This window comes from Balaenoptera musculus, chromosome 10, assembly GCF_009873245.2.
Source record: "Balaenoptera musculus isolate JJ_BM4_2016_0621 chromosome 10, mBalMus1.pri.v3, whole genome shotgun sequence".
NCBI lineage: Eukaryota > Metazoa > Chordata > Mammalia > Artiodactyla > Balaenopteridae > Balaenoptera > Balaenoptera musculus.
This window is the reverse complement of record NC_045794.1, coordinates 38481456-38548534: the sequence shown is the minus strand read 5'-3', so window position 1 is coordinate 38548534 and position 67079 is coordinate 38481456. Positions and strand designations below refer to the sequence as shown.

Genomic DNA, 67079 nt, shown 5'->3' with positions numbered 1-67079 from the left:
AGACCTTAGAGTCTAACTCATGTAGGAGGCCAGGCAGATACCAAGCAATGGACCTTATCAAGAAGGCAGACTCATAGGCATATGGTCCAGTTTGAAGCTGGGTGTAGATGATGGCGGGGCAGAGGTGGAGATAAGTCAAGGATGATGTTGCCTTTATCTGACTATCTATGTGTGGCTCTCTCCTTAGTTTTTAAAAGTTGATTTATTTTAAAATGAATTCTGTGGATTTTGCTTTCTTGCTTTGACTTGGAAACTCCCTGGTAAAAAAGGACTCGATGGTGTTTGTCTCTCTGACTGTCTCTCTGTCTCTTTGACTGTTTGTTCTGTCTCTGTCTGTGTCTGTGTCTCCTGATCCAAGCTGGACCAGTGATTGGATCCTCAGTGTGGTCTGGATTCCGGAGTCCACGCCTTAACCAGGAGTCTCAATACTGTTCATTCATTCATTTCATTCCACATACCTGGAATTGAAGTCTGAAACGCAAATAACATGCAAATCTGTGGCTCCTTGGCACTTTTTAAAACCAGACCTGTCTGTGGAGCCAGCCAGAGAGCCCTCCTGAGCCAAACACACCGGTCGGGACTTCCAACCCACCCTGGATACCTAACAGCATCCCTTGTCTCCTTGCCCCCTCCCACACCCCTTTCTCCTCACCATCTAACCTCCAGGAAGTGCTTCCACCGGTCTACCTGTAAAACTCGCACTCCAAAGAATAAAACAAGAAAGTACCAACTTCTGAAAAATCTTCCACTATCCTGGGGAAACAGTTTTATCTGTGTTGAGTTAGAAGAGTTGCTTGTCATCTCCAGGACATTCTTTTTTTTTAATAAATTTATTTATTTATTTATTTATTTTTGGCTGCTACTCTTCGTTGCGGTGTGCGGGCTTCTCATTGCGGTGGCTTCTGTTGTTGCGGAGCATGGGCTCTAGGTGTGTGGGCTTCAGTAGTTGTGGCACGCAGGCTCAGTAGTTGTGGCACATGGGCTCAGTAGTTGTGGCTGGCGGGCTCTAGAGTGCAGGCTCAGTAGTTGTGGCGCACGGGCTTAGTTGCTCCGCGGCATGTGGGATCTTCCCGGACCAGGGCTCGAACCCATGTCCCCTGCATTGGCAGGCGGATTCTTAACCACTGCGCCACCAGGGAAGTCCCTCCAGGACATTTCTTGAGTTCTAACATTTTTCTGACACAGTTAAGATTTTTCAGCCGTTTGAAAATGGTTGGAGTGAGGAGGGAAGCCTTCAAGCCTCTCTTGTTTTCTGATTCCCCAATGTGGTTAAAGATAGCTGATGATTGCCTGGGTCTACAGATGGGGAGAAGACTCCATCACAGTGGGGACCTGGACCCAATCGTGAGTCAGAGTCAGCCTCTACCCCCAGGTGGCTGGGTTGGTCTTGGGCCCTGCAGAAAGTTACAAAGGGAAGGGGGGTGGGATTCACGCTCCTTAAGGAATTCGTGTTCCAGATGCGCTTTTTATTCTTTTTCAGATTCTTTTCCATTATAGTTTATTACAAGATATTGAATATATAGTTCCCTGTGCTAGATAGTAGGACCTTGTTGTTTATCTATTTTATATATAGTGTTTGTACCAGATGCTCTTCTGAAACCCAGGAAAGAAAGTTTGCTTCCTTGTACACCTGAGCTCCGTTTCCCGTCAGCCCACGACTGGCCAATTACCTATGCCTAGAAGGGCCCGCGAGGCCCTGCGCGGTGGCTCACCACCTCTCCAACAGCTTCCCCCGTCACTCTGCCCCGACTCCTTGGTCTCGGCCGCACAGGCCTGCTTGGTGTTTGTCTAACAAACCCACCTTGCTTCTGCCTCATGGTCATTCTACTTGCAGCTTCCTGTGGCTGGAGGGCTTTCCCCCAGACACTCTCCCCCCGGCTCACTCCCTCACCTCCTCTGTCATTCCCACACCCCAGTTCTCACGCTCCCTAGCTCCCTTCATGTTTTCTCTGTAGCATTTCATATATGACTATATTATTTACTCATTTGCTTTGTCAGTCTCTCACTAAAATGTCTGTTCTGTTTATGCTGCATCCCAGGTGCCTAGAACAACGGAAGGAGAGAACTGTTGAAGGAGTAAACGAGTTACAGTTATTCAGCATCTCTGAGCAGTGCCTACCTTCCGTATTGAGAACCTCCACCCTATCAAGTCCTCACTCACTTCCTCGCATGTGGTTGACAGGGCAGCCTCCCCCAGGGCCTCTGGCTTCAAATTCATCATCCACTTAGCACTTAGAGCTGTCTTCTTCCAATAATAATAAGAAGACTAAGCATTTATTGAGGCCCTGGCCCCAGCTTTATGTGCCCAATCTTTATATACATTACCTCATTTAATCCTTACAAGTGTGTGAGGTAGGTACTTTATCCCCATTTCTCAGATGAGAAAACGAGCATAGAGACTGCATAAGTTGCCCAAATTCTCACAGATTGTCAGTGATAGAAACAGAGACTCCAAGCCAAGAGCCTGTGTCCCCGAAGCCTGTGGCCTGCCACTTCACACAGCCAGCCCTGCTCCGTCTCACTCAGCAGGGGTCACGGGGCTCCAGCACCATGAAGCCAGTGAGAGCCTCCGATGAGGTCCGCAAAGGCCAAGGCTCCCTCTTTTCCCTCATGAGCAGGATTGAGGCCCTTACTTGTCTCTTCACCTTAGTTTGGAAGGTCAAGGGGAACGTCAGGGCACCTCTCCTTCGGGGTTCATTTCCTCCTCACTTCTCTAGCAAGGGGTACCAAGGAATTCCCTCACCCCTCCTTCGACAGCTCTTTCTCCAACTGCCCTTCTTTTTTGCCCCCCACTCTTGTCCCCAACTCCAGGTTGCCCATACTAGCAACACTTGTCCTTTGAGGCCTCTGGTTCTAACCCCGAAAGGGGCAGGGCTGAGGATTGGAGGGTGGTGGGTAGGGAGACACCAGCCGATCCAGCGCATCCCCACAGATTCTCAGGGATCCAGGGCGTTGCGTGGGGGGCACACTTGCAGACATTTTGGGTGCTCCACAGTGCTCCATTTTATCTTTTCACTTTCTTCTGCGTCTAGGGCTCAGTCCCCTCAGTATGAAGTTTCCTCTGCCATTCCGTTCCGACTGGTTTGAGAATCTCCGGAATGCAGAGCCCAGTGCCCTCCTGCTCTCCCCTCCCACCTCCGGACAGAGAGCCCCTGTAGAGGCCGAGGGGGAGGAGTCCTGCTGTCTTCCTGGAAAAGAAGGACAGCACACACTCGACCCTTCCTCCCACCCTCTGTCTCTGATTTTTTCCCCAAAATCAGTCTGCCGCTTTCAGCTTCCTCTTAAACAGACGGCCTTTCCCACCCTCACCCCTCACTGGGGGCCTCTCTTGATGGTAATTACTCCTAATTGTTTTCCCTTGGCGCACGAGGCCTTTTCTTGCCTGCCCTGAGCCAACAGTTCTGTGTCTGCTCAGAAAATGGGCTCAGCACAGACCAGAGGCAAGCCCCCTCCGGCCTTAAAACCCAGGCTTTCTAGGTCTGATTCAGAGGGCAGCTTTGACCATGGATCTACTTTAAGGGAAGGCTCTACTTGGACTCTCCCAAAACAAATTGCAGCAGGGAAGAGTGATTAAACTTCAGGAGCACATCCCAGCAACAAGAGCCCCTGAGGAGCTCTGAGAACTTCCTTCCATGAAGATCTCGGCACCAGAGAAGATCTACTGGATCTGGCCTGGGGACAGGACCCCTGAATGGGGTCTCCGAGCCCCACGGCGCCGGCCTTGGTGGTGTGGAGCCGCCCGTCTCCTCAGTCAAGCCACCTCATCACGGCCACTCATGCATGCACACATGCACTCACGTACACACGGCAGCTTTGTGCTGCTCCCTCCTGGCACCCCCAGCTTCTGGATCAGCACCGTGATAGCTAGAGATGGGGCTGGAGGAAGAGGACGAAGGAGGGGGGACCATGGGTAGCAGGGGTGGGGGGTGAGAAGAGTTTGGATGGGGGCAGAGATGCCACTGTCCCTTTTTCCCTCAGCAGGGCTGCTGATACTGATTCGCTCTACCCTCAAAGGAAGGTCCTTAACGGTCTAGCGCTCTTGAGAATTCTCTATACCTTTTGGGAAAGGATTTGGGGGTGTTATCTAGAGAGAAGAGGACATAGGAATGTTTTATTCATTCATTCAAAAAAATACAAGTGCTTACTATGTCAGGCCCCTGTGTTAGGTGCTGGAAATGTTCTCCACCTCCTGGTCCAAGCACATAACAGTCTACTCTAGCCCCAGCCTAAAACATTTTGTGCCCAGGGTCCTGTTCCATGGCACCCCCATCAGCTTGAGCCTCATCTCTTCCCATCTATCTCCTCCCTAACTCAGTGCTGCTTTGCCCAGCTGCAGAGCACCTTTTCTAGTGGGCAGAGAAGCCTCTGCAAGAAGGGGCCTGAAGTAAAACATGAGGATGGAGAAAAGGCCAGTTTCACCCAACCCCAGACCTCCAGGGGAGTCTCAAGGACACGCTGTAAAGAGTCTGGGAAGAGAGATTTCCTTTAAATTCAGGAATAAGTTGGCTGCACCTTCTAGACCTAGGTTTCTCCTTCCTTGTATCCCACGTTTGGACCAAGAAATCAGATTAGGTTTATCAGAATGTCTACTTGGATCTAAGAGTCTTCATTTATTTATCTATCTTTCTACCCATTCACCCATCTACACATCTGCTTATCCATCCATCCATCCAACATTCACTCACTCACTCTTTTAGGACCTACTCTGTGCCAGGCACTGGGGAGAGAGGGATGAATATGGTATGGCCATTGGTCTCTGTGGGCCTATTCTTTGGTCCCCAGGGCATCTCTCTCAGCCTCAGCTACTTCCACAGAACCCAGATCTCCCTTCTCTCCTCACATAAGAAGCCAGACTCCTACTGAGGAGGACTCCCAGTGGATAACTAGAAGTCCTGAACCAGAAGCCACTGGTAACAAGGGCCAGTGAGGGGAATGGAGGCCAGGCTAGTGGTGGGAGGGATGAGGAAGGCTCCCAGCCAGGCCACTGAGCCCATCACTGTGGCTTGGCTCTTTTTGGTGAAAAAAATAGCAACTTTGGACAAGTGTCTCCCTGTGTCCTGAGCTCTGGGTTGCTCCCGACAGAAGTCACTCCATTAAACAAACCACAGCCAAGGGCAACAGGGGCCCAGAGAGGGAGGACTCGAAGGGGGAGCAGGGACATGGGGCTGAGGACAGGACTTGGGCCAAGCCCATCCATCACAGGCACAATGGTGCAAGTGAGGCCTGCTGGCTGAGTTGGAGTTCTGAGCACACATCGCGGGAGCTGCAGGTGAGGCAGGGGAAAGAGAAGCCACACCCAGACTCACAGACAAGGAGAAGACAGACACACACAGTGCGAAACTGAAACCTCTCCAAAAGCAAATAGGGTCAGGTCTCTAGAATCTGTTTTAAGGTATTAGCCAAAGATTCTTTCCCCAAAGTACCCAGATGCGTAACAGGAGGTTGACAGTAGGGTTGAGAAGGGGAAGTTATGACAGGGCACCAGAGTGTGTGTGTGTGCATGTGTGTGTGTGTGTGTGTGTGTGTGCACGCGCACACGCGTGCACGCTCTATTAATATACGAGTTTGGGTCAGTATAATTTTCTTTCTTCTGTGCCTTCTACTTCATTCTAAAATCAGAAGGACTCTGAGTGGTTTGGGCTTCTCCAGGCCTCTCCTCCCCTTTCCACATGTGGCCGAGGGCGAGTTAATGGGACTGCACACACAGAGACTCACACAGCCTTGCAGACAGAGACCCATTCATCCCAGGACACTGCGGCACCGCTCTCCCAGGCTGGCCTGCGGTCCGTAGCTCCCACATGCGCGAGTGAGAGACGTGCGCCTTTGCACACGCCATGCCCTCGAGCACACACACAGAGCCACACTCGGGCTCTGTTAACCCTTCACCACCACGTGCGGGGGGCTCTTGGCTCCCAGCCTGGGCTCTGGACTTGCCTTTCTCAATCCCTTTTACCCAAGCCTGGCCACACCTGAGTTAACCCTTGAACAACGTCCTCAGGATCCCCAGGGAGCCCACCGCGGGCCTGCAAATCCCCTGAGTCCCCGGGAGGGGAAGTGAACACACTCTCAGCCAAAGAACTGGATGAAAGCCTTCCTCCCCATGAAGGAAGAGAGAGGACTCTGAACGTCTGGGTTCAAATCACAGCTACGCCGCCTGCAAGCTGCGGTCCTCAGGCAAGTCAGTCCGCCCCTCTGGGCTCCAGTCTCTGACAGTGAGATGAATAGAGACCACCCTGAGGTCCATAGAGAAACCTACTAAAATCATACGCAAAACATGTAGAAGTCTATATTTTGCTGGAAAGAGGTTTCATGAGTTTAGCCAGCTTCTCATAGGTCCATTGAACTCCCTCAAAACCAAAGAATCAGTGAATTTCTTGACCATTCAGGGCTCTACGTGTATGAGTCATGTGCTTTGCAAGTGACACAAAATGGCCAATGTAAGTCCACTCAATCATCTAAGGTCAGTGTCAGCCTCACCCGACACCTACTTTCTGAGGTTCTCCCACATGACCCCCATTCCCATATCCCCATACCCATCACCTCCGTGGAGAGTCTAGCTCAGGCTCAGACTGAGGTCCTCTCATCTGACGGACCCATTTGCTGGGCTGGGGTCGTCAGGTTGGAGGGTCAAGCCTGGTAGTGGTCATGGAGCAAGAGAGAATGGAGGATGGGGTGGATATTTGGAATAATAACCATGATACTAATGTCTATAGAGTGCTTTCTATGTGCTAGGCATTGTGAAACCAAACAATGAAGTGAATAATATCATTATTCTCATTTTACAGGTGAGGAAACTGAGGCTCAGGGACATTGTGAATTGCTCAGGATCACTTGCCCAATAAGTGGTAGAAACTAACACTGAAATCAGGACTGTCTGACTCCAAAGTCTTTACTCTTAAAAGAGAAGGACATCAAGGGGATGAACCCATCCCTGGTGACATTTCAGATGAATTGGGCACAGCACTCTTCAGCATTTGGGGTACAAAGCTACATAAGGAATCCCCTTTGGAGAGAAGGGCCAGAGCCAGAAGTCTGTCTGAGCCAGTCCTTGGGAGTATGAGGGCAGCAGGAAGGCTGGGCCAAAGGCACTGGCTCTTCAGAGCTTTTGCCAAGGCCTGGTTCAAAGCCCTCTTTGTTCACTGCTCTGACTTCTACAGGGTCCTCCATCTCCATCCTCAGGGACCTTGGGCTGCTTCACCAACATACAGGGGTCCCCAGTCCCTCCCACCCTCAGCCAGAGAACAGCCAGCCCCCATCATGCCAAGGGGTCCCTGAGAGGGTGGGTGGCTCGGGGACCAGGGGCAGGACTGCTCAGGAGGTGGGGTGGGCAGGAGGGACTGTGTCCGGGAGAATCAGAGTGGAGGCACTGCATGCCCGCTGCTCCCCAAACAAACAGGCTTTACTTCTTTTGAGGCAGAGAATCAAAGACTTATTAGCTGCTTATTTTTATATTACTTAAAAGAATTTTACAAATTCTTATTAATGTGCTACTAAAGGGCTCAGAATTCCTCCAAACGCTTGTTAATACAGCTCCCTTATCCTCTTCTCCCTATAATCCTTCAGCCCCCTTCAACTTCTGCTGAAGTAACAAAAAGAGAAGGGAAGATGGGAAAATGTGCCAGCTGGATTCTTGATAGATATCCCAGAACTTAATTTCAGCTTCCTCCTCTCCAGACTGGCGTCTAGAAGGAACCAGAGAATATAGGAAAGATCCCTAGCTCTAGGAAGTTCTGGAGGATGGGGTCCAGTCCACTAGGGAGTGGGGAGTTGGGAAATCTCCAACTCCTTTCCTGGTCCCCTTGCTGGACACTCCTAATACTCCATTCTTCTCACACTGTTACCTTGGCCCTTCCGGATTTGAGCTCCATCTCCTTCCTGATGGTAGGGATGGTAGTCATGGCTGCATTTCCCAAGCCCAGGAAGAATATGACTGACAGCTTTGCAGGAGCCTCCATGTCTGCGGCCTCGTTTCCTTGCCCCCTTTGCCAGGGAGGCCATGAGGCTGTTCCCAGACAGGGCTTGTTCCTCCTGCTTACCTGGGTCCCTCTCACAGAGCACCTCCTTCAGGTCCCCCTGTTCTCTGCTTAGCAGTCACCTCCTGCTCCAGCACAGGCATCTTCCTGCCCTGTTCACGGACAATTCTAGAGATTTCCTCTCAGTGCAGAGCAGCGTGTGGCCTGGGGGCCCAGGGACCTGTGATGGTGGGATGTCCTCGGAGCTGGGTGGTCCAAAGGTGGGCTAGAAACTACTCGGGACACCAGGAGGGCAGGGTCACTAAATAAAAAATTAATCATGTAATCTCTGATATTTGATTTTTTTTTAAGCATACAGGTGGTCATCATGGTAAAAGCCAAAACTTTGTTGAACTTCTGTATACTTACTTTACCATTTGAACTGCTTTTATTTGAATACCAATCTTTTCAAAGCTGGCACTTGTAAAAGTTTTAATCCAGCTCCAAGGGCTCTGCATTGTCCCTAAGCAAAAAGAAAATCAGCCTGGAAAAGTCAGTCCTATGTGGCCCCCAAAATGGGGGTGGAGTGTCGGCAGTGTGCCAGAAATAAGGGGTCTAGGCTTTGGGGCCAAGGGGCTTAGGTTCAGGCCCCAGAGCCACAATGTGTTACCTGAGAGACCCTCAGCTCACCCTTTGTTCTCTCCCCTCCAGACGGTGCAGTATTATTTGCCTCTACTTCAGTGGATTGTAATGAAGGTCAGTAGGACTGCAGATGCCCAGGCACGTTGAAAATAGTCACGACATCAACATCAGTCATCATTAGAGCAAAGGGTGGAGGGAATGTCCCAGAAAGACCATCAGATGCTTTATGATGGCATCTCGTCCACCTCTTGGTTTCTAGTCCAACCCAAATACACACAGGGAAGGAGACCCCAGGCCTTCTCAGTCTAATTCTGGCCTCACCACATTGTGAGGGTGGTCTCTCTCTCTACTGCTGAAATAAACACCTTTGGGTTATGTAAACAACAACAGTTTAGTTCAAGGTAAATTTCCAAAAGGACTCCCTTTGCTAATTACAGACACAATGCCACCGGGCCTCCAGGGAGAGTGGACCCCACCGTAAGCAGCCCTGTCCAAGTAGGGCTTCTTGGTCCCTGTGGTGTCAGCGGAGACTGTGATCTCTGAGTTCACCCTCTTGCTTCTGGCCAGGGCAGAGTGTAGCCCCGTGTGCTGTTTCTATCGTGTGAGCGCACTGTCACAGCCTACTAGTTGAAAATTGGCTCTCCTTGGATGGCCCTCAAGCACTGCATTTTTTTCCAGCAAGTCTCACCAGACCCACAGATGAATTTATCTTCCCTGCGTGTGCCATTTGGCTGTTTCTGTTTCAGGAACCGCTAGCTCAATGAGTTCCACTGTTCTACGGAGCTGGCCAAAACAGCCATGGCTCTGTTCTCTCCGCCAGACCCTGGGGCCTGGAGTTCTGCCTCCGGAATTCCAGAATTTGAGAATGTTAGAGCTGGAAGACACCTCAGCCCTCACCTAGTCTTGCCCCAACCTCTGTACAGATGGGGAAACTGAAGCCTAGGGAGGGGAAGTCCTTCAGGAGCACAGAACGTCAGCCTTTCCTTTAAGCTGTGCAGGCACCCCTTTCCCTGGCCTGCTGGCCTCTCGGTCATGGAGAGCTGGGACCCTCCCAGGCAGCCCACTCCATTGCTGGAACGCTAGGAACGTTCTTCCTAACACTGGGCTAAAACTGACCCCCTGACTCCCTTTGTTGCTCATCTTTTTGTGCAGTCTCCATGGAGAGACAAGACCGACCTATAAAGAACAATTTAGAAATCAATTCATCCTCAAAGGGAGTGGAGCAGACCGTCCTGGGTCTTTCCCGGGCAGCCCCTGCCACCAGATTGGAGAGGAGGCCCAGCATCCTCATCACAGATACTTGGATTCAAATCACACTCGATTGCTTAAGCGCTATGGGACGGGGAGCATGTTACTTAACCTCCGTTCCCTCATCTGCAAAAATAGGGATAATGGTAGTTTCCACCTCTAAAGGCTGTTGTGAAGATGCAACGAAATAACATGAAAAGTGATTAAGCACAGAGCCGGTCTATGGTCAGAAGGCAACCAATGTGGTTTGTTGATGCTGTTGGAAGAGCATAGGCTCTGGATTCATATTGCTTTCATTTAAATCCCAGCTCCTTCACTCCTTCATGTATGTATCATACTTGACTTCGAACAAGTTACTTAACTTTCCTGGGCCTCGTATTCTGCATCAGTTTGGATACTTGCAAGTTACAAAAAAAAAAAAAAAAAATTCCAACTCAACTATCTTAAATAATAATGGACTTTATTAATTCACATAACAGAAAATCCTAAGGCCATAAGGGTTTCAGGAATAGTCTGATCAGGGCTTCAGCTTGTCTCTGTGATTCTCTTGGCTTGGCTTGGCTTTGCTGATATGTTGGTTCATCCTCACCTATGATGATGGCTCACCTATGATCCTAAGATCGCTACCAGCAGTTCCAGGCCTCACACCTGCACATATCACAGTCTAACATAAAAAGGAAAGAGAAGAGTGGTCTTTTCTTTCCTCATCATTAAATCAACTTCTGCTCTACACTTCGTTTGGATCAACCTGAAAGAGTTTCTCGGGCATGAGTGATAGGATTACCCTGATTGGCTCAGATCTACCAGGTTCTACCCTTGGAATTGGGCCTGGTGTCAACCCTACCAAACTGCAAGTTTGCTCCATAGTGGGGGTGGGGTGTGATGGATGCTGAGGAAGAAACCACCATGTCCTCTGCAGAGGACATTTGTCAGGGCTGCATTAGATAAGGTATGAAAAGTGTTCAGAGTAGCACCTGACCCCCAGGTTTTTTTGTTTGTGTGTTTGTTTGTTTTTGTCGGTAGCACCGTGCGGCATGTGGGATCTTAGTTCCCCAACCAGGGATTGAACCTGCGTCCCCTGCAGTGGAAGCACGGGGTCTTAACAACGGGACCACCAGGGAAGTCCCAGGGCTAACCATTTTTTATGAACTATCATTGTTATTAGCATCCTGAGGTCATGCCCTGAATCAGTTTTCAAATGCATTTCTGATGGCCAGTTTGGGGTACAGCCCCAGCAACATCACCAAGCCTATTCCTTTCTATTTCACAGCAACAATATTGCTGCAGCCCTACTCCTTGTTTCTTTCTCCCTTAGGACTCTGTTCAGCCTCAGGCCACTGGGAACCCTTCAGGCCCTGCAGTGCCAACAGCCTGCTTGTGATTATGCCTTCCGTAGCTCCCTAGCCCTCTCCTAGCTTTGGTGGGCAGCTGTGCTGCGTGGTTCTTTGTTCCCAAAGTAGAGCTTCCTTTATAGTCTTTCCACATTTTAACTTCTCCCTCCAAAAGTTGCTTTAAGGCATCCAGGACCCCAGCTTTATTCTCCCCTTTGATCTGTGTCACTCAAAGTACACCAGTCCCAGGGAGATGATATGTCCCCTCTGCTGGCCCCATAAATTATCTCAGGAGAAATAAACCTTCCCTCCTAGATAAAAGTTTCAAGGGTGTCTTCAATGGCACGTGTCCTACCAACCTCTGGTTTTAAGTGGATCAATCCCAAGTTTGGGTGATAAAAGAACTATGGGAGATTTCTTACAGCAAAGGACTTCACTTACGTGGTTAATATTAGAACCTACTCTTCTCCCAATGGCTGATGCTGGAGGCTCCTCTCTGACCTTCTGGCTGCAGAACAGAGAGCCTCTCCTGCAGCTTTCAGGTGGCGTGAGTGGTCTGGTTACTAAGACTCTAATGACTTCTAGGTCAGCATCAGTCCGTTGCCAGTGCCTGGAGAAATGTGTCCGAATGGGTCATCCCCTCTTGTCATCTTGCTGGTACCGTACAGCTTAGAGAGTCCATTGGACGCCCTTCTAAGGATGTGCCCAGTGGCCCTGACAGTTGGGGATGGCGGGGGGGTAGTTGTTATTTTTCTAGTTTACAGAGAAGAGAATGAGGCTGGAAGACTTTAAATGGTTTGTACAAGACCACTCAGCTCAAAAGTGGGAGAGCTGGGACTTGAATCTAGGGCCTCTTGAATCCAATGCCAGTGTTCTTTTGACTCCTGCAGATTGGTTTCTTGCCTTTGGACCTGTCTCTGGGGAAGGAATACCCTGAGAAACCTCAGTCAGGCTTGTCTTCCTGCCTAGCCCAGCCTGAGCCAGAGCAGGAGCTGGTGCAGCGAAGCAGGAATGGGCCCCAAAGCCCAGCTCTGCCCCTGCGTGGCCTTCCCTTGGGGCTGGGGGCACACACAGTGGGGATCCCAGGAATTGGACCAAATCCTAGTTATATCTGTAAACACGGCGGCGGTCTCTTCCGATCCCTGGAGCTCCATAGCTGTGTGGGTGAACATTTCTCACTGTTTTCTTCCTCCTTTAACTTCAGTCTCCTCCCCAGGTCTCCCCTCCATTGAACTTGATTTTCCTCTTAATTTCTCTCTTGATCTCCAACGCATCTCAGTTGGCCTTTCTCTCTTGTTGATTTCTTCTTTCTGCCTTTTCTCTCCCTCCTTTTTCAGAACTTCCTGGGTTAAGCAGGCAGGGAGATGCTTCAGCAGGGCTAGGGGAGAGAGGCTGCTGAGCTGCCTTTCCCGCCCCCCCCCCCCCCCCCCCCTCTTCCCCCCCTCCCCCCTCTTCCCCCCCTCTTCCCCCCCTCCCCCTCTTCCCCCCTCCCCCTCTTCCCCCCCTCCCCCTCTTCCCCCCTCCCCCTCCTGCCCCCCTCCTCCCCCCCCATGCCCTCCATCGGCAGCTGCCCTGCACCCCTCTCACTTGGGCCCTGGCCCCTCATCACCTTAGCCAGCTCCTCCTTGATGTGTGGGGCTGAGACGAAGGTACACGGGGACCGTCAGAGCCACTTGTCTGGGTACAAAAGCTTCTTTCTCCCCTTCGGAGATGAGGTTTCCAGGCAGGTTATTTTTATAGCAGGGCTCAGGCGGGAGCCTTCAGAGAAAATAAACAAAGTCACACACACCAGTCCTTCACACTCCTCAGCCCCTTCCCTGAGGGGCCCAGCCTGGCTATTGCGGACACGGGGACACCCACCTCCCCAGAGGGGCCGCGGACGCTGCTGCCTGGATGGAGAGAGGCCGGGAGGTCCGTGGGGGGGGGGGAGGGGCTCCTGTGAGGGAGACAGACAAAAGCCCTCTGCCGCTGGTCCTGGTTGTCCAAAGGGGGTCCGGGAGGAGAGTGCTGAAACTCTGGGGCCCCATCTCACAATCTGGGCCAGGGTCTTGGGTTCTGCCTCTGTAGGGGAGAGTCAGATTTAAATTCAAATTTAACCCCGATTTTCTAATTGCCCGCCAAAGCCGGTCACTGTGCTTGGAGCTTTCAAACACATCTCATTTATTCCTCATCACTGCATCCAGTAGGATTCAGTTCAACAAATTGCCACTTTGCATCCACCGCTGTGTGCGCTGTTTCAGGTGCCTGAGAGACAAGAATACACAGACACATAAAGGCGAGTCCTCAGAGGGCTGTCTGGACTGGAGAGAGGTGCAATATGGGGCTACAAGAAGCTGAGGTAGGTACTGTCATGCTCACTTTGCAGATGAGAAAACCGAGGCTCAAATGAGGTAAAGTGGCTTGTCCAAGGGAAGCCTGGGCCTTGGAAGTCAAGGGCATCGGGGATTTCTCGGGGCAGGTTTCTGCTAAGGGGATGAGGAGGGCGAGAAGCCTGAGCAGGGGTGGGGGACAAGGCACAAGTCCACGTCCAGTTTTCCTGGGGTCCCCGATCCCCACATTCCAGACCCAGGGTGGGGCATGCACAGTTCCCAGCCCCTGAGGGCAGGCAGGCGGGCAGCAATGCCATGTCTACCAGATCCGCAGGAAGGAAGGCCTTTCAGAACTAGGTTCCCTGAAGTCTCCTCAAAGCTCCTTTATGAGGAAGCATCAGGTTAAAAAGGCTTCATAAATCACACACATTCCCCGTTGGGAAGGACAGAAATATACAGCCCCCGAGCACACCTGCCCAGAGAAGGCAGACAGCTCACGGCAGTGGTCCGGGGTCCACCCAGGCTGGCACCCTCCCCGCCCTCGGCAGAGCCAGTCCCTGACTAGGGGCAGGCCCTCGCCGCCCCCAGGCCAGGGAATTCCAGATCCCAGTGTTCACACTAATGACCCTGCAGGAGGAGTGAGCTTCAGTGCTGCCTCAGCCCCAGTGCTCATTCAGCCTTTTTATGACTAATTGTGGAGTGAAGGAATGCGTCCCCAGTTCAGCAGTCTCGAGTGTCAGGAGGTCACGTTCTAGTGAGTTCTTGAAGAGCCAGAGGAGACCCAAATAACACATTCTGGTATCTGTACTCCCTTATCTTTGAAATGGAGCTAATGATACTTGGGCGGTGGGGTTACTAAGAGCTTCTAGATAGGCCGTGCTTAGCACAGCGCCTGACGCACCGGAGGTCTGAGCTGTTGCCGGCCCCGCTGCCCGAGGACCAGACTAGATATACATTCATTCATCAAACGGACGTTGAACGCATGCTGGCACTGAGTACGTGCTGGTGCCGGGCGCTGGGGGTTCAGCGTCCCCTGAGGCCCAGCCTCCATCTCCAGATGTCCACATAATGGAGGCTGTTCAGACCTCACCTCTGGGACCCTTAGGATCAGGCAAGAGAAGCTGGCAGCCCTTCCAGGACCCAGGGCCTTCCCTTCCCGTCTTGAGCCCGGGGCATCCCCTTTTAACGCCCCCAGTTCGCATCCCACCCCTCTCCCAGCTCGCAGTTGATTATTTTCATTCGACTGCGGGCTGACCTCAGTATGGTTTACTGGCCTTTTCCTCCTGCGGCCACTCTCATCTGACACCTGGAATGCCGCTCTGAGCTGCTTCGCGCCTTTCTGTCTCTGCTAATGAGGCTTTCTAACAAAGCCATGCGTCAGAGGGACCGCTGGAACGCCGCCTGGGGACCGGGGCTCTGTGGGTGGAAGGGGAGGGCTGAGGGAACACAGCATTTCTTTCAGAAAAGGTTGAGGCCTGGGCGGGGCAGGGAAGGCACGCTGCTTCCTCCAGGCCGGCTCCAGGGTGGCCACGGGCCATTTGCTGGAGAATTCGTCCTCAGCCCCAGGCTCTGGGACTGTCTCTATAGCCAACCTGAGCAAGGGCCGAGGGGCCAGACCAGGGAGCAGGGCCTGGACCTGCAGGGGGCACCCAGCACAGGGCCTGGGAGAGGGAGTCCTGGGTGGGTGTGGGCTGCAAGCCTCTCTCCTCTGTCCACGCAGGTGGCCTTGCATGTGTCCAGGCACCGTCCTGTCTCCACCCATCTGCTCTGGGGACGCTTCATACGCCACCTCCACTGGCCTCGCCCGCTCCTGGGAAGACTCCAGCTATTCGGCCAGATTTGAAGGATAAGAGGTAGATAGTTCCACAAAGAGCCCTGGAGGCTAAAGATAACTTGGTCTAGAGAAGAGAAGGCCATGAGTTGGCCCAGGAATAGATGCTCTCCAAGGCTCCAAAGGGTCCTTAGACCCAGGCAAAGGAACGCAGCTCTCAGGCTCCATGGAGCCTACTATCAAGAGAATGTAAGAAAACACTTCCCAGGACAGCCACGATCAATCAGCAAATGTCTATCAAACACCTACTCCCTGGAAAACAAGTGCCAAAAGGCTGCTCTTGGCCAGAGCTAATTCAAGGAAGGTACAGCCACCGCAGTTTACTTGCTGTTACTGTGTATCTGGTGCTATGCCAGGAGCATCTCATTCGGTCCTCCCAACAAAACTGGGAGGAGGTAGATGTTGCTGTCATTACCCACTCGTTACAGATGAGGCAGTTGGGTAACAGAGAGGGTAAGTAACTGACTCAAGGACACACAGCTGGTAAGCAGTAGAGTCAGGGTCAGAACTCACAGCCTGCCTGTGAGCATTACTCTGTAGGAACTGTCCCTCCGCAGGGAAGAGGAGGTTTGGGGGCCTCGGAGGAGGTTGAGGAGGAGCAGGACAGGTTGGAGGTGGGGGGGGGCCAGTTCACCTCGGTGGAGCAGTATGGGCAGAGGGGAGATCAAAGGAAGGAGACCAGATGCCTGGGCAGCGAGTACACCGGACCAGGGGCAGAGACCGGAAAGACGGATTAAGAAGGGCTTCGAGTGCCAGGCTGAGGAGTTGGCCTCCATCCTGCAGGCAATGGGGACTTACAGAGGGCTTCGGAGCAGTTCGACTGAAACTCCATGAGAGTAGCATTTGAGGACAGCAAGTCGGCCGGGTGTGCAGACCACAGGGGGCAGACAGAACCACCATCCAGGGAGCTGTGACATGTCACCAGAGCTCTTTGGACATGGAGCAACCCTTCTCTCTGCCCAGCCCAGGGTTGGACCCTCCTGTTTAGATCAAAACCTTGTCCATGTCTAGGAAGCTTTAGGTGAGGGTTGAGATCAAGTATGCAGTGTTCCCAGATGGATCTGTCAGATCTGAGAGCCACCTGCACTACTATGGATTTAATAGTTTCCTTAAGTCAACTCTCTCATTCTCTTTTCCTTTACTCAAGTTGACGTGAACTGAAAACTCTACATCATGGCATTGATATTCTACCTTTTCCTCCAATGCACATTAAAATAAATACATGACAAAAATGTATAACTATTAAGACGAAAAATATTTACCCACGTTCCACCTAAAATCACCCCAGGGACCTCTGCACTTAGGAAATATTGGTGACCCTCCCCCGGCTCCCCCACTTGAAGTGACCTCATTCCAAGATTTCACATTTGGAAAAAGCAAGTCAGAAATCACTCAGAGCCAAGGGAAGGGAGGAGGCCAGGCTTGGGGGGTGGGGTGCTCTGCAAACCAGGCCCAGCAGGCCGGGTGCTGGTGGGTGTGAGACCGAGGGGCTGGGGGCAGCAGAGGGAGCTGCCCGGGGAAGTGAATGAGGCCTTGTTGAGAGCCATGGCAGCTGGGCAGTGTGCAGAGACCATGCTGCAAGTGTAAAGTTTCCAATAACTTTTATGGATGGTTTCTTAATAAACATTTGAGCCATCTGTCTGGACTGGAACATCCGTTATCCCAGGCTCCTGGAGATGGGGCTGGGGGAGGGGCTGCTGTCTCATGCACCTCTCCCACGATGTCCCCTCTCCCCATCCTCGACTTGTCCCCTTGTTCTTCTTTTTTGTCATAATTAGAATAGCTTCCGTCTGCTGGGTGTCGACTGAGCCCAGCGCTGTCCGTTGTGGTCTACATTCTGCCTTATTTAATTTTCACAATTACTTTACAAGGCAGGCGCTTGAATGGTGCCACTTTTACATGTGCGGAAACGTGTAAGCACATTAGGTTGCAGAGCTGCTAAGTGGCAGAGCCTGGCTAGCCCTTTGGGCCCAGATCTGTGTGACCCCCAAGCCCATGCTCTGAGCCACCTGATAACTCTTTCTCGCCCATGTCAGCACACTGCCTGCCCTTTCCTCCTCTACTTCTCCTTTCAAAACCAATCTCAGCTGGTGCCTCTACTCTCAAACATCACTAGGGAAACACCTCCCCCCACCCCAGGTGTCAGAACGGGCATCACTCATGAATATAGCAGGCTGGTCCATAGGGCAGCTGACCTTTCTGTGATGGAACTGATTAATCTAACACAGAGAAACCTTCTGAGCCATTGAAAGCCACTTGGATTATTGGCTCTGGCTTCAAATAAACAGGATAAATAAACTTCAGCCAAAAAAGAAATGGTTCCTGGTGTCTTTCTCTGAATCTGGTGCCTTTCTCTGAATCTGGTGCATCAAAGACAATCGAGTTCTAGTTGGAAGCATGATCTTCTTACAAGCACCTTCCAGTGGGGTCCCTTGCTTTGTTTAGTTGATGTATATGAATTGATAATAATTTTAAAAAATATTATAGATGTTTAATGGCCTTGCTGGGCCTATCCAAAGATAGAATGTTATAGGAGAGGAAAACATCCCAAGAAGAAAGGTGCTCAGATGTCAAGAGGCAGAAATGGCGGCCTTGAAGCATTCCATCTACAGCCCTAGTAAACCCTCGACACACAGCTCATAACGAATCAATCAGTCTGTTGCGTCTAGTCTACTAACCAAACTGACTTCAACCCTGTATTTCTTGGGTCTGGGGTTTTGTAGGGCCTGTTTGATCTGTAAATGTATAATTTTCAAAAACCCCCAGTGAGGAAGCAACCAGCTGGGAGTTAGAACCCATGAATAGGAGGTGCTCTCATCCTCTGTGCAGAAAAAAAGTCAGTTTAGATTATTCAAAACTCTGGATCGACTGATGCACATATGTGTGCACTCAAACCCTGCCGTGACCTCTCTTACTTTGCGTTTGCACGCAGATTATAAGCTTCCTCAGGGCAGAGACCATAGACCAGGGAAGTCCTTCTCCTTCCAAGATGGAGACCAAGTCATAGAGGTCCTCAGGGTCCATGGGATGCCATGTCCATGTGTCACTCTCTGATTAGCACTTGGCTTGCAGGGCTGTGGGCCTCTGGGGTTGGAGGACCCACATTTGTTCTACTCTAACACAATCAAGAAGGATAAAAGATGGAAAGATAGCTAAGGAATTAGCTAAGGAATCTCAGCAGCTGATGAACCCAAGTACCAGCCATCCAAAGGAGGGGGGTGAAGCCCTGGGCCAGGGGTCAGGCCTGAGAACTGGTCCAGTTCCTCCCTTTGTCTGGTCTATGAAGGCTGCTCAGAGGGACAAATCATGGACCCAGGCTCTGGACGGCTTAACTGAAGGACAGAGAGCACTTGTTACAAGCAGTTCTTCAGGGTTGAAATTCCACATCAGGTCTCAGTACCTAAAGTCATTTTTCTTCCTTATTTATGTTTCCTGTGGAAAGTCTGAAGAAAAACCTGTGGAGCATCTTTTGAGTGTGCATTTGGAAGGGAGGAAATATGTTCCCTCTCTGCTGGGCAAACACAGCAAACATTGGTGCTTTCACAACTCGGACACAAGCTGGTTTTCAAAGCCTCCCGCTTGGCAGCCCCGAGGAGCTCGTCGGAGGGGTGAGGGGAGCAGAACTTGGGCTGAGGAGGTTTGCTTTGGGAGCAGAGCTTGGAATTTGTGAGTTTTCTACTCCAAGCGCGTCCAAACGGAGCAGCCACGGACCCCTTTGGCACAAGCTCGCTCAGGCAACTGGGGCTCTGTCTGCCTGGGGAGGGGCTGGAGGGCCAAGGGCCTCGGATGACCGGCTCCCTGATCCCACGAAGCCTGTGCTGGGGTGTTGGAGGCTTAGCAGAGAGGATGCAGATGAACAAAGATGGCCTCAGGGACTCTGGTCCCCCTCTCTGGGTGATGCTGAGGATAGAGGGTGGAGGTGAGAGCGAAGGGGACATGCTTCTGCACCCACAAATATTTCCAGGCTTCCAAACACTAATCAGGGAAACCACTGGGCAACAGTTGTTCCTGTAAAGCTAGAACTGTGAGATGGCAGCTACCCACTGTGGGCTGTCTGGCTCTTTCAATGTGGTCTGCAGCAAGGGTTTCCTTCCCCCCACCCCGCCCCGCCTCCCTCCCTCCCTTCCTTCTTTCCTTCCTTCCCTCCATCATTTCTTTCATGAGAGAATAATATAATAAACTCCCAAGCACCCATCAATAGCAATGATCAACTCATGGCCAATCTTGTTTCACCTGTAACTTCACCTACCCCACCCGCTCCATGCCCTCCAACTGGAATCTATTGAAGCAAATTCTAGACATCATCTTATCCATAGATATCTAGATTTTTTTTTCTTTAAGTATTGGACTCTGGCGAACACCAAGAACCCTCCTTCCCCTAGGCCTACGTATACATTTGCAAATCACTGCAGGGGTTCAGGGAACATCTGAACTGCATCCAAAGGCCTTAACTTGAAAACCTCTGTTATATAGGATAAGCTCTATCTCCAAAGGAAAACTTCCCTTTTGATATCTTGGAACTCTCAGCCGTTCCTTCTAAGGAGATGTACTTACTTGTTTTATTTGCAATGGCTGTTTACTGAGTGCAGGGGAGCATGCTGGGTGATTGTGGGGAGAGGTGAAAGAAGCCAAGGCAGGGCAGCTGCCTTCCAGGTGCTTTCAGTCCAGTGGTGGGGTGGAGAGGGGGGAGCCGTAGGAAGGAGCCCACAGGCTGAGGGAGCAAGAACTCTGCCTTGAGAGGAGGAGGAACCTCTTCTGCATAATCTCTCCTGGGGGGTTGTTTATTGGCCAGCATTAGTTAGGTCTCTTAGTGGCTGTTAATGTGTTTGTTTAGGGTCTGTTGTAATGTCTCTAAGATAAGGACCAGCTCAGTTTACACTCCACCTTCAAGAACTGGGCTTGGGGCCTAGGGTACCTGTGAGGGAAGCGAGGCGGTGACCAAAGGCCTTCCTGGGCTCCTGAAATTGTCAAGGAAGATACTGCGAGGATAGCCAGTGCACAGGGGAGAAGGGCTTCCCTCCGGGCTGGACAAATAGCCAGATTTTTAATGAGGAAGCAAACTTTGTTCTCTTTTTGATTTTCTTTTGAGAGGAGGTATGGGAGCAAAGACAGTTTTGATGTGGGGTTCTTTGGAGAGAGCTTAGAATCTTTCTGATCTTAATAGCCAACTTTTTGCTATTCCCCCATCCCCATCCCATCCCACCCCAGTGTCTGCAAACCCAGAGACCTGCAGTCAAGTCCATGTGGCACCTAAAGAAAAGACAGGCTGTGGTGCTGGTGCACGGGGACCTAGGCCAGTGGGGCAGCAGGGGAAGCACTGAGACAGGCACAAACAGGCTCTGGAAGTGACAACATAGTAAAGATGGCATTTCCACCAGTGAGGAAAGATAGGCTTCTCAATAAATGTTCTGGAACAACTGGGTAGACACTCAGGGAAAAAAGTTAAAGTCAGATTTATACCTCACACCTTAAAATGAAATAAATTGCATATGGATGAAAAGTTTAAATGTAAAAATTAAACTCTGAAAAAACTCAAAGAAAGCATGAGAAAAAATTTAAATCTGTGAATTAAGCCAGAAATCAAAATAAAATAATTTTGACCATAAAAAATAAAAGGTTTTTGCATGGCAAAACAAAAAACAAAAAAATCACCATAGGCAAACTCAAAAGACAAAATGTTAAACCATGAGAAAATACTTGCAACTATTATTGCAGCATTATTTCATCAAAAGACTAGAAATGGCCCAAATGTCCATCAAAAGAGGATTGGTTAAATAAATTATGGTTTATCCACACCGTGGAATACTAAGCAACCAGTAAAATAATGAGGCCATTTTTAATGTGTTGATATGAAATCATCTCCAAGATACAAAAAAAAAATGAAGTCCCATGTAGACCAGTGTGTAGAGTATGTTACTATTTGTGTTAAAATAGAGGACGGATGATATTTACCATTTGTAATGCGAGGGGGGGAACAGTTGCTGAGCTATGCTTGGAATCTCTTGGGAAGGATACCTGAGAACTTGTCATGTTGATCTCTTCTGGGAGGGGAAGTAGGTGACTGGGAGGGAGAGTTCACTTTTTGTAACTTTGGAATCTTGAATCATGTGAATGAATTACCTATTAAAAGTAATAGTAAAGTTATGATATTTTTTCTTTAAAAAAAAAAGAAGAGAAAAGAAAGGAGAAAAACCAAGAGTACTTTCCTTTCTTTGTAGATGATGCAAAGCTGACCCAACCTGGTTCATGGTAAGATGGCACCTCACTGCCCTCTCCTCTCCTTCTTTATGGGCTCTCCCAGCAGCCATGCTCACAGAGATTTTTAGGGAACAGTTGTCTGTAAAAGCTTACCACCAAACCACGATTTCCATAAATTTGGGTTTCCAAGCCTTTCTTTTGAGTGGGGGACAGTTGATCCTATAGCTAGAGGATGTGAATCACAAGCAGCACTGATTCTGGGCAGGGGCCATGTACTCTTTCTAAGAAAACTGTGTGCTTTACATGAGTGTGCAATGGAGAACCCTGGAGAAACAAAAGAGGGTTATCCCCAGCCAAAAAGTTAGAGGGGAGAGAGAAAGAGAGATTGAGAGAGAGAGGAGGGGAGGGGAAGGAGAGAGAAAACAAAAAGAAGCAACTGAGTGTCCATCAACCTGTGACTGGTGCGCCATGGTTCATCCATGCAGAGGAACGCCGTGTCGCATGACCATACAACGAAAGAAGAGGTGCTTCATCGGTGCCCAGTTGTTGCATCTTGTTCACGCTTTACGTGCCTAAGGCTGTGCTTTATGCCATGAGCATGGGGTGAGGAAAAGAACCACCGGTATGGTGAAGCTTTATCAAAGAAACAAAACTATTTTGAAGAACGCCAGCCTGGGTTTGGGAAGGATGGAAGGGGCTTCCTCACTTCCAAAGTAGTACAGGTGAGAGAGGGTTGGGCAGGGGAACTGGCCCACATTTTAGCCTGTGTTTCTACATCTCTTGTTACCTCACTGCAGTATCACTATTCTGATACTATCATCAATAGCAATCTGTTATTTAGGGAATAATTTTGCAGTTTCTTAAATGTGCAAATATTGCTTCTCTGACTGGGCAATAACAAAGCAAGAGTGTTATTATTCCTCAAGTTCAGCTCCCTGCCTGTTGAAGCGCTCCACTTATTTGGAGAAACAAGATCTCACACTTGAAGTCGACAGAGAAGAAGGAGGTAGACGTAGTTGGAAGGCCCAAGCTCTCCTTTTACCTCTGGTCAAAACTAGCGCTGCTGTGGTCAGGTCCCTACCCTTCTTGCCAGGGCCAGCCAGGCCTAGGGTGAGAGGCAAGTAAGGCACTTGCTTTGGGTGCAAACTTTTAAGGACACACAAAAAAGCCTTAGTAATCAAGATAAAGAGTATTTTAAGGTAATATTTCAAAAATAAAAATTAATACAAAAAATCCATGATGAACAGAATGTCCACCTTTGAAATAAAGATGGGGGCAGCATTACTGATTTCTGCTTTAGCTTTAGGCTCCATTATGGCTCACTGCTCTGCCCCCTAGGTCTCATTTCTCCATCTTTAAGTCAAGAGGGTTGGACCATTTGACCTTCCAGTAGACGGCTGGGCCCTGATGATTTATGGCTCAGTAATGAAGTACCATTGAAGAATTAGGGAGCATTTAGCAAAGCGATAATTGTGCAGCCTAGATAACAGTACAGGTGGGTGACAGGGAGTCTTCATCTAGTCAGTGGGACAGCAATAAAGTTGAGACAGTTGGAGGAGATAACATTTAGCCAGCTTTCTTTCTCTGTTCCCACTGGGCATAACCTACCTATGCAGCCGTGGAGGGAAGAAAATCCTCCCATTGCCTCTTTTCCTGATTCTCCCCTAGAAATAGGTTCACATCCAGTCGGAGCAAAGAGAGAGCTTCATTCAGATGTGGCTTGCGGTCAGGGGCCTGCTAGCTAACAAAGCCTCCTAAGGATGTCTGGATGTCTGCAGGATGCGTGGTAACCTGCAGGTGGAGGTGGATTTGGAGGAGACAGCAGCAGATGTCCTTGCTCTGGCTGTCCTAGGACACTCCCAGTGCTGGCCCTTACTCTTCCCTTGCCCCAAATGGGCAAAGCATCATAGCTTGTTCCCTTGTTTCTGAGGTCACCCTTGTCTTGACAGAGTCTCCTAAGGTCGACATGGAGAAGAGTTATGGATAGAAAGCTTAAGAAATTCTATGGACACGTCAAGACAAAGGGGCAAATAATCATAGAGTTGTGGACCCCATTTCCACAGTGCATCACTTGCATCTCCAAATTACCCAAGTCAAGGATGAAATTCCTCAGTGAGACTCTGGAAATTGACGTTCCATACAGGGGCTGCAGCTCCATCCCTGGGGACAGCCATGCTGTTCATGGGACCCAGTTTTCTCAGAGCCTGATTTCAGATATGCTTTTCCCGAGTCTTTGCCAGCTGGAAGATGAAGACTCATCTCCTAAAATGTCATTCATCACTAGAAAGTGACTGGGGCCTTTAAGGTCCTGTTTGAATCAACAGGATGAGAGTGTCTGGCTCTTCAGGAAAATCCACCTTTTCTCTTTGGCTCCAGTGACCCTCGGACATTTGCTGAGGTACAGGGAAGGACAGCTGAAGAGAGTGGCATTGGAAAAACCAGCCGCCTCCACCCTGGATGGGAAGAATATCTCCCTTCATGGGGCTGCTCTGGGATGCCAGTGTTATCCAAGTCCCAGAGTAAGGAAGTGAATCAGCCCTTCCCAGCCCTCCAGTCATCAGGTCTGTTCAGTATGCTCTAGTGGTGTGGCATTTGGATGTGTTTTGTCAAAAACTTATGAACATCTCACTTAGGCTTTGGAAACAAATATAAGCCCCAGCCAGTTCTTTTACTTGCTGAGGATGAATACCTCCCTTTGGCTTCCCAGCCAGCTGGGACCAACAAGTGAATTTAGAGGCTGAGAGATGAGACACTGGCCCTCACACACACTCATCCATCAGAGTGTGACCCAGGCCGGCTGCATGGCCCAGGAGCAGACATTCTCAACCTTGGGAGCACGCTGGAGTCACATAAGGAGGGGGCTTAAAAAGCACTGGTGCCTGAAATTCTGATTTAACTTGTCTGGGGTGCAGTCACAGCTTTGGGAGTATTAAAAGCTCCCCTTGTTAGGAATTTGAATACACAGTCAAGTTTGGGAAGCACTGCCCCTGGACTAGTGCTTCTCCAACTTCATGTGCAAGCACATGACCCTGGGATATTGTTAAAATACAGATTCTGACTCAGTAGTTCTGGAGGGGGGGGTGCTGACATTCTGCATTTCTAACAGTCTCCCAGGCGACGTGATGCTGCTGGTTTGTTTGCAGGCCACACTTTGAGTAGCAAGGTTGTGACATGTGGTCCAAGATGGTAGCTACTAGCCTCATGTGGCTAATTAATTAAAATTAAAACCAATTAAAACTTAAAAAGTCAGTTTCTCAATTGCATTAGCCACTTTTCAAGTGCTCAATCATCACATGTAGTTAGTGGCTACCATACTGGACAGCACAGATGTAGAATGTTTCCATCATCACAGAAAGTTCTGTTAGGCAGTTCTGTCTTAGAGCATCTCTTTGTCTCTGAAGCTGTATTGGAGCAGCTTGAAATGTGGGTCATCTCTTGGAATGTGGGTCGAAGCTTTCTTGGTGCGAGGACTACAAAACACTTCTTTTGCACTCCTCGCATCACACCTGTGCCCTGGGCTTGTGGAAGATGCTTGGTTCACACTTGCTCAGGTTAGCGCACTCAGGCTTTTGTCCACAGACAAGCATCACGTAAACACTGGCTGATTGACTGATGTCTACTTGGGCATCAATTAGCATTCTCATGGAGTTTTATCCAGGACAGCTCAATGGGCTTGTCAGAGGTTGATGACCAGGTTGCACTGGGAATGCCTCCCCTACCTCTGGCCAGCCCCTGATTCAGGCAAGAAAATGCAGGGCTCCAGGTGATCGCCTCTCAGAGCATCTGCTGTTGTCAGTCATTATAGCCTGGAAGATGGACCAGGATACACTGGTGCAGCTGACGGGTGCTTCATCTTCCAAGCCCAACTCAGAGGTGACAAATCTAGACATATTCTCTCTTCTCAAGGTATTTTTTTCTGGGTCTTGGGGAAAGGGAAGTACTGGAGGCGGCCTGCCTCCTATGCCTGAGTAACCGCTCTGCTTCTCCTTGGATGACTAGCATGGACCCAGGTGGAGCTGGGAGAGGGGTGCTGAGCCCAAAGGCAGAGGAAGTGCCATCTGACTTAGTCACACTGGATGGGAAAGTTAAACCCTCAGCCAGTTGATCCCTTAGCTTCACAGTGGTTGATTTTCAGATTCAACTGATGGGTCATTGATAGTGAAACTAGGATTAAGGTGAAGTGATAGAGGAAAAGAAACTGGAGCTGGTGCCTCTCATTGTAAAACCACACGCAGCTACCTCATTTTACAGATGAAACATCTGAGGCTCACCGAGTAAAGCAATTGGATCAAGATCACGAGGCAAGTTAGATGCACAGGTAGGTGTAAATTTTAGGTTTCCTGACTCCAAGGCCAGTGTTCTTTCCACTGCTCCATGCCCAAGAGATTTGCAAGGATGCATAAGCCATTCAAGAGAAGAAATAAAATATTACATAAATTTTTATCTCTAGTACAATACATAATATAGGTAGGTGTTCGTTAAATGTTTGCTAGTAAGGATGATAATGAAATTGCTTTTTTCTCATCTTCTCACTCCCGGCCACCACATCCTACTGCTGAATTCACCTTGCACACACTGTTTCTGGGATGACTAAACCTCCCCCCAACCCATTACTTTTTCAATAGTAAATATTACAGTACTACACAGTGTGCAGTTGTTGAATCCGCAGAGGCAGAACTGTATATATGGAGGAACCGTAGATACAGAGGGTCAGGGTCAATTATATGCCGATTTTTGACTGCCAAAGGGTCAGCGCCCCTAGTGCCTCTCCCCTTCAACTGTAGAGCATTGGTGCCACTGTGACCTGAGAAGAATCCACTCCTCTCTCTCCTGTCTTTGAGTTAGATACTCTGGAGCTTCTCATCAAACTGGATCAAAAAGACTTACAGGGTAATTTCTCCCCAAATCTTGGTCTTTCCACAGTTATGCTTTTGTTTAAACTGATAGGTATTGAGAAGGTTAACCACTATCCTAGTCTTCCTAGCTTTCATGATAAACTTAGAAGCTCCTGTTTTCCTTCTTAGGGAGAAGTTGTGTACAAGTATTGGGTCCATGTATCCCTAGTGCCAAGTCTCCTTTGCAGGTAATACTAAATGTTTGTGAATCCCGAGTTTGTGTTACTGACTTCAAATCAATGAAAACACTCTCAATTCTATACCTCAAATCCCAGGATCTTCATCAATCAACCTAGATACTATCAGTTGTCATCCAAACTCATGGAAACACAACTGGTAAGACAAAAATGTTAACGGGACTAGACTAAATTAAAAACAGAGAAATGAGATTGTTTCTTTACGGTATGGTAGGCAGGTGGGGCAAGGGTAAATAAATAGGGTGGAGACCACGGAAAGCCGGGATGAAGATAATGAATGTGACCCTGAGCCTCCTCCGCGGAGTGCTCTGCCGAGCTCCACATCTGTATTTCATTTATCCTCACAATGAGCCCAGGAGAAAATGGCTATTATCCCTGCTTTATGGATGAAGGTCAGAGAAACCGAGTAACTCGCCCAAGGGGACAGAGCTGGGAAGTGCAGTTGCCTTGTCTAGCCTGGGCAAGTCGAAGGGCAACAGTAAGGGCATGTGCGTGTCTAAGAACTTTTAGGATAAAACCAGACAGGCATCTTGACGGACTGGCATAGGAGGGAACTAGGGTGTAGGTGGGATTCTTTTTTTTTTTTTTTTTTTTACAGCATTAACAACTCTGGTTTTTTTTTTTAAATTTATTTAATTAATTTATTTATTTATTTTTGGCTGTGTTGGGTCTTCGTTTCTGTGTGAGGGCTTTCTCTAGTTGCGGCAAGTGGGGGCCACTCTTCATCGCAGTGCGCGGGCCTCTCACTATCGCGGCCTCTCTTGTTGCGGAGCACAGGCTCCAGACGCGCAGGCTCAGTAGTTGTGGCTCACGGGCCTAGTTGCTCCGCGGCATGTGGGATCCTCCCAGACCAGGGCTCGAACCCATGTCCCCTGCATTGGCAGGCAGATTCTCAACCACTGCGTCACCAGGGAAGCCCAAAGTGGGATTCTTTACTCTTGTTTCCATGAGAACGGAGCTCTTGTACTGAGGCTGAGGATTCCCGGGCAGGGTCCCCAAGTGACAATGAACAAAGCCACTGTGGCGGCCTTGCTGGTGGTGTCTTAGTTAAGCTGCCCGAGGAAGAAACTTACAGTTGGGGATGTGGAGGTGGGGTTAATGGCAGATCTCTGGAGATTCTAATGATTAGGAAATAACGCTTTGGCACAGATACGACCAAGCTGCCTTCGCTACCCAAAGCTGTGCGAAGAAGAGCTATTCTCAGTTAAACGCCAGGCCAGAGTGCTTCCACGTACGGCATTGCACTGAGCTGCCTCACATCGCGATACACTATGTTTCAACCTGTTCACCTCGTAGTTTGCCTCTTTATGTGACTATCTCCCCTGAGGTGGTGATCTCCCTAAGGACAGGATCCACGTCAAACAGATCTTTCCGTGTTGATGCTCAAAACAGTGCAGTGGAAGGAATGCCGGCTGAGGCATGGGAGAGGGAAACGGGCAGGAAGGGGGACAGAGTGAGGGGAGACAGTCAAAGAGGAGTCCCTGGCTTTGAGCCCAGGAGTCTGGGGGGCGGTGTCAGGGGTAGTGGGTGGGTGTCAGCAGAGGGCCTGGCCTGCAGGCTGGAGTGGGGTGCAGGCATGCAGAGTAGGGGGGTGTCCTGTCGGGCCCTAGACAGGTGCCTCGCCCAGCAGGGCAGACGAGGTGCCTTCACCGGGTTTGCGGATGGGGAAGGGCGCACACGCGTCCTCCTGCTCCCTCCTGAGGTTGTTTTTGGTAGAGGAACCCACCAGAAGCTTACCACACATTCGCTTCTCAAGGACTTCCTGGAAGGCAGGTCCACCCCACCCACGGGGGTAGAATAAACTTGGTTTCCAGGTGCCTGGCTTTCTTGAGGGGTGAGAGGGGGAGAAGCAGGGGTATGTGCCCTGCTAGGCCCAGGGGCCCCAGTCTAGCTCCTAGCTTTCCGTGATAAATTCCCACCCAGGAGGAGTTCATGGGTCACAACCCCAAGTGGCGGGGCTGGTGGGAAAGAGGTAAGACGTCAGCCTCCACTCCAGCTCGGCCCCGACACTCTCTCCCTGGAGTTCCGGACTCAAGTTCTAGAACGGGTCCATCTCTTCCTGGCACCGACCCCACTTCCTATCAGAGAAATGGAACAGAAGAAGAGTGACCCCCCACCTACCACAGAAGGAGATGGCCTTTAACATGCTCACACCCCCAGCAGCAGGCTTTCCAAAGCCCTGCATCTGTCTCCTCCTTGGCAAACCCTCTGTCCATCCCTCTCCCTCAACTCACTTCTCCTTTCTGCCACCCCTTAACTCAGGCCCCCTCCTTGCCATGCCGGCAGATGCAGTGCACGCACGATCGCAGCTGTCTGGAACTGAAGACAACACCCGCTCTATTAGCCAGGGCCACAAATAACTATCCTCAAACCAACATTTAGACCAGCACTTCTCCAGCCTTAATGGGCACATGAGTTATCTGGAGATTCGGCAAGATGCCAAATCTGATTGAGTGGATTCTGTGGCCCACTCTTCCAGTAGCAAGAACTTAGAACACTTACTATGTGACAGCACTGTGCTAGATAGACTTTGTGGGGGAAACCGTAAATGTAAAAATTATGGCCCCCGCTCTCAAGATGTGTGAATAGACTCAAGTAGGATTTTTCTACACGGTTGAGGGATAGATGAATGAATGAATGAATGAATGAGGGCACAACGGTATGGTATGGGTTATATATTAGTGCAAAGAGTTCAAGGGAAGGAGAGAGATAGGAGATAGAAGCCACCCACTTTCACATGTCTGGCAGGTTGTTGGTCCCTCGAAGGATGTCCCCTGGAGCCACCATGCTGTGCCATTGCCTGATGAGTGCCCAGAGCAAATGCTCCCTGGCTCTTGAAGACAGATGTGGCTGGACAACCATGACTGCTTCACATGTAACCTCTGCTGGGAGTGCTGCAGCATCTCTGCATCGAGGCACTGATATTTTTCCCTTCACCCCATAACCAGCAAGAGCTGATGAGAGATACACATGTTCCGTTAAGCCAGAAGGCCACGTACTTCAAGAAAATGCAAGATATTGCGTGAAAGGGATTTGTTTGAAAAAAAGAAAAAAGTGAAATGGGAAGGTATTTCCGTGTAAAAGTACAGCTATTTCTTCAAAAAGTAAGCCTTCAGAAAACCCAGACATCTTTCTCTTTTGCCCCAAAGGCCTACCTAGTAGGAGATAAGTAGAAAAGGAAAAAATGAGAAGTAAGAAAGGCAGGTCTGAGCCAGACCCAGTGACAACTAGTGGCACTCATGGAGTCCTCTGTGTCTGGCCTTTGTCTCATCCCTAGTGCTACGTCTTATTCCCACTGGCCCCCATGGCTGACTCCACACTGTTCTGGGCCTCCTACCATGTCTTCTGGTTCATCTACCCTCCTTTGCTTTCTTATAGGTGCCTCCTGTCCTCTCACTGTACCTCCACATTTCAAAACCCCACCCACCCTTGGAGACTCACTTCTCCTAGGAAACCTTCCCCAGCTTGCTCTATGGCTTCCAGAATGCTGTTCTTTCTGTTTTTGTTTGTTTTCGTTTTTAGGAGGAAGGAGGGTACCTTGCTTGCGGCATTTTTCACAGTCTTTTTTTCTCATTTCTCCTGCAGATTCAAAGACAGTCTCTTAATCCGCACTGTATCTGCATTTCATACAGAAGTGGGTGTTCGGTATGAGCGCTAAACTGAATGCGTATGGCGCTGGGATAGGACCGAAGAGACAGAGTTGGATTCTTAATGCTGTTTGCGCTGAGACTACATAGTAACACATTTATGCTCCCATGAAATGGAATGTACGCCATAAATCTAGAAACCCTACCCTGGACAGTCCTGATCCTGTTACTCTGCCCCAAAAATGCCAAAGGAAAACATAAACACACCTTGAAAAGATGTCTGAACTGAGCCCAACCAACAGAAGCTGAATGTAGCTGAGCAAGTTGGCCCGGCTCTGCCTCCGCCGTGGCTGGCTGTGTGAACTGTGTGCATTCACCACCTGCCATATTTGGGGCTTACCTCTTTGGAATGTGAATCCTTCCCCACTTTATCACTATTTTTAAATGGGATTTGTTTAGAGGGAGAGAAAGCGATCTTTTCTTTACAGTTTACCTACAAATATCTTTCCCAATAAGGCTGTGTCCACTATAAGTCTAAATTTAATATCCCCGTAAAAGAGAGAAAAATAGTGAAATAGTTATTTTGTTTATACAGCACAAAATGGTTTAATCCACCTGTCTCACTGAGTTGCTCTGATTTGGGGTAGATACACTGATTGTGTCCATTTAATTTCTAACTGTTCTACCAAGCCTGCCGTACTTAAAGATGTAAGTGAACAATGAAGGCCACGTGGGACCTTCATCCTTAGCCATCCATGCCTTTCTTCCACTAAGTGGGAGGAAATAGCAGCTCTTTGATTCCACTTCTACAGTTCTAGACATTGTAGTGCTTCACATCTATTTAACACTGCTAGGATATAAGGTTTTCCACATTAAGTGAACAAACATTTACTTTCATTATGTTTAATGGAAACCTTTCTAAAATGGAATACAAATTTCCCTGTCTCCCCGAAGAGACCATATTAAACTCGAGTTAACATTTTATTGGACATTTAAGTTCATCATATGAACCACAGGGACAGCAGCAAATGCTATATAAACCAGGATACTCCCTGGAACTACTGAGGACTTTAGGACTATTGACCCCTACCCTATTGGCCCTAGGCAACCGTGTTTTTTATTGGTTCCTTTTCTATCTCCTGTCTTATTGTCCCTTCTTGCTGTTCTTCCTGTATTTCATCAACTGCTCTCCTGTCTTACCTCGATTTTTCTGCATCTAATTGGTGAGGTCAGATGACTATCTGTTAATGCAGTATCTAAACTATGAATTAATAGACACGGGATAAGAGGGACTCTGCTACGCATAAAATGCATAAGGTTTAGCACATAACACAAATTCTGGCTGCTCAGAATTCTGAGTGCTTCTCCCCCCAGCTCACAGGTTTATTTCTCCTTCTTTTCAGTTTGTTGGCTATGTTCTGGATAGCGAGATTGTTGGGTAAGTAATCTCCAAATCAGTGATTTTTTTGCCTCCCACATATAGGTTCAGTCCCAGTCTGAGTCACAAATTAGGGGTTTTTTAATTGTAGTTGTTTGGATTCATGGATGGGTAAAATATTAATACTGGTATTTAGTTGACTTTAGAATTTAAATAATTTCCATAGTTTATTTTGGCTTTGTCAATTTAAATTTTATTTTGCTTTTGTCAATTCTCATCTCTAATGAAAAAACATTTTTCCCCCCCATGGGGAGTAGAGAACTAAATTTTGTATTCACAAATGAACCATTTTTACTGGGAAGACTCCAGAGCTCTTACATGTAGACACAGTTCACTGCAAAGATGAATCACAGAGTTAGAGGATGAAATCAAGAGCAACTTACCAACAGAAATATGTATAATTTTTGCCCACTGAACCAGATCACTTTGAAATAGGCTTCAATTTTTTCATCTATTTTAGTGTTTTCACCCAAACTCTTTTTTTTGGTTGAACTTTTATGGCCACTTGTATTTGAGGTCAGTTGTATAAATGCCTAGATTTGCTTGTATTGTATTGCTTGTATCAGAAAATATGTATGGCTTGTATCAGAAAATAAATCATATTTTGCATCTAAATGCAGTAGTCCACACAGGTTTTCTTAAATCCTCCTATGTCCTAAAATTGTGCTAGGCAACTGTGCTTGTCCCCAAGGAGCTTCTAGGCTCATTAGTAAGATAAGACCAATGAATACGGGGGGAGGAGGGAATGAAAACCACACAAAAAAGTATGTAGCTTAGAATATAGTTGTGGATACAGGCTATAAGTGCCAGAGGGATTCAGAAAGGCAGGGAGACATTGCATTCTAGAGATATCAGAGAAGGCTCTCAGAGAGGCGTAAACGTAGGGGGTCTTGAATAATGTGTGAGATTTGGTCATTCTACCTTCCAGGTGGAGAAGATAGGACCCATGGCTCCAAGCAGGGCATGGGACACCTCAGGGGGTGAGACTGGCCTTCTCCCAGCTGGGGCTGGGGAAAGGCTCAGAGCTTAAAGCAAGGTCTTGAAGAGGAGGATGGGAAAATAACCAAGGAAGGCCCATGGCAGGTAGAGGAGAAGTTGGAACCAGTGCTTTAATCCTTCACCCACCAACATCCAGACTAGACAAAGCGTGGAGGTATTTCTTTAAACGATGCAAGTTCCTTCACTCTCGAGCCAGCACACTTGCACTGAAGTTAAACTCTGCACACTTGGAATTCAGGGCTCTACTCTGAGAAGCTTCAAAGCCCAAGGGGGGTGGAGAGAGAGAGGAGAACCCCAGAGCCTCTGTGAAGACTGAGGCCTGGGTGGAGAAGCAGCTTCTAAGTTCCTTCAGCTTCAAGGAGGAAAGCGCTGCAGAAACCCCACCACTGGGGAGGGGATTTCTGGTTAAGTCAAACTCCAAATTCTGAGTTTCATTAAAGTTTGCCTTTTTGCCTAAAGTTCTTTGGGAGGGGGGGCTTACAATCCTCAGAGATAGAAAACCGTCAAGAGGAAGAAGGTCTGTTTGGGGGCTTTTCCTCCCCGGTATTAATGGAGACACCTGGAGCCAAGAGACGAGCACAGCTGAGCCCTTCTGCAAGGCAGCATTTGGGCCAAGGTGCCACACAGGCGCTCACCGGGAAAGGTGAGATGAGGTGGGAAGTGAGGGCCAGGGGGCCACCTAGGGAATTCTGGCTTCTCCTCTGGCTCACAGAACTCGGTCCAGCTGGAGGAGCCGCCTCCCTCCCTGGCCAGGGCTACAGTAGTAGCCCACTGTCCCTGGCCAGAGCTGCTCAACCCCAGCCGGCAGCGCCCACTCCCCCCGCCACCGTCCCCCGGGACTGCCGGACCCCGGCCAGGAAGAGCAGACACCGAGTTTGAGCCTGGAACTAGACAGTCCCCCACCTCGGCCGCGCGCACGGTTTAGTCTCGCCTCCCTCGGTCCTCTATGTCTCCTCGAGCCCCCTCCCCAGGGTCGGACGCCGCCCTCCACACCTTCACACAGGTCTCCCTCTGTGCTGTAACACACCGGCCCCTTTCCTGGAGCTCGGCTCGGGTCAACGTCTGCTGAGGTTCCAGAGGAGGCTCATTCATCGCATAGTTGGATGGGGGAGGGGTTGGGGGTCTGTCGTTCTGAACCTCCAGGTGGGAGCCCGGAGGCCAGGTGCCCCGAGAAGCTGCTAGAAGATAGGTCGGGACGACGCCCCCAAACTTGGCCCTGCTTGCCAGTCTCCAAGATTTAGGGCTCCAGTTACTTCGTGGGCTCCCCCTGCGCCCTTCCCCTCGCCTCCCGCCCAGGGTCCCAGCGCGATGCCCCCTCTCTCCCTCCCCCGCTGCTCCTTTCTACCGCTTCCACTCCTCCCTCCCAAGTCTTTTCCGTCCACGGTCTAGGGCTCGCAGCCTGCGCCTCTGCAAACACCCCCCGCCCCTCCAATCCGGGCAGAACTCCGAGGGGAGGGGCCGGAGGCCCCCCTTCCCGCCTGTGGTCGGAGAGGGCAGCGCCGCAGCCCCGCGTGGAGGGGAGTACAGGGGCCGTCCCTGCGCCCCGCCCGATCAGGCCACTCGGCACACTAGGGGTGGGGGGCGGGAAGCAGGGCTAGAGGAGAGGGGGCTCCGGCCCGGGCAGGTGCGGGCTCTGGCTGGGCCCGGGCGGGCTTCGGGGGCGGGGTCTCAGGTTACAACCCTGCGGGGGGCCGGGGGCGGCCCGCGGTTTGGGCGAGTTCTCCAGCCTCGAGTAGGGCCGGGCGCATATAACGGGCGCCGCGGCGCAGAGAAGACGCAGAGCGCTGCTGGGCTGCCGGGTCTCCTGCCTCCTCCTCCTGCTCCGAGGGCCTCCTGCATGAGGGCGCGGTAGAGACCCGGACCTACGCCGTGCTCCTGCCGCCTCGCTGCGCTCCGCCCGGGCCCGGCTCCGCCAGGCCCCGCGGTGAGCCATGATCCGCCTCGGGGCTCCCCAGACGCTGGTGCTGCTGACGCTGCTCGTCGCCGCTGTCCTTCGGTGTCACGGCCAGGATGTCCGTAAGTTGCCCACAGCCCCTGCCTGCCACCCTTCTGTGCCGTCCCTCCGCATCCTCTTCCCTGGCCCTCTCGCGCTCTGGAGCCTGCGGATGAGCAGAAGCTCATCGAGCGGAGTTCTGCAAGTCAGGGGCTCTGTCCGAGCGTCCTCCGTGCCGGTCGTGGTTGGAGGCATTTGCAGGTCCCTGCGTTGCAAAGGAATACTAAACAAGCAAAGCGTCGGGTCCGAGGTTTGCGCACAGATTTTAAGCGCGCTCATTCCCACCAGCTTTGATAATTAGGCGCACACGCACACAACTTGGCTTCCCGAAGCACTCAGAGTTCAGCAAAACAGGTTGCGGCCCATCGAGCTTAGGAAAAGTAGGAGAGAAAGAGCGCGAGCAAAGGAGCGAGCAAGCGCCAACGGGTTGACGGCCCAGTAGTGTCCAGGGGTTGGTGCCTGGGGGTTCAAAAGGAAGTTAGACAAAGGAGATGCTCTGAAACTGGTGGGCTGAAATCCGAGGCCACAAAGAAGGGCTTCGGAGAGACACTCTGAGACCTCAGCGCCTCTCGCGGGTTTCCTCCCCCTCACGGCTGGCCCAGGAGCAAAGTGCAGCCCTCTCGCATCTCGGCTTTCCCCTTGCCTCTAAAGCATACAGAAACTTCCCGTAGGAGAGGCCATCTGAAAGGCGATAACATTCCAACCAGACCGTGCTTTTCAAACGCCCAGGAAAATAGCGCCCCCTCCCCGCCGTCTTCCCCCCTAACACTCCCCCCCACCCGCCCAGGTACTACAATGAGTTACTTTTCTGAAAGTTTCTGGAACTAACCGAGGCTCTGCCAGGTGTGTGTGTGTGTGTGTGTGTGTGTGTGTGTGCGTGCGTGCGTGCGTGCGTGTGTGTGCGTGCGTGTGTGTAGCAGAGGAGGGAGACACGGTTGGTCGATTGCTATAACAATTTCAACCGAATATAGTTAGAGATGGCAGTTTTACAGTCTGGTCCAAAGGCGATTCGAACCGCACCTTTCCATCGCCTCCTTTGGTGAAGTCCCACTGCCTGGGATTATATTTAGGACAAATGAAGCCTGGAAAGTGTATTAGGTAGAGAAGTTATTTTTTTTTCCACGTGTTTGGGCACGTTTCCGACGGCTGGGATTCCAGCCCTGTCTTTGTATGTTACAGATTGTAAATCAATCGCAGGGGAAATTTTTTGGCGGGGGGAGTAATGGAAATCAAAGTCCGTCTGCCGACGAGGCTGTCTGCAGTCTCGTCTGCCACTAGGCTATCTCCAGACACAGTTTAGAAGGCTGCGGACCCAGAAGGACTTTCCGTTCATTAGGGTGGTTGACTGGGACAGGGTCAGGACTGGGGCCCACGGTGCAGCTGCAAGGAGCCCCGGGCAGGAGATTTTGGCCAGGCGGTCGGATGGTGCACTAAGCTGGAGGCCTGCTCCCAGGTACTTGTTGGAATACGGTGCGTCTATAAGTGGCCCCAGCTCGGACTGACTATATATTTGTCCTAAATTTGCATGTACACACTCACAAAATTGTCTTCTTGACTGACCTCTGCCTCAGTGCGCAGTGGAATGAGCTAGGTGACTCTAAAATAATTCCCCAATTCTCCATCTGGTATCAGAGGCGCTCACTTAAGTGGCAGAGCGTTCTCAGCGCAGCAGCCTTCCTAGGAGGTAGTGAATTCCACAGTTTCTTGGGCCCAAATCTTCCAGTCGTTCCTCCTCCTCCCCAGGGGAAGTGCTTTGGAGCCGCTGACTTTGCGCCCTGGCGCATCCCGGCTCCGTACCCCCCTCCCCTGGGTCAGCGGACCCAAAGACGTGACGTGGGGAAAGACGCAGTCTGCGTGGACATCAGGAATGTCAGAAACCTAGAACTCTGGCACGCCCCTCCTCCCCATCTTTCCACAAGTTTGAGAAACTTATTGGCTGCGGCGTCTTTGACCCACATCTGCATTTCACAGCCCTCGCCTCTGAATGTGCCCCTCGGCTCAGGGGAGAGACCTCAATCCTCCATTGTGAGGCTTGTTTGCGTTGGGAGATTGGCAGCGATGGCTTCCAGATGGGGCTGAAACGCTGCCCGTATTTATTTAAACTGGTTCCTTGCGGAGACCTGTGAATCGGTCTCTGTGTGCACTCGAGAAAAGCCGCATTCATGAGAGACGAGGTCCGGTGGGTTCCCCAGGACTCCCCGACCCCCTCTCCCACAATGCTCCCCTGTGCCCGCCCGCCCCGCCGCCACCTCCCGGGCTCCAGCCCTGCGCAAAGCGGCTGCGAAGCAAAACAGTTCCCCGAAAGAGGTAACTTTTTAATTGGCCTGCTACAAAGAATCACTTATGTGGCGCTGCGGTAATGAAGGGAACCCGATCAGGCGCGCCGGGATGCTATCGGCAGCCGTTTCGAACAGCAATTATGGTGGCGCTGGGCTCGTCCGTCCACACCTAGGGGATCCGGTTACGGCGCTGGCTCCTTTCTGGGGCAGTCATTTAATCCCACTTTTCACCCCCCCAGTGTCTGTGCGCGAGCCGTGTCCAGAGCCGCAGCCACAAAGAGTCACCCGACGGCTCTCACGCCCAGCGCTGCCGGCCCCGCCCCTGCACCCGCTCATCCCCGGCCACCCTTCCGAGGGAAATCTGATACGCCTTCAGGGTGCACCCCGCTCTCCCAGCACTTTACTCTCTTCCCCCACGGCCCCTCTTGGGTGAGGGGGGTTCTTCCTCAGTCGCTCCCCCGCCGCTCGCTTTCTACAGCTCCACCTATTTATAGCGGTGCGCGTGCCCCGGCAACAACTGTATATACCCTAGGCTCCCCCTCTCCCCCCACTCCCCTCCCCGTGATGATCTCGCCTAAAGGCTGGGTGGAGTTTTTCTAGTGGAAAAAAAAAAAAGAAAGAAAGATTTATCTTTCAGTCTCCTTAAAGAGCACGGGGCGGGCCGTTTCTCTCTCCGCCTACCTGGTTTGTGGCCCTTTCCTATTATTCAAACCCCGCAGTCGCCAGGGCTTTGGGGATTTTGATGAGAAAAACAGCACCGGGCGCTCCCCGGCACGTGGCGCGGGCTCTGCCGCGCTTGGCGCTCTCCGGAGCGCTCTTGTCAGCACAGGCTTCGTTTGCAGGGTGGATTCCGGAAGGCAGGCCGCTTGTGGAGAGGGACTAGTGCATGCCGTTCTTGGTCTGCGTTCCTGGAGGAGGCCAGGCCTGGACTGGCTAATCTTAGCCCGGACCAGGCATTCAAAGCCCCCCGTCACACACACCCTTCCTCAAATTGGGCTGTTGTCTTCAGATGCAAGCAGGGTCTCTCCAGAGAGGGCTACAGCTGGAGGTCAGCACCGGCAGCGGGGCGGGGTTCTTTGGCCCTGCTTGCCTCCCAGGGCATTTTGTTATACCCTTGGGTCCCAGGTGTATTGTTGAACTGGGCCTATGCCCCTCCCCCAATCGGTCCTAATCCTAATATGATGTAAAGAACGGAACAAGATCCTAATTTGTAACAGTTCCTCCTTTCACACCCACCCCACCCCCATGTATCACTTCTGGAGCCTGGCTCTTTGCAGAGTCTGATTTTTGTGGGCAGAATTTTCTGCATGCCTTCTAAATTTTAGCTGTCAGTTGTATTTAGCAAATCCCATAATTCCTAGAGGAAGGCAGGAAAAAGAAGGCCTCTGCTCCCGTGCTGGGGGTGGGCAGGTGGGGGCATCTCTCCATGTCCCCCTCCCCTCTGTCTGTACAGTCCTGAGTTCCCATTCAAAGGCTCCTGTCCTCCTGCTCCCACTCTCAGTTGCCCCTGACCTCCACATCATCAGGGCCCCCCCCCTCCCATTGCTAGATGCATGAAGACAGTACGGCATAGTCAGTCCCCCTCGCCTTCCCTGCTGGGTCAGGATTTTCACTGGTGAATAGACAGCAGAGTGCAAGGCACACAATAAATGTTTGTTGACTCCATGGAAGAATGAATGATGTCTTAGAAAAATAATTTTCAAGTTCTCTGTGTTCGAGTGGCCCGAGCCCACCTTCTTCAGCATTTGAATTATGTCAAGTTGACTTGCAACCTCTTTCTCTTTTTCTCTTCTGACTCCTCACCCCCTCCTTCCCTTGGCTGTCTGCTTCCCCTGCCCCACCCCCGGTGCAGAGAAGGCTGGCAGCTGTGTGCAGGACGGGCAGAGGTATAACGATAAGGATGTGTGGAAGCCCGAGCCCTGCCGGATCTGTGTCTGTGACACTGGGACTGTCCTCTGCGACGACATAATCTGTGAAGACATGAAAGACTGCCTCAGCCCCGAGACCCCCTTCGGAGAGTGCTGCCCCATCTGCTCAACTGACCTCACCACTGCCAGTGGTCGTAATTTATTTATTTCCTGTTCCACATAAATAAATTACTTGCAGGGGCAGCAAATGCCCTGCCATGGATGCCGGTCATCTCTGCGAAGCGGAGGGGCTGGTTATCCATGGGACCCCAGCAGCTGAGGCTGAAAGGAAAGGCCATTTCTCGCTTGCAGGTTGACACTGAGTGAGCCTGACACACTAGAGGGGTCCTTCCTCACCCAGCACCTCCAAACAATACGCTTCTAAGACATGGAGGACAGAGGTGATTCCACACAGGTATCCTCACTGGAATCACCTCTGCAGATGCCTAGAGCCACCGTGGAGATCCAGTGCTCCTTCCGGCCAAACCACAGACTAACTCCTCCTCCAGTACCCACACCTTGGCTTCTCTGTAGAAGGCCTCAAATGTATGGTCTTCGGTGTGGAGCGAGCTCTGCTGGCCAGCGGGCAGACAGAGAGGGCAGGCCCCCTTCTTGAAATATGGAACACTGGTGGCAGTTTCCTTTTGGTTTTGCCTCTGTTGGCGTTGACTGCCAGTTAAGAAGCAAGTTCCTAGGAGAAGGAGGAGCTGGGGTCTGGGAGTTCTAGTGGTGAAGGGCAGAGATGGGGCTGGGAAAGAGCCCCGTGTGCCTGCACTCTGGTGGGTTGTTAACTCCCAGCTGGAGCCAGGGCTGGTGGGTGTGCAGGTGACCCCTCCTCAGCTCTGGAACACATGCCCTATCTCCCTGTAGGGTGGCTGGGGACACACATCTAGGCCTCTTGGGTGGCCCTCACTTTTCCCTTCCTGCTCAAGTAGAGAAGACAATTGAAAGGGAAGCGAGCAGTTGCCTTTCCTTAACACTTCACCCACCCTGGAAAGCTGCTTGGGGAAGCTGCTTTGATGGTCCAGATTCCCAGATCATTTCTGAGGGGGCCTGTGTGAGTGAAGCGTTGATCACCTTTACTACTTCACTGCTACAAAGGGGGAAGGGGTTATTGACTCGGGGTGGCACTGGCTCCAATGCCCTCTGTAACTCCTATGCTCTGCTGTTTTTTTGTGCTTGCTTCACGGAGATCCAGCTTGAATGTAAGACCTTTCCAACTACCTAACTCTTCTTCTGGGGTGGAGGAGGTTGGCGGGCGGTGGCGCTTGGGCTACGGAGGGCCTTCTTACCCTGTGAGGAAGAGAAGAGACTGAACCTCTCAGTTTCTCAGTTTCGGCTGCTTTCTTTCTTGGCGGCTGATTAGATCTTGAATTCTTCATTTTCTCTTTGTACCACCCCTGCTCCATTCTTGTGCATGCTGACTGCCTTTTGAATAACAAAGTCTGGATCATCTCCATTCCTCATGGGACCTCAGCAACACCAGGACCCCAGTGACCCTAACACCCCAACAGAGGGGTTCAGTGGAGTAACAGGAAGCTGCCTCCTTCCCTGGTTGTGTCCCTTTCTTTGTTTGATCCGTTAAAGAGTGTCTAAGTGACAAGAAGTTGTACGTATCCATCTCATGAATCTTACATTTTCCTTCTCTATTTTGTCCATTTGCAGGGCAACCAGGACCAAAGGTGAGGATTTTTGTTGTTTTTTGCTCTTTCATTTGCCTTTATATTTCCTTCTTTAGAAGCAGTGCTATGCTCATTCAGCCTGTGGTCTTTAGACATCAACAGGGATCTGTTTCAGAGGGCATCTCCATGCAAGGGCTCCTGGGCGAGGTTTTGTGCTTGGGGCTTGGTGGGCTTGCTTGGCTCAATACTGACAGTGTTTCATGTTTCAGGGACAGAAAGGAGAACCTGGAGACATCAAGGATGTAAGTACGCATTATACTCCCATGTTGCATCTACTGCTCTCACTGGGTCATTTCCTTGAGGTTCCCTCTAACTTGCCATCCTGTGGGTCTCTCTATCACAGATTGTAGGACCCAAAGGACCTCCTGGGCCTCAGGTAAGAAAGGGAGAAACCCCTTCCTCCGTGTCTTCCTTGAGTTACTGAACTGCAGACCCCTGGTCTTGCTGTCATCTCAATATTTTCTTCATTTTCAGGGACCTGCAGGTGAACAAGGACCCAGAGGTGATCGTGGTGACAAAGGTGAAAAAGTGAGTAGAGAAACAATGCTGTCTGACCCTTGTGGACTCCCAAGGTTCTCTAAGCTCCCCCTCCCCAAATGGCTGACTACCTACCTCCTCAAGGGCAGCCTGTAGACAGATGGTTCTCGCATAAACACTGCTTCTCATTGGGGCCTTTTTCTCTTTCTGCCAAGGGTGCTCCTGGACCTCGTGGCAGAGATGGAGAGCCTGGGACCCCTGGAAACCCTGGCCCCCCTGGCCCTCCTGGCCCGCCTGGCCCCCCTGGTCTTGGTGGAGTAAGTATCCTTATGTCCCCTTCCTTCAGGCTGTCCCTCCAGAAGCGTGGCTTCTAAATTGCTAGTCGCACTCACCTGGCTGGCTCCCAGGTCTGCCAGCAGTGTGTACACAGCCTGTCCATGGGCCTCTCCCCCAGGCCTATAATTTAGTGGAATCACATAGTAGGCGTGAGACTGTGGCGCTAAGGGATGACTTTTTTCACTCATTGGGTTTCTGCCAAGCAAGTCTTCAGTTACCTGGCTTCCTGGCGTCTGTACTGTGCGGCTGATTCTTGGGAGTGGGTGTGGGGCTTGGGGGAGAGGATGGCTGGGCACTTGTAGTTCCCTGGAGGAAGAGTGACCGCTGTCCTTGGAAGACATTGAATCTTCATCTTTGCCAAGTACATTCCAAGCAATTATTTATTCTCATGAAAGAGCCCCAGTGAGTGAAGGTGTGTGGCTAAAGTCATTTTTGGAATCAAACCAATCAACAAATTATATTATTGCCCAGTTTTTGCAGGTTTACCATTTTGATGTTTGCTGTGATTTAAATTTTTAAACTTGAATGGCTCATAGATGCCTACTACATTCCCTGCTAAAATATTTCAAGACTGTTCATTTTAGCCTTTTGCTGGGCATTAAAGTCTTGGAAAAGAAAAAAAGAAACTTTAAAAGTGATATTTTTAGTTATATTTCTCAATTTATGTTAAATAATGTATTTAATATTTTAGAATTTTTTAAAAAAACTTATAAAATGAAATGCAAGTAATGGATACTCTCCCAAATAACACTTCATCTCCCAGGGAAATGACTATGCCACTGTCATCTAATAACCCATTTCCAAAACTATTTTTCAGGAATCATTAGTAATTCAGATCAATGCTAGGTTAGTCTCCAACAATTAGAATTTATCTAAATAGAGTATTTTCTATGCAGATATAGCTTACCTAGCCAAGTAGGAAAAGCACAGGGCCTCTCAAACTTTTTTTTTTTTAAATTAATTTCTTTCCTTCTTTCTTTCTTTCTTCCTTTCTTTCTTTCTTTCTTTCTTTCTTTCTTTCTTTCTTCCTTTCTTTCTTTCTTTCTTTCTTTCTTTCTGGCTGTGTTGGGTCTTCGTTTCTGTGCGAGGGCTTTCTCTAGTTGCGGCAAGTGGGGGCCACTCTTCATTGCGGTGCGCGGGCCTCTCACTGTCGTGGCCTCTCTTGTTGCGGAGCACGGGCTCCAGACGCGCAGGCTCAGTAGCTGTGGCTCACGGGCCTAGTTGCTCCGCGGCATGTGGGATCTTCCCAGACCAGGGCTTGAACCCGTGTCCCCTGCATTGGCAGGCAGATTCTCAACCACTGCACCACCAGGGAAGCCCCCTCTCAAGCTTTTAATGTTGTTGGGTTTATTTGCAGAACTTTGCTGCTCAGATGGCTGGAGGATTTGATGAGAAGGCTGGTGGCGCCCAGTTGGGAGTAATGCAGGGACCAATGGTAAGAAAAAAACACCAGTTCTTTGCAGCCAAAATGGCAGGAGGTGGCCCTTAGCAGGGCCAGGGATTCTGACAACCTCACTTTACAGGTAATTGCTTAGAGCAGCTCTTCCCCAACAGTTACGTAACCTCCCATTTAGCTAGCTCAAAGCATTTGGGTTTTTACGGCGATGGATGCCAGTTTTAATGATGCGCTGGAGTGACTAAGAAGAATGAGGATGGAGAGAGGCATATAGGCTGATCTGTCAGAAGGCCAGTTGCTATTGCTCTTGGAATGAGAACTGAAGAATGCAGACAGCAGCCACTGTTCTCCAGCATCCACAAGACTTCCAGCAGGAAATCTCAGCCCTGCAGCTCCCACTTGGCACATGCTAAATGAAACTCAGACTTTAGTAAACATGGCTGCTGTCCAGGGGAAAGCAAGGCCAGCTTCTCTGTCCAAATGGTACCTATAAATACAAATAGATTGTTGCGAGGGGAGTGGGAAAGGAGAAGGAGCAGCCACTGCAGGCCCCCTGCTCACAGAGTAACTCCTTGTCCTTTGTCTGGGCTGTTGGCTGGGAGGAGGTGGCACCCTGGAGGCTGTGGGTGAAGCATTTCCAGTAAAGCTCCTCATTTTCTGTTCCAATGCAGGGCCCCATGGGACCTCGGGGACCTCCAGGCCCTGCTGGTGCTCCCGTAAGTACTGGGCCTTTCCTTTGGGAAGGTGGAGACACAGATGCTTTCAAGCTCTCTGATGTCAGTTTGCGGGGGGCCAACCTGGTGTCCTCACTTTACTTTTTAGGGACCTCAAGGATTTCAAGGCAACCCTGGTGAACCTGGGGAACCCGGCGTTGCTGTGAGTACCTCCGTGGGCCCTGCCCTCCTGGGGGGGAGCTTCCAATGATGTACCACTCCGACCCCGATCCCGTCGCCTCCCAGGCTCTGCCCAGCACTTTCCACGGTGGAGGGCTCAAAGGAAACCTAGATGTCCCCTCTTAGCTCTGGGGGAACAGAGAGCCAGATGTGGCAAGAACCACCCAGGACTCTGTCATCTCAGTCCTTTTCTGGGTCACCCCTGGCCCGTGCTGTCCACTGCCTCTCACTATGATCTGCTCTGTGCCTCTGCTCTCTCTCAGCACAGAGTGGGTTCTTCCATCTTTTTTTTTTTTTTTTTTTAATTGGAGTGTAGTTGAATTTTTTGGTCAAGCCGCGCGGCATGCCCGCATGCGGGATCTTAGTTCCCCGACCAGGGAACGAAGCCGCAACCCCTGCGTTGGAAGCATGGAGTCTGAACCACTGGACTGCCAGGGAAGTCCCAGGGTTCTTCCATCATTTTTTCCTTATAGAGGACCTAGCTTCCAAAAGCTACAATCCCCAAATTTTGTCCACGGATTGGGTGTCTTCCCCCTCCAACCATCTCTTAAACTCTCTTATTTCGTTCGTAGGGTCCCATGGGTCCCCGCGGTCCTTCTGGCCCCCCTGGAAAACCTGGTGATGATGTGAGTACACCTGAGGAGTCAAACAAGTGGCCGCCTCACTTGAAAGGGCCCAGAGAGGGGGTGCTGGGCAGTGATACAGATGCACCCTCGGCTTGACCCAAGGGGGAGGCAACCTGAGGGGCAGAGCTGGTCTGTTGGAGACTCAGACTCCGCCTACTGTCCACATTTCCACTGGCAACTTAGCTTGCAACTGCCTTGGGGACTGCTTTGGACCCACTGGGAAGGGAAATAATTAAAACATCATTAACTCCTGGAAGGGAAATTGAGAAGTGAGAGAAGGGAGAGGGAAAACACAAGGGGAAAGATGTAGAGAAGGAAAAACAAAGAAACACTCAACAGCCCAACATTATCTTAATTGTAAATGAGTTAGGAAAAGCTCAGCCTGAGTCAGGATGTCTGCAAGGGATGCAAGCGAAGAGAAGAGACAAGAGTTGGCACTCGTGAATCCAATTAGGCAGTGAAAGTCTCTGAGGTTAGGGGGCCCTAGGCCAGTCAGCAGCGCCTATGAGAGGAGACAGGGAGCCCACCAGGAGAGGCTTGAGGCCGTGGGGTTGGGGACGGAGGAGCTTGCCCAGGGCACAGGCAGCTGTGTGAGAGAAGACATGGTGACCCAGGGAAGGCATTCGGGGAAGTCTGGGACCTGAAGGAGGCAGGTGGAGATGAAGAAGCAGGTGGGCAAAGGCACGGCGGGCTGGGAGGAGAGACGGTGCTCCGGAGTGTGCCAGCTGTGCTAACGTGTCTTCTGAGGAAGCTGAGGTTCATCTCTCTCCCTTCAGGGTGAAGCTGGAAAGGCTGGAAAACCTGGCGAGAGAGGCCTTCCTGGCCCTCAGGTAAAGCCCCACCTTCCCCAGCCTCCAACATCATTCCCAGAGTCTCCCTCCTTGCAGCCAAGGCAGTGGCCTCCCGCCCAGCTCATCCAGGTCCGTTAGCTCACTCCTAAAATTCCAGCAGTCTCCACGTACATCACACCTTCATGCTGATGACCATGTCGACCATGTCTCTGATCCTAGCATGGGCCCTGGGAGGCTGGCAGTTGTTCATACCCACTTTGCATAAGCTGGGGTGAGGCACAGTGAAAGGGATTCTGGGATTGACTGAAAGATGGTCCCCGTGCTGGGCTTCCACTGCTCCCTGGCTCTGAGGGCTCTGTAGCAGCCCAGGACAGTCTTGACCCGGTTCTGCTCGGTGCCCTGAGAATCTCTTCTTTGGATTGCAGGGTGCTCGCGGCTTCCCAGGAACCCCAGGCCTTCCTGGTGTCAAAGGTCACAGAGTAAGTATCGTGGGTGAGGGCGTTGGAAGGAAGGGATTGACCAAGGGAGAAAAAAGCTTTTGAGGACATGAATCTTCCTATTTGGCTTCCCCAGAAGTGCGATTGAATGTCTTCTCTTGTCCCGTAGGGTTACCCAGGTCTAGATGGTGCTAAGGGAGAAGCTGGTGCTCCAGGTGTGAAGGTAAGGACCAAGAAGCACACGAGGATGGGGGACAGACAATGAGGAGATGCTACTGAGCTCAGTGGAGTTAGGACGTCTGAACAGCTTGGGTTACGACAACCAGTCCTACATCCTAATGTACGAACGGCAGTTCCGGAGAGCTCTGGGAATTGTCCCTCACAGAACTAAAGTTTGGGGGTGTCAGTACTAGCTGAGATGACCAGAGCTTTCGGCTTCCTCCATGGGAGTTGTCTGGGGTCCCAGCCACTGACCCTCTGCCTCTTTGTTCCAGGGTGAGAGTGGTTCCCCAGGAGAGAACGGTTCTCCAGGCCCAATGGTGAGTATGAGCGTTCCCCCCGGGAGGGCCTCTCCAGACGCTCTTCAGATACCTTCTAAAGCCTGGCAGGTGGCTTCACTGTAAATGCCACGGCTCCCTTTATGCAAAGTAGATACTCAATTTTGTAGATTGATCTGATTATGAGCAAAAGGCAAAATGTATCAAGTAGATGATTTGGTCAAGGTTTCACCAACATTTCCTTGAAATAGCCCTGTTAGCACACTTGAGGTGTGCTTCAATTTTTCCAAATTTCATTTATCTTCAACATTTTGGGGAGCTCATCTATTGCAAGAAGCAAGATGTGCCTCGAACAGGGCTCCCAGTAGGTAACAACAGGCGCACCTGTGTGCTCTGCCATGGCAGAAGAACCTTTGGTGTGATAGGAGCGTCCTGAATCAGGAAGGTGAGGTCAGGAGCATCCACACCTTTGCCTCCTGGGCACTGCACGCTCCCTCCCCTCAGGTGTCCAGGAAGGGCCTGCAGGTTAAGTGATGGTGCAGAGTGTCCTTGAGTCAGCTCACGCTTGTGCTGTCCTGGTGTGTGTTCCAGGGTCCCCGTGGCCTGCCTGGTGAGAGAGGACGGTCCGGCCCTGCTGGCGCCGCGGTGAGTAATTGACAAGACCAAGAGCCACCATTTGTCCAGCACTTTCAAGTTTACGAGGCACTTGCATGTAGGGTTATTCTGCCTGACCCTCAAAACAACCCTGCGAGGTGTAGAGAGTACCATCCTCCCGTGAGGATTCACTCTAGCGTGCCCGTCACAAATTCCCAGGCTGGGTCTGCAGTCGGAGCACTGGGAGTGGGCCACGGGAGGGCTGGTTGGTGAGGGCAGGAGTATCCTTAACCAGCCTCGATTATTCAGGTAATCCCCTCAACAGCCCCACCTGCTCCCTGTCAATCCCGTTCGAAGAATTTATGGACAGACTTTAACTGGCTAGAGTACTGTGCTCCTTTTTGTTCTTTCTGGTTGCTCAGATGCTGCCCTAGAAAAGTACTAACAGTCCAGGGTCAGCTCACATACTTGACATTGGTGCACTGCTGGTGACACTATGATAACACCAGTGGCCACCACTTCACGGACACTCCCTCTGTTTAATACCTGAGATGCTTAGTCTCATCCAACCTTCCCTCATATCCTGTGAGGTAGATTCTGTTGTCCTCCGCATTTTAGTGTAGAAGAAACCGAGGCACCGAACGGTTAAATAGCTTAAGACAAACTATGCTTTGCAGCCTCAGACTCTGATGGCCTCTTGTTAAGGGGGGAAGTTAAGAGCACGGGGATTTGCCATGGTGGAGGGTACAGGTGTTTAGCTCTGATCCCTTAGCAATCGAGAGCCCTTGTGGGCGCCTGGTCAGGCGAGTGATGCGATGAAAGCTGTGTTTAAGAAAGATTATGCTCTCTTGTTGATTTCACACCCAGCCACCCAAGCTCTGAGGCCCCTCCTCACGGGTCCTTGCAGGACCGGCCAAAGTAAATCAGCTTCACTCGGTTTTACTGCTTTCCAGATAATGTATCTGTTTTGGCAGAAATTTCCCTCAAAAGCAGGTCAGTGAAATACCAAGCAGCCTCGACCCCCATTTGTCAGCCAGAGCTGTTGAAGTGGCTTGTCCCCGGGTCGCTTTGTGTGAGGGGATTAGAGAGCGCTGGACCTGCCGAGAAACACTGCGATTTCGGCAGGTTGTCAAGACCTGGCCTGTGGGGCCCATGGTGGCCACACTCCGTGAGGGGCACAGATGAGCTGCATCCCTGTTTTCCCTCCTTCCCGGGCACAGTGGACCCTGCTTCTCGCTCCTCCTCGCTGACTCCTGTCCCCGTGGTAGTCAGGCTGGCAGGGTGTGCACAGGATTAGGCATCGAAGATTGACAGCGTCACGTAGTTCCAAGCGCAGGCCGGGGTTCAAGGCCTCGTCAGGGACTGGGCTGGGTTGGCCTCTGCCTGCTGTGGTCACGTGCCCCCCACCTTGGGCCAGACGGTGCCCACTCCCCAGCCTTGCTGCAGGAGGAACCCTGGATGCCCGCTCAGCTCTAGCCTCGCGGGAAGCACTGCAGCTCCCCTCACTCACGGCCAGCCCAGGCCTCTCCTCTGGCTGACCCCTGGAGGGTGGGTGCTTCTCGAAGCGGCCAGGCTAGTCCAGAAGGGGCTCTGGCCAGTGCTGAGGCTTTATGTTCCCTGTGACATTTTCTTCTGTTAAGTCTTCTCTTGCTTCCCTGTTTAATGCCAACGGGGACAGTCTCAGGAGAAATGGACCACAGCCAGGAGGAAGATTTGAGTCTTCTTTAAAACAGGAGCTCCCCGTAAAGCATCCTTCGTCAGCTTCCGAGGAGAGGCAGAGGCAGGTAGACGGCGCTCAGCCGAGGTCCTCCAAGGACCAGGTGCCAGGCCCAGCTCCACCTAGCCTAACGGTCCCCTGGGCCTTGAGGGGCCTTGAGAGAGGCACTAGGGGTGCTCACCACAAACCCAGGAGAAAACCCTCAAAGGGCAAGGCCTGTAGAGGAAACGCCGGCAGCCTTGCCTTTCTGTGAAGGAAGTCTTGGGGCAGATGTGGTCCCCGGGCTCTGCCCGGTGCCCTGTCCCCGTCACAGAGCTTCTTCCTGGGCTGCTGGCAGACGTCCTGCAGCTTCTCTGTTTTCCACAGAAGCAGGTGGTTTTATGGGTTGGAGGATGGTGGGGCGCAGATCCTGGAGTTAACCAAGCCTCAACCAGGGAGGTTACCCGAGTCCTGAGAGGGCTTCCTGCTGTGACAGGCAGGAAGCACTGAGTCAGGGTCGATGCTTGGCTGTTTCGTTCTCCTTTGGCCCAGTTCACCGAATCTTTAAATGATGACTCGGCCTTGGAGTTAGGAATACTTGGGGTCTAAACGGAAGTTTAAGAAATGATGAAGTAAAAAAAAAAAAAAAAAAAAAAAAAAAAAAAAAAAAAAAAAAAAAAGAAATGATGAAGTAGCTGGAAAATTACCCAGGCTTTGTTAAGCTGAGAACAAGCCCACTGCCCTCCCGGTTCTCCCAGCCGCCTTGGAGGACCTGCCAGCCTCCTGCTCAGCCCTGGGGTACCATGGGGGAGGGCTGAGGCAGGGAGGGACTGGACGTGTGCGCGCCTCTGACGGTGGCTGCTTCCTTCTCGCTCGCAGGGTGCTCGGGGCAACGATGGCCAACCCGGCCCCGCAGGGCCTCCGGTAAGTTGGCTTCCGCCCCGGCAGGTCTACCTGCGTCCCAGTCAGCCGCCCAGTGAAGTTGCAGTGTTTACTCAGTACCCAGGCCATGCTCTGGCTTCTACTGGAAAGGAGGAGAAATAATTTTTCATTGCTGCAAGAGCATGTTGAACAAGCTTTGAAGCAGCGGGTCATTTTTCTCAGCCACGCTTTCAGTAGTTTTCTTGAGGAGGGATAGAGAGGGAGGTGAAAGAATCACCTGCTTCTCACCATGTATTTAGTCAGAAACCTGCTTTGCCTTGTGAAGCCAGGCTTGGGGACACTGGCAGTGGGGACAGTTTTCACCCAGGGACTTTCGGCCACAATGGATGTAGGGCAATATCGGTACAAAGGTGGGACGGCATGTGAGGCGTTGCGGGGGGGGGGGTTCTCACTCTGGAGGCTGGAGAGAGTCTGCCCAGAATCAGCATTCACCTCTCCATCCGCTTGCTTCCTCCAGGGTCCCGTGGGTCCTGCTGGCGGTCCTGGCTTCCCCGGTGCTCCTGGTGCCAAGGTGCGTGTCCTGCCCGTTGTGTCAGGAACCCCGCTTTCCCCGTAGCCCTTGCTGACTGCCCCCTGGATGACCCCCCCTTCCCCGCCCCCTTCCCTTCGGAGGCGTGTCCCCCAGCCCCACCCCACCTCCGCTCTCCACGGAAACGAGGAAAAAGCCAGGCACTTGGCAGAGTCACCAGCTGGAAGGGAAAGTAAGATGGAATGATAAAAAGCTGGAGATACAGTTACAGCTTCAGAGTGGGGCAAGGCAGAAAAAGGTGGGGAGACACCTGAGACCTGGGAGGGAGCAGAAGACCAGGAACCAAAGGGAAGAAGGCAAAGCTCAGCCGACTTAGACCCGGAAGAGAGTCGGAGGGAAGTGGGCTCAGAGATGGTTCCACGCTTCCCGCTCGCCGCTGCTTCATCTGGGGGCCTTGGCTCTCCCAAGCCGTGTTAATAGAGTTCTTCTAAGGATTAACAGAGGCCAGTGGGAGGCCAGCCAGTTCAGGGAAAGGCCCCTGTGGCCCAGGAGGGATTCCAATGCGCGTGTGTCCCTGGGAATTCTCTCCTGGTGCCCGCCAGGGGATGAATAAGGAGCCTCCATGCGGTCACTGGCATCAGGTTGCTTTTTCCCTCCTGGGGGTTTCCATGGCAACCAGACAGTGTCTGAGGCCCCAGGAGCCGGGTGAAGGAGACCCATTGTGAAGAGGGACAGCGGAAGGTGAGGGGGCCTGACCTTTAGAAAATAATAATTACAGAAGTAAAGCAAGAATGTTCTGAGAAGAAACCTGAGGAGGCTCTGCCCTCCCTCCAGGTCATCCGTCCTCCCCAGGGACTCCGCTGTCCAGAGAGCCTAGATCGCAGCCAGTTGTAACTTTCAGGAAAAAATGAAAGTAAAAGCAGAGGCCATTTTGGGAAAAGTAGTGTTGGGGTGCCGGACCCAGCTTGCTTCTGCCCTGGCTTTCTGGCTCCCTTCAAACAGGCTTGGCTCAGAGCCTGGGTCACACATCAGCCAGATACAAGCCAAGTGGTGCCCCGAGCTGAGCTGTTTGAGAGCCTGAATAAAAGAGAAAATAGGGAGGGAAGGGGAGGTAGAGGTGCCTGCCCATCTCGGCCATCTGTCCATCATCCCCGTGACACTGGGCCGGCAGGGTCCCCCAGCTTGGGCTTTCCTGAACGGTGCTGACGGGACGAGCACGATGCCAGGCTGTAGCATGAAGCTGTGTGCTTGCTCCTGGTGGTCACCGTACAGGGGGCAGATGGAGAGCACAGTGGGTGGGGTAGGAAGTCATCAGGGCAGCGAGCTCAGCCAGGCAGCCCGTGTGGGAACCCAGGTGCTCAGGAGCAGGACTCAGCTCTTTGGTGCGTGTGTACAGCTTGCCCTGAACTGTTGCTGGCCCACGAGGTCTCTGTCCCCCTGACTTGCCCTCACTCCATCCCTCCCTATCTCTTCCCAGGGTGAAGCTGGCCCCACCGGCGCTCGAGGTCCTGAAGGTGCCCAAGGTCCTCGCGGTGAAGCTGGTACTCCTGGGTCCCCCGGGCCGGCTGGTGCTTCTGTAAGTGTAGCTTCTCTTTTGCCTGAAGGGTCTGGGGTCTGAGGCCTTGGCACACTTGACTCTGTGCTTAGCTATGAGGGAAGTGGCGTCTCAATCATGAAACCTTCATTCTGGCTGAATGCCTGCCACCAGCCCCACCCCCACCCATCTCTAGAGACATGTCTCCCTCCATCGCCTATCCTCCCCCTGAAATGTCCAGTAGGGCCATGCCTGGAATGGACAGCTGCTGCTGCAGCCCCTGGACCTGGGGCCTGGAGGGCTAGGAGATGGCTGGGGTTTATTCTTCGCTGCTTATTTTATAACGACAGTCTCCTTTTTCAGGGTAACCCTGGATCTGATGGAATTCCTGGAGCTAAAGGATCTGCTGTGAGTGCTGCCCTTGGACTTGGCTCCTCCCGGTGGGGTCAGTCCCTCCTTGCCCCCTCTCCTGATGCCTCTCTCTCTGCTCATGCTGATAGGGTGCCCCTGGCATTGCTGGTGCTCCCGGCTTCCCTGGGCCCCGTGGTCCACCCGGCCCTCAAGGTGCAACTGGTCCTCTGGGCCCGAAAGGTCAAACGGTAAGATCCAGGATGAACCCCAAGCACCCCAGAGTCAAACCCGCCATCCCTCCTTCCTGCGCTCACACCACGTCCTTTGGTGGGGCGCCTTTAAGGGTTTCGGGAGGTAGGGACAGGGCCGTGGAGAGGACCGAGTGTGAGAACCTGCCTTTCTCCTTTGTTAAGGGTGAGCCTGGTATTGCTGGCTTCAAAGGCGAACAAGGCCCCAAGGGAGAACCGGTGAGTATCTGGCCACCACCCCTGGCCCACTGCCCACCTCTGCAGGAGCTCTGTCCCCTAATCCGGGTTGTCTCAGGCCGTGTCGGAGACGAGATATGACAAGGCTGAGAAGCTGTTGCAGCTTCAGCTCCCATCGCTGGCCTGACCAGCTTGACCAGTTGGAACTGTATACTCTCTCTCTTCCCCCTGGGGCACTTCTGCTCTCCCCGAGCTGATCCTTTGTGGCCTCACTTCCCCAGGTCCCCCAGCCCTGAAACGATAGTCACAGCCACTTCCTCCACACACCAGGCCGGTGCTCGCCCCAGGGCCTGGCGAAGACTCACCCCGTTTTTCTTTTGTGCTGGTTCTCAGGGCCCTGCTGGTCCCCAAGGAGCCCCCGGTCCTGCTGGTGAAGAAGGCAAAAGAGGGTCCCGTGGAGAACCTGGAGGTGCTGGGCCCGCTGGGCCCCCTGGAGAAAGAGTAAGTGGCCCAGGAGTCCCCACGCTCATTGGAGTGTGACCTGGAGATGCAAGTCCGGTCCCTGTGGCTCTGGGTCTTTGCCGAGTCTGTGGCCTCCTAGACGACCTACTTCTCTTTTCTCCACCCACCACCATGGGGATAGGGAACCTTCTCCTTCTTTGTGTCTCTCCCCGCCACCCCGGGATGACATGAAATAGTTGGAGCTCCTTCCCAGAAAGGTGGGGACAGGCCCAAGAAGTTAATCTCTCAGAATCTTGCAGGCCGTAGCTACTGCGCCACAGAAATTATGGTTGGCGGGTTCGTGGCATGGACCCCCTGGGGTCTGGCAAGGCTCTCTGCAGCCACGGTTGGGTCGGGGCCACTCTAACTCACAGCCTCTCCTCTCCACTTCTTCCTAGGGTCCTCCTGGCAACCGTGGGTTCCCAGGGCAGGATGGTCTGGCAGGTCCCAAGGTGAGTCGGGGCACAGGGGCTGGGGTCCCACATCACTGGTCAAATGGCTTTCTGCTGACCCCCTGCCTCCTCTTGTGTAGGGAGCCCCTGGAGAGCGAGGGCCCAGTGGCCTTGCTGGTCCCAAGGGAGCCAATGGTGACCCTGGCCGTCCTGGAGAACCCGGCCTCCCTGGAGCCCGGGTAAGTAGCAGAGCTGCTTTTGTCCTCGGCTTCCGACTTTGAGCAGACTCTTCATGCCCTGCCCCACCTGGTCCCTCCACCCCTGTGCTGCCAGGTTTGGGAGGTCCCGGGGCTGCCCTGACACCCATCCTCTTCTCTCTCCTAAACAAAGGGTCTCACTGGTCGCCCTGGTGATGCTGGTCCTCAAGGCAAAGTTGGTCCTTCTGTAAGTCCATCATCTGGGGTCGCTGGGAGGGGTTGGGGAAATCCTTGGGGAGGCAGATGGGAAAAGAGACAGGAGTTGGGTAGGGGCAGCCCGTGAATTTTGAGAATTGGGGTGGGGGACAGATGGTAGATACTACGGCCAGGTGTGGCCTGTGCAGTGGCTGTGAGTTCTGAAAATGCCACCGCCTTGTGCATTTGGGCCTTCTGTTGGCGGAAGACAAAGCATGATGTGCACTTTCAGGGACAAAACTTATAAGCGAAGGAGTGCCTTGTCGCTGATGGGACCTGTGTGTGACGTGGGCTCCTGTGTGCGAACTTGGTCAGTCCCACGTGCTGTATGTCTGGCCAGTGCCCAGCCCTGAGCCTGCTACGTAGTAGGCACTTAGTAGATACTGGATGGACAAATGTGGTCGAGCGTCCATGTTCTGAGAATGGTGTCCTCTCTTTCAGGGAGCCCCTGGTGAAGATGGTCGCCCTGGACCTCCAGGTCCTCAGGGGACTCGTGGGCAGCCTGGTGTCATGGGTTTCCCTGGCCCCAAAGGTGCCAATGTAAGTAATCACCTGCCCTTCCTTTCCTTCCATATGGTGCCGCTACCTCCCTGCCCCTGGGGAAAGGGCTGGCCCTGAATAGAGTTAACCCAAGGGCCATGATGGGCAGGATCCATGAGTGCCCTGGGCAGCTTGGACCTCCACGCCCAGCAGGAGTGACTGTGATCGGGGGAAACCCAGGGCTCTTTAGAGCCCTTGGGACATCTCAGCCATGACGTTGATCCGTGGGGCAGCGCTATCAGTTCACACCTCTGAGCGTAAGAGAGGTGCTGATACTTGGCTTTGGCCTTTGCTGTCCACGAGGCAGTGACCCCCAAGCCCCAATCTCCCAAGCTGGCCATACCCCCGCTCCCACCAAAGCCCTCCACCTTACGGCCCTGCACTCTTTCTTCCAGGGTGAGCCTGGCAAAGCTGGTGAGAAAGGATTGCCTGGTGCTCCTGGCCTGAGAGTAAGTACCCTCCCCACTGCCCACGCCTTAGCGTTTGCTGGACCCCCGCAAGGAGAGAGCATCCCTGTGGCGTGCTTCTGGGACCCCTAAGTGGCAGTGTGGATTCCTGTGGCTGAGCCCATGCTGCTCTGGGCCTGAGCCCGCACGGGGAGACTTCTGGTTGCTGACAGCAGCCCAGAGAGATGGAGGAGGCTACCATGCTGAGAAGGACTGAGGGGAAGAAGGGGGCCAGGGAAGGACAGGAAGGGGAAGTGTGGAAATGGAGTTCAGGTGGGGGATCATCTAGAAACTCTGGGCCACATAGTACACCCGCCTGGTCCTGGGGTCTGTAGAACTGAAGAAGAGTGTATCGTTACATCACCCCTTTCTCTCCCCTCTAGGGTCTCCCTGGCAAAGATGGTGAGACAGGAGCTGCAGGCCCCCCTGGACCCGCTGTAAGTACCTACCTGCCCAGCCTCTCCAGGTGGCCCGTGGGCAGGAGCTTTGTGGGTAGAGGTGGGGAGTAATGGAGCTGACAGGTGTGGATCTGGGCTGATCCAGGACACCTGACCCAGCCTGAGCTGAGGCAGGGCTTCCCAGGAGGCGGTCTGGACCCCATCGGGGTTGTCAGGGGTGCGGGTCGCTGGTGGGAGGGCAGCAAGGCACGCACACCTTGCTTGGGCAGTGAGGCAAGGTGTCGCCTGCCCTCCCGCGGGCCGGCCCCAGGCCCCTCTAGGCCCGGCTGAGGCTCCCAGAGTCTCTGGAGACTGGCTCAGCTCGTCTTCGTCTTCCTCCGCAGGGACCTGCCGGGGAACGAGGCGAACAGGGTGCTCCTGGGCCATCTGGGTTCCAGGTAGGTGGCTGGATCAGTCCTGTTCAGGCTCCGTCCACACGCAGGGCTCTGGGGCAGCAGCAGCGCCCCCTCGAGGGGGACCCGGGGACGAGTCTTCCCTGAACCCCCTCCCCTACACCTGCTCTCGCACTGTGCTGGCCTCCCTGCAGGGCGCCGCAGCAAACGCACTCCTTTCCTAACTAAGTCACTTTGGCTTCTAGGGACTTCCTGGCCCGCCCGGTCCCCCAGGTGAAGGTGGAAAACCAGGTGACCAGGTGAGTTTGGGGCTCTTTGAACCTGTAGCCTGTTTAGGTGGGAAGATCTATCCTCATGCCCAGGAGGCAAGGGCAGGAGGGGGCACGAGGAGCCCCATGAGGCCAGGGAGTGTCCAGGACCTGCTGCCCAGCTCTCCACAGAGGACAGTCTGAGCTCAGCCCCCAGCGGGAGGGCGGCTCGGCCAAGGATCTGGGACAGAAAAGCCTCTGCTCTCGCACACATCCTTCTTTGTTCTTCAGGGCGTTCCTGGCGAAGCTGGAGCTCCCGGCCTCGTGGGTCCCAGGGTGAGTGTCCCGTCCGCTGTTTCCGCGCGGCCTCCTTGGGCCTGCTCTCTCCCGTGCGGTTCTGCCCGCCCGTCCCAGCCCAGTCGTCCTGGGTCTCCTCTCTCTTTGGGCCTCCACCCCATCTCTCTTGCCTGACTGCTCCTTGGTGTCTCTGCCACAGGGTGAACGAGGTTTCCCAGGGGAACGTGGCTCTCCCGGGTCCCAGGGCCTCCAGGGGCCCCGCGGCCTCCCTGGCACTCCTGGCACTGATGGTCCCAAAGTGAGTGAGGCGGGTCCTGCTGGCGGGGGTCCTCTGGGCTGGAAGGGGAGGGGGCTCAGGGGGGATGAAGATGGAAGGAGGGAGGGATGGAGGATGAGACAGAAAGGGGTCTGGGCAGAGGAAGAAGGGAAGGAAAGGGGGCTTGGGGCCTGGGGGGCCCAGGGGAAGTGCTGCCCTCCACAGATTCCTCTCCCACCGCAGGGCGCAGCTGGCCCAGCTGGCCCCACTGGGGCTCAGGGCCCTCCAGGTCTGCAGGGGATGCCCGGTGAGAGAGGAGCAGCTGGCATCGCTGGCCCCAAGGGAGACAGGGTGAGTACCAGGCTGAGCGCGCTTCCGCCACAGCTGGGCTTCCCCACGGCATCTGGGGGTGAGGGTCCCCGTTACCCTCTTGAGGAACTTGGGGACCCCTCCCAGGCTCTCTGTTTGACCTTGAGTGACATCCTGCCCTGACACTTCCCTCCGTCTCACTTCTGTTACTCCTCGTCACCCACCCTGAGACTGAAGCAAATCCCTCTTGGCCAGGCTCTGAGCTCTGCCTGGAGCCCCATTCAGGGGGGGGGCACTGAGCTGGCAAAGGGGATCTTGGAATGCCTCCCTGAGGTGGCCCGTTTTTCTCTATCCCACAGGGTGATGTTGGTGAGAAAGGCCCCGAGGGAGCCCCCGGGAAGGACGGTGGACGAGTAAGTGGATGCTGGTTGCAGGCTCCCTGGGGTTGGGATGGGGATGGATGCAGGGGACCTCATGCACTCAGGGGACAGAGGGGCGGCGTGTGAGCGTGGTCTCTGCTCCCATCTCAGTTTTGTGGGCTGGGCAACTACAGGGACTTCCCTGACAAAAGTGGGGGCCCCAGGGTGAGAGGGAGCTCTGGGGGCCACGGGAGGGTACACCAAGGTCCGCTGGGTGTGGCGTCTCCAGGCTCCCTGTTGGGCTCTGTGTCCCTGGCTGCCTCTCACTGCCCCTCACTCCGCCTTCTCCCCCCCCAGGGTCTGACTGGCCCCATTGGCCCCCCTGGCCCGGCCGGTGCCAACGGTGAGAAGGTGAGTCGTGGATCCCTTTCCTCGCTCTGCTTTGCCTCCCCCATCAATCTCCTTCTCAATCTCCTGCCAAAGACTGCTCTCTCTTCCCCTCGACACCTGTCGGTCTGGTCTCCTGCCCTGCAGCGGCTGCAAGGAGTGGAGGGTGGGGGCTCTTCTTAGAGGCAAAGTCATGGCTGTGTGCACCACCGAGGGAAGCAGTTGGATGGGGGTATGGGTGTCTTCAGCAAAGGCCCCGAGTAGGTGCAGGTATGGCCAAAGCAACAAGGGGAGAACCTGCCGCGGGTCGGAGGGGAGACCAGAGCCCCCGTCCCCCGTCAGGGCTCTCTGGATGCACTTTGCTCTGGAAGGGCCCCCCTCTCACCCCACATCCCTCATCCTTGGCTTTTGTCCCCCGCCCCCCGCCGGCCCACTTTAGGGAGAAGTTGGACCTCCTGGTCCTGCAGGAACTGTTGGTGCTCGCGGCGCCCCGGTGAGTATCTGCCCCTGAGCCCGGCCCTGCAGGCCCCCGGGCACGGCTCCCACCCTGCCCTCTGGGCCTGGGGGTGGGAGGAGAGATGAGAAAGGAAGGGAGAAGGCACGTCCCCCCATGATGTGATCAGGGTGGAGGGCCTTCGGGTCCCCGGATCCTCTGACCGCGAGAGGCTTTCTGACCTGGGTCCCTTTATTTAGGACGGAGCCTCCCGACCCCCTTCCCTCTGGGGGTTACTGTGCAGTAGGCTAGGCTGGGCCAGAGCGGGCTCTGGGCTCACAGGAGGGCACAGAGCAGGCCGCAGCTGAGCCTCACCCCTCCCGGCCCTCTTCTCTCACAGGGTGAACGTGGCGAGACTGGACCCCCCGGACCCGCTGGATTTGCCGGTCCTCCTGTGGGTATCTCTGTCCACCCTCCCTCCCTCCCTCCCATGCCCTCCGCTCTGGCCATCTCGCGTCATTCCCCAAGGACACCTTCCCGCCTGCGGCGGGTGGGGAGGGAGGGACAGGATTTAAAGAAGAGGGAAATGGCTCCTCTCCGTCCACATCTCCACACCGATGTAACCGTCCTACCTGAGACTCGGTGTCCAGGCCCAGGGTGGACGCACACACTCACACAGTCTCTGGCCCCTTTGGAGGAACCTCGAGTGTTTGCCCGCACTCACTGGCTTCCTCCTCCTTCCCGGGACAGGGTGCTGACGGCCAGCCCGGTGCCAAAGGCGAGCAAGGAGAGGCTGGCCAGAAAGGTGACGCTGGTGCCCCGGGTCCTCAGGGCCCCTCTGGAGCTCCCGGGCCTCAGGTGGGTAACGCTGAGCTCCCCCCCGGCAACCGATCCCACAGGGTAGGCGGTGCTGGGTGCCGGGAGAGGGGCCTGGGCAGGCAGAGGTGGCTAGGAGGCCTGGGGATGGCCGCCTGTGTTTAGGGCCCTCCACCCAGCAGACTCCGGAGCCGCTGCTGCAGCCACAGGAGGGGGAGGCTGCAGGGAGGAGGAATTTGTGCTCAGGGGTAAAGGTTCAAGGAGCTAAGCTGGCTTTCAGTGCCGTGGGTGTGGGTGTGGGTGTGTGGCTGGGGGCCGGACACAGGGTACCAGCCGCTGGGACTCCCTGAGCACAGACGGCCTGGGGCAGAGCGGCCAGTCTCCTGGGAGACCTTGGACTGGCTCTGAGGACACCTGATGGGCCTGCCCTCCCCGAGGTCTCCTAGAACACGAGTCTCCTGTGGGTCAGGGTGGCAGGCCCACCTGTGACAGCCTCTCCAGGCTGGGATTTTAGTGCTGACAAAGCTGCGTCTTTGAGAACCTAGCTCTCAGGAGTCCACGGTCGGGGCTCAGAAGGAACTCACGCCCAGAAGCCCACAGCCCTGCCCCGGGGCGACCGGGCCTCACCGTCTCCCTCCTTCCTCCTCAGGGTCCTACTGGTGTGACTGGTCCTAAAGGAGCCCGAGGTGCTCAAGGCCCCCCGGTGAGCGAGGCCCCCATTCCCACTGTCACTGGGCCGGGTGGAGGGCACTGTAGGGGCAGTGGCTTCTCTCGCACCCACCCCCGGCCTCAGGAAGGAGGCCTGGCCCCAGGGACCCCACCCCGCCTCCTTCCCTCTCAGCCCGAGCCCCTCCCACACAGAGCCCACCCCACAGCCGGGTGGGAGAGAGGGCGCCCCCCCCCCACCCAGCGCTGACCGCCCCAGCCGCATCCTCCCCCTGCAGGGGCTGGAGGCTGAGAAGCTGCAGCTGCACAAGGCAGCGGCCAGACCTGGGGGCCCTTTCTCCCTCTCTAGCTCTCCCCTTGCTGCCGTGCGCCCCTCGCCCCTTTCCACACCAGCCTATGAGGTCCCCGCCCCCAAATTTGATTCTTGGGCCTCCTGAGGGTCTGAGGTACTCAGGGTCCTCTTCTCGTCACATAGGGGGCCACCGGATTCCCCGGAGCTGCAGGCCGCGTCGGACCCCCAGGTTCCAATGTAAGTGCTGCCCCCGGCTGTTTCCTCCCTAACTCCAGGCATGGGAGGCACAGGCAGGGGTCGAAGAGTCTGGCCCAGTCCCCCACACGTCTGTGTGCCCATCCCCACTCCTGGGAACAGTAGCTCACTGACCACAGGGGCCTGTTCTCCTTGTAGACAGCTGGGAGCAGGGCGGTGCGCCCTCTTGCTGGCCACGGGCTTCTGGCTCCGTGGACAGGGCAGGGCTGGTACAGTTGCTTTCATCGTGGACACACACTTCTTGAGCACACTGTGCTTTGTAAGAATGTCTGCATCTTGCTCTTGAGTTCGCAGGAGTGGGAGGAGAGGTGATGAGAAGTCCCCCAGCTCACCAACACCACCAAGTGCAGAGGGAGCGGGCGCAGAGGCTTAGGGGCCAGGAGCAAGGCTGGAGCTGTTCCTTGAGGACCGGTGGTGGGACTGAGGCCACAGGGAAGGAGGCAGGAGGGAGTCCAGGTAGATCAGAGAAAGGAAAGTGTGCAGAGGCTGGAGAAGCCAGGCTGGCTTGAAGCCAGAGCTCACGGGGGAGAGAAGATGGAAGATGTAGCCCAGGGTGGGGGTCAAGCTGCCCTTAGGGTGGAGGAAGCCCCCAGAGGGTCACCGTGGCCTTGGCAGCCTGGAAGGATGGCGAAGGGTGAGATGCGTTCTCACTTCCCGCATTTGCTCCTTCTAGGGCAACCCTGGACCCCCCGGCCCCCCTGGTCCTTCTGGAAAAGATGGTCCCAAAGGTGCTCGAGGAGACAGCGGCCCCCCTGGCCGAGCTGGTGACCCTGGCCTCCAAGGTCCTTCCGGACCCCCTGGCGAGAAGGGAGAGCCTGGAGACGACGGTCCTTCTGTAAGTCCCACCCCAGGCTGGGGAGCCCAGGGCCAAGGTCCCTGGAGCAGGAGTGTGAAGGGCACGTGGGCCCACAGAGCCCAGAGTGGGGGGGGGCAGGACTGTGGGGCTGCTGGGGAGGGGCAGGCGCCGCAGAGAGAAGAGCCCTGACCCCTGCAGTGGGCAGCCAGCCGCCTCACGGATGGGCGGGGGGCGGCTCCGTGTCACTTCTCAAGTTCTCACCTCCCTCCTCTCCTCCCTCAGGGTCCCGACGGTCCTCCAGGTCCCCAGGGTCTGGCTGGTCAGAGGGGCATCGTTGGTCTGCCTGGGCAGCGTGGTGAGCGAGGATTCCCCGGCCTGCCCGGCCCATCGGTGAGCGGGGATGCCCCTTCCTCCGCGCGGGCCGGGCCCAGCCTGGCTCGGGTGGAGGCTCTTCACCTGGTGCTCTCGGCGGCCCGGCCGCCCCGAGGCTGCCACCCGCTCCGTACCGTCTGAACTGAGCCCCGGTCAGCGCCCTCCCCAGGAGGGCTCAGAGGGGCCTTGGAGCGCGCACTCATCCTCCTCGTTGCTGTCCCCCAGGGTGAGCCTGGCAAGCAGGGAGCTCCTGGAGCATCTGGAGACCGAGGCCCCCCTGGCCCCGTGGGCCCTCCCGGCCTGACTGGTCCTGCGGGTGAACCTGGACGCGAGGTGTGCGGTGGGATCCACTGTGGGGTAGCCCGTTCTAGGGAGAAGGGAGCCCTGGAGAAGGGGGTGACAGACGGGCCGAGCCCAAGCGCCCAGATGTGATGGGAAGGTGGTGATGGGAGAGAGAGGGCACGGAGACTGAGAGCTGGGCTCCTGAGGGAGGACGGGAAGCAGAGGCGAGGATGGCGGGCAGCTCTGATGGCGTCCGTTTCCCTTTGCACAGGGAAGCCCTGGTGCTGACGGCCCCCCCGGCAGAGACGGTGCAGCTGGAGTCAAGGTGAGTATCGGGGTCTCACTCAAGGTGAGTGCGGTGGGGCGGGGAGGACATTCCATTGGCCTGGCAGGGTTGGGGTCAGAATCACGTCTCTCCTTGCCTCTTCTGGAACGTTCCTCTCTGAGCCTGAGACCTCTCTCCTGACAGGGCGATCGTGGTGAGACCGGTCCCGTGGGTGGCCCCGGAGCCCCAGGGGCCCCTGGCTCTCCTGGCCCCGCCGGCCCAATCGGCAAGCAGGGAGACCGAGGAGAAGCTGTGAGTATCTTCGAGTCAGTAAAAGCCACGGTGGAGGAGGGTGGCTGCGTGGGTAGGGAGCTTTCCACCACCCGCCCTCCCCCGTGCCAGGCCCTGGACGCGTCCCTGGGGTGGGCTGTGGAGCAGTAGCCTCCGTGCCCAGCCCGGGGCAGACGCAGAAGAGGGCCGTCCCTGTCCTGACTGTGCTCTGACGCTGCCCCCACTCTCCCCACAGGGTGCACAAGGCCCCATGGGACCCTCAGGACCAGCCGGAGCCCGGGGATTGCCAGTGAGTATCTGAGCGTCCGGTGCTGGGTCCCCGACAGGCAGGTTCAGGGGGCAGCAGGGACCTGGGGCTCCTTGGCTCGGGTGAGGCTGGCAGAGGCTGGCCTGAGCTGAGCAAACCTGTGTCTCTGTGTCTTGTTCCCAGGGTCCTCAAGGCCCCCGAGGTGACAAAGGAGAAACGGGAGAGGCTGGCGAGAGGGGACTGAAGGGACACCGTGGCTTCACTGGTCTGCAGGGTCTGCCCGGCCCGCCCGTGAGTGCCACTGGCTGCGCTTGGCTCCCCAAGGCGTCCCACTTCACAGAGCCCACCTGAGTTTCCCAAGCTGCTCCGGCGACTTGGGATCATCCTGAGAAATGTCCAGGACCTCCTCAGGGTTGGAGGGAGGAGCACATGGAAGGGGCACAGGGGCGGGACATGTATGTGCTCCCCCAACTCCCAGTATATACACATGTTCAAGAAGGCCTCCTGACATGGAAGATGGGGCCCTGTCTGTGCTGACCTCTGACCTTTGCCTCTTCCCGCTGCACAGGGTCCTGCTGGAGACCAAGGTACTTCTGGTCCTGCCGGTCCTTCTGGCCCCAGAGTAAGTGAGACGGAGAGAACCCTTCCTCCGGGGTGGGACCAGGGTGCTGGTCAGGTGTTTGGTGAGGAGGGAAATGTGGCTGCTTCTGGAGGAGCCTCGGGCTCAGGGGCCTCACTCAGCAGCAGAAGTGGGCCTGGCTCGGTGAGACTGTGGTCAGAGAAGTACCTGAGATCACAGGACGAACACGAGAGCAGCTCTCGGCTGTCAGACGTTGGTCTGCATCCTATCCCTGGGAATGGGATTTTACAAAGAGGACTGTGGGGAGTAGGAGAGCCGTGGCGCCATCCTGCTGGTTCTTGGCCACACGGAGACCAGCATGGGGTTCTGTGACTGAGAAACGGGAAAACTTGGGAAGAGAGCAGCTATTAGTGCTACCAGGACGGCCACCTCACCAGCCCCGGCTTCTCCCGGACCTTCCCTGTGTCGATGGCTCTCATCTCACTGCCTTTCTCTCTACCGGCCTGCAGGGTCCTCCTGGCCCCGTCGGTCCCTCTGGCAAAGATGGCGCTAATGGAATCCCCGGCCCCATTGGACCTCCTGGACCCCGTGGACGTTCAGGCGAAACTGGCCCTGCTGTGAGTGTCCTTCCTGCTGTCTGGGGTGTTCCCAGCACCGGGAGGCTTGAGCTCTCTGATGCTAAGGGCTTCTTTCGGGGCATCAGCCTGCAGCTAATGTGACAGCATCCTTTATCCTGGGAGCTCCATGGAAGTTCAAAGAGTCCATGAGACATAGAAGAGAGGGGCTAATGTAAAAACAGGGAGCATTCTATGGTTTTCTTGGTCTTGGCCTGCTGCACACACACACACACACACACACACACACACGCACACACCCAACCTCACGGGACTGGGAAGAAGACATCCTAGTACATTCTAGCAGGTGGGGATGGACACCGGAGGGGCATCTCCCTGTAATTCCTGACTGATTTCTCTGTTTCCTGCTGCAGGGTCCTCCTGGAAATCCTGGACCCCCTGGCCCTCCAGGTCCCCCTGGCCCTGGCATTGACATGTCCGCCTTTGCTGGCCTAGGCCAGAGAGAGAAGGGCCCCGACCCCCTGCAGTACATGCGGGCCGATGAGGCAGCCGGCAACCTGAGACAGCACGACGCCGAGGTGGATGCCACACTCAAGTCCCTCAACAACCAGATCGAGAGCATCCGCAGCCCTGAGGGATCCCGCAAGAACCCCGCTCGCACCTGCCGGGACCTGAAACTCTGCCACCCTGAGTGGAAGAGCGGTGAGCCTGGAGGGCAGGATCCCCGCCCCGGAGAATAGGAAGTCAGCCCGCTGGGCATGGCCCCCTTCCGAAGGAGGGAGCAGGCATCTCTTAGTGCCGGGCAGAGTCAGGCCTGGAAGGTTCTGGCACTGGTGGCTCCCCCATTTCACAGCAGAGAAACTGCAGCCCTGGTCCCGTCCTGCCATGACTACATGGTGGAAGTCACTTCAGGGTAGAGTTCCATCCACCAGGCAGGCCCTGCTCCTGTCCCTTTGCCTGCACCCCTGTTTAGCCCTGGACATTCCCATCCGGGTCTCCTGGCCCGGATCCCTCCCTCTCCCCTCCCTTTGGCCGCATGTGGCCCTCACACCCTGCTCCTCTCCCCCTGGTGTCCCCGTAGGCCTTTCTGTCACCCCAGGCAGGCCTGGCCCTCTCGGGAGCGTGTGTCTGTGCCTGTCTGAGCCCCGATGGGGTGTTGCCTCTCCGCTGCAGGAGATTACTGGATCGACCCGAACCAGGGCTGCACCCTGGACGCCATGAAGGTTTTCTGCAACATGGACACTGGCGAGACCTGCGTCTACCCCAGCCCGGCCAGCGTCCCCAAGAAGAACTGGTGGAGCAGCAAGAGCAAGGACAAGAAACACATCTGGTTCGGAGAAACCATCAACGGTGGCTTCCACGTGAGTCCCCGCTTGCTCTAGGCCAGGGACGGCGCCTCAGCAGCCTTCTCTGCTTTCTCCCTGGCAGTTTTTAGCGCCTTGCTCACATAGCGCCTTGCTCGCAGAGTTGAGGGGAAGGAAAGAGGAGGGGTAGGATTCTTTCCCATTTCGAGGTGGAGGGAGAGTCCTTGGAGGCTTGCTACACTCCCTGGAAGCAAAAATGTCTTCCCAGTGACCTGCCCCCCCCCAGTCCCCTTCAGCTCCTCCGAACCCTGGTCGGAGGCCCCCGCCCCCGGGCCTCACGCCACTGCTCTCTGCCCTCCCAGTTCAGCTATGGAGATGACAACCTGGCTCCCAACACCGCCAACGTCCAGATGACCTTCCTGCGCCTGCTGTCCACCGAGGGCTCCCAGAACGTCACCTACCACTGCAAGAACAGCATCGCCTACCTGGACGAAGCCGCGGGCAACCTCAAGAAGGCCCTGCTCCTCCAGGGCTCCAACGACGTGGAGATCCGGGCTGAGGGCAACAGCAGGTTCACGTATACTGTTCTGAAGGATGGCTGCACGGTGAGTCAGGCCGGCTGGGCCGCCAGAGAGATGAGCTTCCCGGGGCCCCGGGCTGGAGCAGGCAGAGGGTTGGTCCACAGCAGGCATCGTAGTCCTAAAGGGGCACGAGCGTGAGGGGCTACGTGGGGATGACACGCGGAGCGACAGGTGTGGCAGTGGAGCGTGTTGTTCCGTCTCCTCCCCTCCCTTGGCTCAGCGGGTCCAGTGGCTTGGAGGAACACTCGTGCAACGTGCGTGCGCCTCTGCCCTTGCAGGCCGGGTCACTGTGGAGAGTGGGGAGGAGAAGGGCAGGGGGAGGAGGCCCTACTGCTGAGGACTGGAGTCGAGGTGGAGGTCAATCCAAAAGAGGTCTAGGCCCCCCGCGTGTGTTCTGTGCTTTGTGTTCAGTTTTGGGGTCCAGGGCAGCTGGCACCGGCTTGTAAGGCAGCCGCCGACTCTCCTCTCTTTCTCCCCTAGAAACACACCGGTAAGTGGGGCAAGACTATGATCGAGTACCGGTCGCAGAAGACCTCACGCCTCCCCATCATTGACATTGCACCCATGGACATAGGAGGGCCCGAGCAGGAATTCGGTGTGGACATAGGGCCTGTCTGCTTCTTGTAAAAACCCGAACCCAGAAACAACACAATCCATTGCAAACCCAAAGGACCCAAGTACTTTCCAATCCCAGTCACTCTAGGACTCTGCACTGAATGGCTGACCTGACCTGATGTCCATTCATCCCACCCTCTCACAGTTTGGACTTTTCTCCCTTCTCTAAGAGACCTGAACTGGGCAGACTGCAAAATAAAATCTCGGTGTTCTATTTATTTATTGTCTTCCTGTAAGACCTTTGGGTCAAGGCAGAGGCAGGAAACTAACTGGTGTGAGTCAAACGCCCCCTGAGTGACTGCCCCCCAGCCCAGGCAAGAGAACCCCCCCTTCAGGTGCTGGGCGCAGGAACTGTGTGTGTCCTACACAATGGTGCTATTCTGTGTCAAACACCTCTGTATTTTTTAAAATGTCAATTGATATTAAAAACAAAAAAATTATTGGAAAGTACATACTGGCTTGTGCTTTGTTCTTTATTTTCCATTAGTCCTGGAGTCTGTGGGCAGGACAGAATCCTCTTTCGTAAACTTTGGCACCAAGTGGAACCCAGGGGTGAACTAGGAACAGAGACCAAGGTTTGGGAAGGGAGGCACACGAGAGGGGGTGGCCTTGTTCCTGAGCATAAGCCCAGACACACCTCCAGGCGGATTAGTGCAAGAGAAAAGACATGCTCTGAACTCCGACGGGGAGGTGGGGCCTGCATCGTGCCACTCGGGAGAGACCAGAGACGCCCCGAGGGAGGAGGGGTGCACAGTGCAGGGGGGAGGGGAGGGGAGGGAATCCACAGAGGCCCACGATAAGTGCACACAGTCAGACAATCTATTTATCTGTATCTTTCCCTCAGACTTCAGTTCAAGGAGACGTGTTAGTGCTGAACACTCGCCCCACCCCTTATTCCTTTTTCCTGGGCCCCGTTCCTCACTTCCTGGGCTGGCACCTAAAGCTTCCATGGATATCTTCTCAACACACAGAGTGTTCCTTTCTTGCCTTCCAAAGACTTGTGTATGTGGGGCAAAAATGAGGAAGTGGTCACCTTTTCCACTAGAGGGCGCTAGTTCCCGACAAACTAAAAGAGTGAAATGCAAACATAATTAAGAACACACAATTAGAAGAGCTATCCCATAATTTAAAATAAACAACCCTTCCATATACCAAGAGAGCTAGTGGGGGCAAGGGGGGAGAGGTATGCGGATGCTTATGGAAACCTCCTCAGACCACATATGGAGCTGAATAGTGGAGTTCGGTTCCAACCTGTCAGCCACACTCAAAGCCTATCCTGCTCCCTAGCTCACTTCACTGCCCACAGTGGTGTCAGAGCTACTTATTCTAAAGCAGCTCAATAGATCGTGAGCATCGGCTCGGTCCCTGGTAAGAGGAGTCCCATTTGCATCAGGATATAAAGCTGATCCCTCGTAGCCCAACCATTTCCCGGGTACCCAGTAAAACCTAGAAATAATCGCAACTGCTGCATAGGTAACTGATGAATGAACCAGAAGGGAAGAGAAGCAGCGGGACAGAAAGCCCTGCATCTGTGGTCAGATCAAAACGCACCACCCTGGGTGACAGTGCTGCACTACAGTATTACTGCCCCCTTGTCCCGACCTGGGCCAGAGGCTCACCACTAGTTCCCATGATCCCTGATGACCCAGGGAAGGCAGAAGGTCTCTCCAGGCACAATAACCTCTCAGATAACATTCTGACCCCAGCAGGACAGAGTGGACAGACCTGGCTTACTAGCTGCAGGCCTCAGTCAGGCTACTGTTCCTTTCTTGAGCTTCCT

At 53.6% G+C, this 67079-nt stretch overlaps 1 protein-coding gene across 1 annotated transcript; it reads left to right on the top strand.

Moving 5' to 3' along the window:
* Positions 1-34558: 34558 nt before the first annotated feature.
* On the top strand, positions 34559-65746 carry COL2A1 (collagen type II alpha 1 chain). The gene is made up of 53 exons (XM_036865740.1): positions 34559-34643; positions 40472-40488; positions 40698-40730; positions 40832-40864; positions 40963-41016; positions 41181-41282; positions 42659-42736; positions 43369-43413; positions 43520-43573; positions 44163-44216; positions 44993-45046; positions 45433-45486; positions 45614-45667; positions 45939-45983; positions 46533-46586; positions 49111-49155; positions 49631-49684; positions 51120-51218; positions 51540-51584; positions 51677-51775; positions 51941-51994; positions 52346-52453; positions 52852-52905; positions 52986-53084; positions 53236-53289; positions 53739-53837; positions 54233-54286; positions 54667-54720; positions 55065-55118; positions 55319-55372; positions 55613-55657; positions 55818-55916; positions 56118-56225; positions 56543-56596; positions 56900-56953; positions 57369-57422; positions 57763-57816; positions 58113-58220; positions 58828-58881; positions 59320-59373; positions 60065-60226; positions 60470-60577; positions 60785-60892; positions 61113-61166; positions 61311-61418; positions 61633-61686; positions 61828-61935; positions 62213-62266; positions 62734-62841; positions 63213-63501; positions 63973-64160; positions 64466-64708; positions 65165-65746. The coding sequence occupies exons 1-53, from the start codon at positions 34559-34561 to the stop codon at positions 65309-65311; spliced, it is 4257 nt and encodes a 1418-aa protein (XP_036721635.1). The 3' UTR covers positions 65312-65746.
* Positions 65747-67079: the final 1333 nt, after the last annotated feature.

Coding starts and splice junctions, on each gene's coding strand:
- COL2A1 (XM_036865740.1), top strand. CDS start 34,559: ATGATCCGCCTCGGGGCTCCCCAGACGCTGGTGCTGCTGACGCTGCTC. Junction 45,668..45,938: donor CTGGTGCTCCAGGTGTGAAG/GTAAGGACCAAG, acceptor TCTTTGTTCCAG/GGTGAGAGTGGTTCCCCAGG. Junction 62,267..62,733: donor CCGGTCCTTCTGGCCCCAGA/GTAAGTGAGACG, acceptor ACCGGCCTGCAG/GGTCCTCCTGGCCCCGTCGG.